The sequence below is a fragment of the Pinus tabuliformis genome, chromosome 8, assembly GCF_031772625.1.
Source record: "Pinus tabuliformis cultivar Carrire ecotype Pingquan chromosome 8, CPIR1, whole genome shotgun sequence".
Classification (NCBI taxonomy): domain Eukaryota; kingdom Viridiplantae; phylum Streptophyta; class Pinopsida; order Pinales; family Pinaceae; genus Pinus; species Pinus tabuliformis.
In genome coordinates this window covers 447,614,054-447,686,142 of record NC_142294.1, presented here as the reverse complement: position 1 = coordinate 447,686,142, position 72,089 = coordinate 447,614,054, and the positions used below count along the sequence as shown (strand labels likewise).

Sequence of the window (72,089 nt, the reverse complement as noted above, 5' to 3'; positions counted from 1 at the left end):
ACGTGCTGGCAGAGCGAGAAAATTCATAAACAGATGCATTGATGCTGAGGTAAAATTTTTAAAGTGAAATCCTCCATGTAAAAATGTTTATCTTGGATTTTGTCTCCATGAAAGCTCATGAAATGTTGGTTTATTGATTTTCTATAGGTTAACCAGTCCAAAATGGTGATTGAATGGAAAGAAAGGAGACATGAAGATGAAGACCATCATGTTATGCGGGATCAATATTGTGTTGATGCCCTATGAGCATGTGGATTTATCAAGTTCTTCATGATTCCTGGGATCATATCACAACCTGAGTTATTGCACTACCTGATCAGTTGGTGGAATGTAGATTGCCAACTATTCATGTTCAAGGATCAAGAGCTCAAAATAGAGGTCATCGACATTTATTTAATCATCGAGTTGTCTAGAATGGGAGAATGGGTGCAGTTGTCTAGATCACGCACTAGAGGAGAGAGCATGGATATGCTCATTTCAAGAAATTATCCAGGGGCCAAGAAGACCCAAAATGGTAAAGTTGACATAAACACCATTAGCAACCTCCCACTACGAACAATCCTACATACCATGGCCCGAGTAGCTAGGGAAAAGCATTGCATGAGGCAACAAAGTTTCATTTCTAGTATGTAACTGAATGTTTGAATCCCATGATTTTCAATTGGAGTGAGGGTTTGTTGGTGTGCATGAAGTGCCAACTTACCAAGTGTAATTCAGCGAATCTAAAACAATTTGGTTTCAGATCCATTTTGATGACGTTCATTCTAGAACGTGTGCCATTGTTTCGTTATAAGTGGTTGGAAGTGGATTTACCAACACCCAGAGATCCATGATTAATCATATGGGGAGAGTTGATGCCTTGACATGGAGGTGGCCAATAGATGTCATTCCCTCCAGAATCTTTTGGATGGTTGCATCAACAGCTAATCATGTTCAATGATTTGGCGTATGTAGAGATGAATTTCTGAGGAGATCCAGATCTTCCACTTCTTCTAGGGGCACAATAGATCGATTCAAATAAAAACTATTTTTGAAGTTTTTGAAGTTTTTATTTTTTTATATGTGTATTGAGATTTGACTTATGATTCTTGCAGATGTGGGACCAGAGATACCTCCAGGGATTTCTCTAATAACCATGTGAGTGGCATGTCAGATTGAGGAGGATCCTTATGAGGAGGGGGAAGATCCTATCGTTGAGGTAGAGTGTAACTTGGAAGTCTTAATCAGGGGGATTCCAAAGTATGACTCGATCGATGAGGTGCCATTATGCTACTAGAGGTACTTGTAGGGTTTTCCACCACACTACGTCAATTATTAGGCCAAGTCATTAGGGCTATTTCATGCTATCATGAGCACCATGTGGGCAAATAACCAACTCTAGTTTACTTTCTGCACTGTTGTAGACTTACAAAGCCATGTGTCTCGGAACAAATGCTTTTGCAAACACTCTATATATATATATATATATATATATATATATATATATATATATATATGCACACATGTTTTTTTGTTTACCACCTCTGGTATGTGATGCTTTATGATTTACAAGCTTTGCAAATGTCTATCTAACACATAGTTAGCCAACGCATCTGTTAATGTGTACATGCGTCTCAAAATGTGATGATAAGTAATACAATCAAATTATCATTCCAAAAGACAAACTCACAAATACATTGTCAAAATTTTAGGGTTTCTAACTAAATATTGTCGATTAAGTTGTATTACAATGAGTTGTGAAACTAGTTTTACGATTAACTCTCTAATGCCAAGAGCAATAACTTCTAACAAAATCTCGATGACCACACTATATTCGAAAATGTTATTAGTCATATGACCTAAACATATACCATGTAATCTCTAACTCACCATTATGACCATAGATTTCCCATGTAGTAGAAGATAGATTATGTGTACTATGATAAGCACCATCAACAAAATCGACGTAACTGTTGGATGACATCTACAAAACAAGTAGAGCACGAGGTAAGAAGAAGAAAACATTTCTCAAAAGAAAACTACACACCAAAACCACATTGCACACTAATGTACATAAGTCTTTACACGAATAATCATGCATAATACTTCTTTAGGTAAAGCCTATTTCGGGGCTTAGGTAAAGAATTTCCTTATTAGTCTACTAACTCATAGGCACCTTTTTGTGAAATGCATTTGAAAATGTAAGGGCCATGCCACATTGGTTCAAATTTCCCAACTCCAAATTTGTCATTGGCTTGAGCATAAAGAAAGACCAAGTCACCCTCAACAAAAATGCAAGGAGAAATAGTTCTATCATATTGAGCCTCAACTCATTCCTTCTTGGCTTCAATTACTAATGCTAGAAAGTGGTTTGTTTCATCGAGCCTTTCGAGGTAAAGTAAACGTTCCTCTTCAACTAAGGTATCACAGAGTAATTTTCCAACTAGTTTCAGTGAAGGAATTTCACACTCAATTTGAATGGTTGTATCTAGACCATACACTAGCTGAAAAGGTGTGAATCTAGTGGTGGTCTTAGCTGCGTTCAGTAAGCCCAAAGAGCTTAAAATAACATAAGGTTCCAATTTTATTTATGCATCCCAATGGTGCACTGAAGCAAAGTAACCAAGACTTTCTTAACTACCTCAACCTGGCCATTGGCTTGAGCGTAATAAGTAGTTGAGTTGTTGTGACGCAAACCCAAACAAGCAATGAGCTCTACCATCATTTAATTTCGAAAATAGGTCCATGATCAGTAACGATGGCTTAAGGGACACCAAATGAAGCTATGACATGGTTGAAAAGAAATTCGGTAGCATTTTTATCTCAACATCACATGTGGGCATCGCCTCGACCCACTTAATGAAATAACCAACGACAATAATGATATAACCATGCCCCCCGACTGAGCGAGGGTTACATGTCATGAAATCAATACCCCATTTAGAAAAGGGTTCGATGGTAACAACTGGGTGTAGGGGTGTGGGTGGGAAGTGATGTTTACAATTGTAAATCTAGCAAGCGTGACATTTATAGACTACTAAAATGCAATCTTTAAGGATCAAAGACCAGAAATAACTGACTCAAAGGATTTTCTGAGTAGTAGCATAGCCTGACACATGAACACCACAAGCCCCACAGTGCTAGTCATTTATGACTCTCTCAAATTCTTCCAGTGTAAAACATATATGAAGGACAGAATCGACATCTACATGGTACAAAGTATTGCCAATGATTCGATATGGTTGGGGCTAATGTCAGATGCGATGACCTTTAGAATTAGAAAACTCTGATAAAAATTTTTGGGTATGGAGATAGACAATAATATCTCTGTATCATTAATTAAGAGTGCTGATGAGAAAGAGAGTCTCAGCAGGAATGAGTTTATTATAAGTTGTAGAGGTGGTTGTAGAGGGAAGGCTACAAATTAACATAGTGAAAACCAGTGATGTCTTTGATTTCGTTGTAGGAAACTCGAAATAAAAATCCTAAAGGATAACAATGGACTTAGAATATTCCCCCCTAGCAACTAACAAGTCATGATGTAGGTCATGGGGTTGCAATTGGGAATCACTGTGGTTTTCCGCAAGAGAATATAATGTTGAAAGCATTGAACAACGTCAATAGCTATTAAAGCATGTTTCTTAACATGGGCATATTGATTTTTGGTATCAATAAGATTTCATCTTAAGTAGTAGATCTTGTGTTCATTTCGATCATCATCATAATCTTGCATCAGTACCATGGTAATAGAACTATCGGCTGCGGCCAAGTACAAGAAGTAATCGTGATGATAGTTGAGGGGATGCAACAAAGGAGCACTAACGAGGGTGTTCTTTAATGCATCAAAATATTTTTAAGTGATTTCATCCCAAATAAATGGGATCTGCTTTTTTAGAAAATGACTAAATCCCTTGGAAATTTCACCATAAGTAGGTACAAAAAGACGAAGGAAATTATATTTCCCTTACAAGCTCTACAACTGATGCAAAGATGATGGAGGTGGTAAATTTAAAATGGCCTCAACTTTGACAGTGTCAATCCGGATTCCTTCCTTAGATACCACAAACCCTAGGAGATGACTAGATTCAATGTAGAAGACACACTTATGTAGATTTAAATGAATATTGTAGTGTCTACAATGAAGAAAAATCGCCCGTAGGTGGTCGGGGTGATCATGGCACTTAGTAGAATGAGTTGGTAAGTCATCAAGAAATGGGTGAACGATGTGTCTGATGTCATGAAAATCATAGGACATCACTCATTTGGAAGGTAGTGCCAACATTTTTCAGATCGAAAGGGATTTTTTTTGTAGGCAAAGGTTCGCTATAGACAAATAAAAGTAATTTTATGTTGATCAACAAGAAGAATGTTACTCTGGTTGTAACCAGAAAAACTGTCCATAAAAGAAAAAATATCACTCCCGACACATTAATCAATGATCTAATCTATAAAATAAGTTGGATAATTATCTTTGAGACACGACTGATTTATATCATAGTAATCAACACAAACGTGAATAGTCCCTTGTCTTTTAGTCACAAGGATAATGTTCAAAACCCAATCTATCAATGGATTGAGGTAAATGAAACTAGCCTTTAGAAGTTGTTCAACCTCTCCCTTTATAGTGGCTGCCTTTCTAGGATGCACTAGACAAAGTCACTGATGAGAAGGCTTCGCATATGGATAGTAGGGAATTTCATGCAGAAAGCATACTTAGATCTATGCCAAGCATTTCTTCATATGACCAGGAAAAGACATCATAGAATTCCTTAACGAGGGCAGTGTAAATCTTGATCTCATCTGGAGAACAAGAAACCCCGATATGGATGTTCTCGACAATTCCTGGTTTAACAAGAATGTTGATAGGCATGGTAGTAGTAATGCTCCCCATGTTTCCCTCATACAAAACTTCATGCACCAAAATGGGTGCTTGAAGTGGATAGGTGAGTGTACAGGAAAAATGGTATCTAAACATGATGAAATATCACAAAGACTTGGGAAAAATGAGGAACGATGATGAGCATCATTCTACGGATTTTCCTCAAGAGAAATAATCTTAGTGATACTCTCATCAATGGGAAAAGTCTCATTCAAGGGATCTAAAGAATCCCAAGAACCAATCCAAGGGGACTATGAATACGCATCTAGATGCATACTAAGAGTACCATGACTTTTATAAGTGACCATCAAACTGAAAACAACAGCTTGACAAGCTTGTTCTATTGGGTTGGGAGAGATGATATCACCAAAAGAATCAACCCGATTGGGGTGAGGAACTATCCAAGGATTTTGAGAACTTGAGAACATGTTGACAGAAGCGAAATTTGGAGGTGGGAGGGAAAAAGTTCCCATAAGAGTAGAGTCTTTGAAGAAACCCGCCCCAACACTCATAATGGATGTTAGTATTTCCCACATATGGCACATTTCCATTCGAAGAGCCAGACAAGAAAAAGGCTAACTGATCAACGATGACTATTTTCCCTCATGAGGAACATGGAGTACACGGAACAAAGAAGAAACCACACAAAACATAGCATCAATCAAACTTCATCCAAGTACAAGGTTATAATTCAAATTTTCATCAACAACTTCTACTTCTAAGTTAATACTTTTCCCTTCCAACGTTATGGGCAAGCTCATGAGAATACCATAAGGAAAAGATAATCTTCCATCAAAGGCTTCTAATGTGTTCAGAGACGGGTTGATAGGTGGAGATCCTATAACTTTATAGCATGGACATGATGCAGGTGGAGGCACCCTCATCAATCACAAGCTGATCAATCATCTCCCCTTTAAGAATGACTTGGATTAAAAAAGCAAGTTTATGGGGAAGATGTGGAACATGGTTTTCTAGGTCGAAAGTAATCAAACTTGAATCCGTAGGCTCAATTCCTCCTACAGTAGATAGTAAAGATTTCCAATGCAATGGACAACTTTGGAAAACCTCCAAGGTAGACATCATCAAAGGTGCTTGAGCTAAATCTTCAACAATATTGTAATGTTGGGCAGCTCGTCCATTCAAATTGTAAGATTATTCCTGAACGACAACCTTGGTAGGTGGTTGGAAAACAAAGTCATTACTAGGTCTCTCAATATGAAGAGGAGTGGAACTAGGTGTAGTAGAATTAGAAGGTGTGTTAGTAACTTATTTCTTCACAGTCTATTTGGGAGGAGACAGATAGCGTTTTGACCGAGTGGTGACGAAAATAGGTATAGTTCCACTCATATAAATCTGAGAACTTGAAGATGTAGAATATTGTGGTTGTTCTACCAACTGGATCTGTTGTGATTGAAAAGGTTCTTTTAGTAAAGTCAATGTTCCTTGAGTTCCTTTAACAAGTGACTAACTTTTGCAGGATAGGGACAATCCTTGGTATATTGATCTTCCTCACAAATGAGGCAAGGATATTTGGTCTTACATTTATATGCATCATCAGCAGATGATTTTGGAGGATTCTATTTTGGGGTATCATATTTTTCTTTTCCTTTACCTTCTTTTTACCTTTTGAGTCTTTTCTTTCCATGGTATACTAAATGGCATTAACCTCAAAGGTTTTACTAGGATTTGGAGAGGAATTCGAAGGAGGATTGGATGTAGTAGTTGAAATGGATTTTCAATTCAAAGAATATTTACTATAAGTTTGAAGCACTGATCCAATAATACCATATATAGGTGGTACACCTGGAGGTTTAGAACATGCTGGAATCATAGATGGTCTTGGAGCATCAGGAAAGAGATCATATAATGTGCCAGATTGGGAATATACCAAGTCTAGATATTGGGCACACAAAATGGGTTGATATTCAATTACACAACCACCCATAGCTATGTCGTTGGAAATTTTGTTGACGAATGATTTGGTAAACCATTTAGTTAACATCTCATCAGGTATATCAAACATGATAAGGTGACATCGACGTCTCCACTCATGGATATGATCAGAGATGTGGGTAGCAGTATTTTGTTTCAAAGACATAAGAAAATGGGTACCAGTTTCATATTGAATTGGTAATTGGAAGTGAGTAAGGAATCTCATTGCCAAATATTTGAAGTCTTAATAGGCACCTCGAGGTAACTCGACGTACTATTTTGTGGCAGCACTCATCAAGGTTTGTTGGAAAAGACGTAGATGAATAGAGTCTTCAACCCAAGAATTGGATGAACACCATAGATAGTAAGTTATAACGTGGGACTAGGGTTCTTCTCCAGAATTTCTTTCAAATTTCAGACAATCACCAGGAATCTTAGTAGGAACCGGAGGCTAATATGATGAATGAAGTATTAGATCATTAGTGAGTCTTGACACATTTGGTAGTTCGAACGTTTATAGAAATGGAAATTGTGGATTGAAAGGAATGGGAGGCCTTTGATAAGACCTAGCTTGTGGATTCCATCATTGTTGGTATGGGTTATACCCCCAAAGTGGAAGGTTTTGACCATAAGGAACTTGATCTTACCCTCACTGAGGGGTATTCTCACCATACAAAGGTGGATTCTTCCCCAATGAAGGTTGGTTTTGACCAAGGTAAGGTTGATACCAACCCGCCATGGGTTGTTGAGAACCATAAGGTGGATAAACAACTTGCGAAGAATATGGATTATAAGGTTTCTTTTGAAACTGTTGACCCTAGTGGTAAAAGTGTTGGTCCTGTTGCTACAGGGGTTGACCTTGTGGCTGTAAGGGTTCACCTTGTTGATACAAGGGTTGGTTTTGTTGCTGCAAGGGTTGTCCTTTTTGCTGCAATGGTTGTTGATAAATCCCTTGTTGCACATAAGTTCCTTGTTGTCCATAAGGTTGTTATTGTTCGACAGTGCCTTATGGAATCTACTGAGTTCTAGGTTGATATTGATAAGTTCTAACTTGAACTTGAGCAGATGCCCCAAATGAGGGATTGGAACTAGGCTTCATTTCAGAACCTTCCTATTGAGTAAAAGGTGTATTTTTATGTTGTTGAGAGCCATACGAAGGGTACAGTTTCTGGTAGTGTATCTAGTCCAAAAGAGGCTGCTGATACGGGATTTGGCTTAATCCATACGGAATTGATGATCCACCAGGATAAGGTACACTGCCAACATTTTGACTAGCTCAGGTAGCATGAGTTTAAGATGCACTCACATAAGTTCCACCTGAAACAGAAGGTAGATATAGAGGAGGTGGATGCTACCCCCATGCAGTGGGATAGGTGATGGAACATATTGTCCACTTAATGGAGGACCTAAGGAACCTATAGGGACATTAATTTCTCCAACTGTAACTGCTAGTTGTACAGGAACTGAGGAAACTCCAATCGGTACAGGAATTTGAGAGGCCACATTTGACATAAAGGGACCAAAAGTAGGCATGGCACCCAATAACCAAATGGGATTGTGATAAAGTGAAGATGCACTTGGAGTACCTGAAACCAATTGAGCCGAAGAGTTATAGCCAACCAAAAAAAAAGGTTAACTTCTTTCCGGTGGTGGTGGAGGTGTAATGCTTCCCACATATGGATAACCATCAGGTGGAAAGTCATATTCAGAATCATTGCCAGCACTAGGAGTATTAGTGGATGAGACTTCTATAGGACCTCAAGGAGAGGTTGGAAACTCACATTCTAATGTCGTTGATGGAAACATTTCGCGAGGGGGAATCTGAGATGATCATTGAGATAACTCCATAGGTGCACCAAGATTATCATATGGACTATAAGGATGTTGAGGAGATATAAGCAAGGCATCAAAAAGTGGATGCGAAGGGAAAATAACAAACCTCTATGGACTCTGAGGAGTTTCTGGATCAGATTCCTTAGATGATGAGTCTCAAGGTGGAGGACTAGAAGCAAGGGGTTGAATACTTGGGAAAATTCCAATTTTAAAACATTGGTCTTCAAGTGACTGAAATCTCTGGATGAACTCCTTGTTATGATCTTCAGTGTAAGATGATGAAGGGGAAATGTAAGGTGAACTCGGTGGTTTAGCCAGAATGACCTTTTCTAAAAAAAAAATAAGGGTGGTTGATTTGAGACTATAATTAAAATATACTATTAATGAGGAAATATGAGGCCAAGGATAACTACCTAGGTAAGTCATGTTATCATGGGAAATTAAATTTTAGAACTTAAAAAGAAGAAATAAATAAAAAGGGTGTACTAGGCAAGATGGTTTACCAAGTATCTTTGAACTGTTATATACAGCTTAGCCAAAACCAAGGACTTAACATACGATGATCGATCTCCCCAAATGTTGTGTTTAATGTATCACATCTACAAGGTGGCTGAATCAGTTACCTGCGGCTAAAGGATAGAAACCTAGTGCGGTCTCCCAATATATACTCGATGGTATGGGGAGCACAAGTCCATGTTAGCACTGTCAAATGCATAACCGTTCAGTGAGAGCGTTCCCATATACTTTCCATACTAGAGTGCCGATAATTTACCAAAGAGTATTGGAGAACCTTTGATACACTTCCATACTGGAATGAGATTTCACCCTCGGATACAATGCAGGTAGTTAACGGCAACTGCTAGGTTTATAGATGTTGAAACACGTCTCTAGCCTAGACCTCTAAATGCTTTTGTTAAGTTCCGAATGCTCCTTTGGTTAATTCAGTAAATTTTAATGTTTTTCTTGAATTATGTTTCAATTTTAGCCTCAAACAATGTAACCTGAATCCTGGAATGAAACTATTTGAGAAAAGGAATCTTTCATTTCAATTAATTCTATATTAGAAAGGGAAGAGAGTTAAATCAATTAATGCATCAAACAAGAGGATGCATCAAACGATATGCCTCCACTAACTTTTGTAAATGCAACATGCAAGAGAAAAACTAAACTTCACTTTCACTAATGCACATGCAATCTATTGAAAGAAAAAATGACTTTCACTTTACTAAGATGCAATTTACCTATATGATGTTCTCTTTGATTTTTAGATGGTCATATGAAACTAAGCTTCAACTAAAGCAAAAAATGAACATTTTGATTCAAAATGCTCCTAATGAAAACAATGCATCAATCAAAGTAACACCAGATTTAAAAGCACTCAATGAAAATGTCTTTCACTTTCTCTTTTGAATAGATAAGAAAATACACTCATTTCATTTTGTAACCCAAACAATGTAATATATTCTTGATGAATGAGAAAGATGAATTTCAAATGCAAGATGACCTTGTAAAATGAAAAGAAACTTTGCACAAGACAAACTAAAAGTAATGAAAATCATTTTTTCAAATGATTTTACCATATTATCAGACATAAACAATCAGCAAACCACAAAATCAATGACACTCACAAGCAGCAGGTGACAATCAAATGACCTATAAACCTTAAAATCAATACAATTGCACTCAAACACTTGAAAGTTAAAAAAAGTAATAATTTTGCTAATGAAATCAAGAAATCAATCAAAACATCAATAAATCTAGTCATGCAAGACAAAACAAGACCTCACGGGCTCAAACGCACTGGAGTTTGACAGAGAAACCCTTGGTTTTCTTCCAAACTTAGAGATCAACGCAACTGTTATAGCCAAACTGATGCTAAATAGGGGATCAACGTGACTATTTGAAGAGAAATTGGGTTGGAAGCATGACTGTTAGAGAAAAAACGGAACTATGAAAGGAATAAGGAAAAAAATAAAAATAATTCCACAAACACTTCTCGACTGAAGACTCTAAGATAAAAACCAGTGATTGTGCAAACCTATACAAACCAAATTTAACTGAGAACATAGTGGTCGGTCAAACTGATCAAGATATCATGTATCAAACCACCATAGGAATTCCCTCTAGAACCTTCAAGCACTCCTCCAAGCTAGAATGGGTAGCATGTAAGCATAATCTCAACATAGGGATGTAGAAATCAATGACCAACCATTTGGGGATGGAAGGGAGTGAATTTATAGTAAGGGAGAGGGCTTTAGCAATCCACAAAAGAGGAAGGAAGGTCGAAATCTCAAGGGGAAATCCCATGATAATAATATCACGAGGTACAACTGGGAGAGATAAACCATATAACCAACAACCAATATCCAGCTCATTGTTCTCGAAGGTTCTAGTGCACAAATCTTCTCCTCCAGTTTGGGAAAACCTACCAGAAGTTGTTCAGTGCGGGTTTTCCTATGAAAATGCGCATTGGTAGTGCTAACGTATAGCTATACAACCTACCATCATCACTGGAAGGCAATGGAACAAAGTGCGTTGATGCTAAAATTTAGGGTTTTAGATGACCTTCAAAATGGATTTATGGCAGTTTTCCTTTGATCCTTTAGGGATATTTTTGGTTTGTATATCATGATGGATATTATCTACAATTGTAAATGTTTTAGAACTTCGTGATATGGAATGGGAAGTCAACAATAGGTATGAGGAAATCCTATGTAACATATGTGCCTGTTAAGTAAATAGTCATTGTTTAATTAACTATTATTACATTTATAATTTATTTATATATTTATATTATTTATATATATTTTATTCATAGCATAGATATATTCATCTCGGTGGATTCTAAATACACTTGAGTCTATCTTCTAAGTGGAAAATGGCGTTAAAACCTTTGTACCTTGACCACCTTTTCGATTTCCATACTTGAGTTGATCTTATTCCTTAATCATTCTACCTGCAACCACCTATGCTTATGCAATCATATTATTTTCCTTTTCCATCAATTATAACATATTTCTAACACAATAAGGAATACATATAGTAGCTGGAAGGTTTCTATAGTAATATAGGGGATTTTTCTAAGAGCTTAAAGGGATAGCACCCAAGATGGTAGTAGAGCATGAGTTTGAATTGTTGTTAGAATCTCCATTGCAAAATGTTGGGTTGTGTAGATAGTTTAATTTAGGAACACCAAAGGTGAAGAATAAGTTGTAGAAACAACTAGAGTAGAGTGTTATTTGACCAAGTACCTCTCTAGGTGGATCACCAATCCTAATTATGCCACAAATGAATGGGATTCAGTGAATGTGCATTGATTATATATTCTTAAACAAGATCATGCCCCAGAAGAAGTACATCCTACCAAATAATGATGACCTATTTGACCAATTGTAGGAAGCGATATTATTTAACAATCTATATTCCAAATTATGGTATAATCTAGAAGGCCTTTGAAGAGTTAAAGAAGAAAATAAATCAAGTGTCAATTCTTGCATTGCCAAACTTGTAGTATCCCTTAAAAGTGGAGATATATACGAGTGGGTATGTTTTGGGAGTAGTCCTAATGAAGGGAGGAAGGCCTATATGCTACCATTCTTAAGTGTTCCATGGGGTGTTTCTCAACTACCCTATGTACAACAAGGCACTCTATGGCCTAGTAGAAGATATCAAAAGGTGGAAACATTATATGATGGGAAAGAAGGAATTCATCCACATAGATTGCCAATTTCGAAAATATGTGTAGTTATAATAGATAAATAGTTACAAGTGCATGGGGTATTTTATAATGGTTTCAATTAATGATCAAGTACAATAATGTTCGTCCAAATAAGTTAGGTGAAATGCTTTGAAGGCCACCCATGTAAGAAATTACAACCTTAGTAAATATGTTGCTTATAGCAACGTTTTCCCATGATGCATACAAAGAGGATTTTCTAAGGGATGAGTTACTCACGGAGATGTTTCAACAATTCAAAAGCTATAGTCATGCAGACAAGGAAAATAGCACATCTAACTAGCATCTCTAGAATGGTTTACTATAGGATGGACGGGCTATATCTTCCTAAGTTAAGTGAATGTAGTTAATCCTAGAGGATCGCACCAATTTTATAGGTAATTTTTGCATATGAAATACAACTAGAAATTTATATAAATATGTATACTAGCTTTAAATGCAAGATGATGTAGCTAGGTTCATAAATGTATGAATGGTTTGTTGTGTCAACAAGCCTAGTAATAGGAAATAGTGTCTATACCATAACCTACCTATACTCAATCATCCTTAGTAAAGAATTTCCATATAATTTTTGGGAGTTTTACCAACAAATAGGAAGGGACATAACTACCAATTTTGTGGTACTTGAAAGTTTCAACAAGATATGAATTCTCATGCCTTGCAAAAATATCATTAGAGGGAAAGAAGCAACAAAATTTTTCTTTAAATTAGTATGGGTGCACCTTATGATACCAAGAAGAATTATTTTAGATATGGATACTAGATATCTCAATGAATATTTTACTACTTTCTGTGATGAAAATTTGAACATTTATGTGACATTCCATTAGCAGATAAATGGACAAAAAAAGTACTCAATATTGCATTAGTAAAAAAAATGAGTGTTTTCAATCAGAAGTATCCAAATACCGAGGATGAAAATATAGTTTATATAAGATAGTCCTACAAAATATGTATCCATGCTTCAACTAGTAAGTCACCATTTGAGACTTGCTTTGGATATTTTCAACCTTCACCTTCCCATCTAGTATATCAACAAAAAGGAGTAGTGAGAGAGATTCTCGCAAGTTATGCGTTGAGGGAAGAAAAATATGTTTAGAAATTTAGGAAGTTTGATACTCCTATATAAGAGACACGAAAGAAGACATAGAAAATGTACAAGGCTATGCATGATAAAAACATAACAAAAATTTCATTTCGAGTGGGAGAAATATCATGGTTACTATTGAACAAGCAGAGGCTATAGGGTCCTAGTAAAAAAACCAAGGCATTACGATATGGTCCTTTTGAGATGCTGGAAAGGGTGGGGGATATTTCCTATAGACCCATTATACCCACATACATACACATTTACTTATTAGTGAATGTGGAAAACCTAAAACTCTATGAGCTTTCCATGTTGGACCAAGAACAAGAGTGAGTCCTACCTTCCACAGATAACTTAGCTCCAGATTATTAGGATCTTGTGTCAAGAAAGGATACAATTTTGTAGAAGAGGTCTAGAACTACAACATGGGAGAAACATGATCTTTGGCATATTGAGTTAGAAGAATAACTTCAAGCTAGTGATATATGGTACTCCAGGGAGAAGGTAGACGAAAAATGTCCTCACCTAATCTAGCAAAATATCCTTGGGACCAAAAGCCTCCCAAAACAAGGAAGTGTGATATGGATTGGATCATTATGTAAGTTTTCATCGTTCTCATTCCAATGCAAATTCATGCCATTAACTTAAAGAGTTCAATTGTCCTTTAGTAAATGTTTATGTTTCCTCATTCTCGCTTCTAAAGCTTTTCTTATTTTTCCTCTTTTAGATGCATACCTCCTCTTGTTGATATTTATACCAATAGTTTAGTAGATGAAGTGCTTCTTACTACATAAAAAAAGGAATGGTTGAAGTTATTTAGCAACAAAATCTAGCTTTTTATTCCTAATTTTATACATATATTTTTAAATCATCATTCTTCAAATTTAGTGAAATAGAGACTCACTAAAAAAATTCTATGGTAAATGCATCGAAAGTTGTCATCTTACCATATCTATTTATATTTTATTCAAAATTACTTCTACATCATGTAAACAAATCTATAGCCTTCTAAAACAAAATATTATTTTACCGATTCCCTTGCAAAGTCATTAAAATGTCAGGTAATTTATTTGTATAAATTATGTAACATTTATTTCCAACCTAGAGTATGTAAAATTGTTGAATTTTAACATAGTATGTGAAAAATTAGATCATTTGTAGCATGAAGCAATTCTAACCCATTTAAGAAAAACGAATATTAATTATATTTCGAAAATAAAAGAACTAACTAAATTGCAATTTTGATTTACATAAAGGCAACTAGTTGTTGGACCATCATCATCCACTTATGATTAAGTTTGTAGAAATTTAATCACAATCAAATGTTCAATTCCTATAATGAAGACTTTGAGTAATAATACTCCACTTTAATCATTTCAAACATAGCTCAAAGAAAGAGTGTTCTTTCAAATGTTAATATAAAAATTTAGAAAGAAAAAAAACTACCTAACTTAATCATTCTTGGAAATTGACCATAGAATTATACCTAGATCATGGTACAAGGGCCTTATTTTCAGAAATTTATCTCTTGGTGTGATTTGAGTATTTCTTCTTTCCATGAACCATGGTTGATAAATGAAAACTAATATATGCGAATATAATTATTATGGATAAGGAAACAAACATTCATCAATGTAAAGGAAATTACAAAATCGAATTGATAAAGTAAAATAAAGCATCATACCACCATGATCACACCAAGTAAGCTTAATCTCAAAAAAAAAAATCAAGGAAAGAAATTATACTAAAACTAAATTAAAACATGCAACATCTAAAACTAAAGAAAGAAAGTAATAATCTATATGAAAGGAAAAATCAAAAGTCTTATTTTATTCCATTATTTATTGGACATATGCTCCAAGAGTCCTATTTCTACATAAAGAAGGCATTCATATTTATACATAAACTTGCTTTAAAATTGAAATAAAAAATATTAATACAAATTCATAAGTTTTCTCATATAATTACAATAATTCGATAATAATGAGCAAGTAAATAACATCTCTAAGTTATTTGATAACAACTCATTATTAACCTCTTCAAGAGCTCCAATATTCTTTTGATAAAGATAACTAATTAATAACCAAATATTTAATGGTCGAAGAGGATATTCAAATTTGCAGCTAAATAATAAAATTCGCACTATTTCAAGTTCTAAATGTTTCCGTAATCAATAACAAATTAACATAATTGTCAAAGATAAATGCAAGTATATTATTTTTCTAACACTTTATCATAAATGCTATTAAAATACTAAAATAAATGCATTATAAGATATCAAACCTAATCACACATATAAACATAAACGTAGAGGGAAACAACTTTACAAAAGAATGAGAATAAAAAGAGTTAAAAACTAGAAAAAGATATAATAAGATGATAGGTTAATGAATCTAATAAAAATAATTTTTCCTTTAATTTTGAACTTTTTAATAATTTAAGACAATATTTTTAGAAATTATATTAAATAAAAAAATATATTAAAATTTAATAAAAAAATAAAAAATTATGAAAATATTATTAAAGATTATTTAAAAAAATATATAAAATCTTTCTTTTTATATAAATTTACAAATAAAACTCCTTGATGGGTTGGATGATCATCGATTAAATATGCTTGAGGAGGTGGGTTTGTGCCCAGCACACCACTGATCTCCAGGGAAATGAGGAAATGAAGAGGGCGGAGGGGGAAGAGGAGTGGGTGGTGGGGGATGGTTTACAATCACCACTCTATTGACTTCTAAGAAATTAAGAGGGGTTTGATGTGGTCTTCCACCTGCATTCATGTAAATGTGTGAGTCTTACACAAATTCAATATATGGTGTCTTTTTTTCTGGAGAGTTCGATGAACTTGGATTAGTAGATAAGAGGGATTAATTTCATTGGCTCCCATTTACCCTGCAGTGGGAGAAATTTCCCTTCTCTCTTTGGATTATGTTCATTTTATGGATGCTTGTATGGAAACTCACTCTCTGGGACAACTTAAAATGTTTCAAGTTGTGAACTTCCATATGAAAGATTTGACTTCTACTATTGTCTCTAGATATTCCTCTACCTTTACATTTTTTGGTGGATTCGTCTCTAATGGTGAAGGTGATGCCCAGGATGATGTTGAGAAGGGTAAATCTAGACACTATCTTGCATCTTTAGGGAGTAGGCAAGGCTTGATAGTGATAGGTGTAGGGTACTTCACCCAAGCTCAAGTGAACAAAATTCACATGTGCTACATTAATCGAGTCATACTCTTTCCTTGGCTTATGAATTGGTCATGTCTACTTTTGGTTGTACTCGGAGTGAGTTGCATTCTAGTTTGCTGGTTTTTTTATGAAAGTTTTACCCATATCTTTGGTGGCTTTGATTTGTTTGAATCTTTAAGAGCTAGTCTTTGCTAGTTCCCATGAAATACCTCTGCTTTGCGGAGGGCCTATGAGTCAGTCATGTCATAGCTTATATTCTAGGCTTTCTGGTTTCATACTGGTGGTTATGTGTGGATTTAAAAAGTTGTATTAGTTGTTGGAGTTAAAAGGGATGGAGTCCCTCTAGTTGTTAATGTAACTTTGTTTGTAGGACAAGAGTGCCTATCTCTCCATAGTCAGTTCAGTCATGGGTGTGTTCCTCTTTGTTATTGTATTGTTCTCATTGTCACGAGAGTAAGTTTGCCTCATTAACGCATGTGTGGGACCCACAAAGCATGGGGAAGGGATCATTATGTTAAGTCCCATGGGGGAGATTCAGGCCTAGGAGGAAGTTTTAGCCTTCCGTATCGTGACCTCTCCTTGTAGACGTGAGGATATTTAGAAATTGGAGAGCCATGTCATTAAATATCACCTTGCACACATAGATTCTGAATTATTAGAAGAGGTATGTCACTAGCTTCCTAACCCTGGGTATACTAGGGTAAGATAGAAATAGTTTATGCAATCAATTACCTTCCATTGACAACTTAAGACATTGTTGGGTTGAGTGTTGAGGAAGAAACATGAGGGAAAAACTATACCATTTCCTTGTTGGCATCAAGCACACGCAATGAAAAATGAAGGATAACTTGGACATGTTGGATGTTTGATTATCCCACTTGGGATAACATATCCATTGTGAGTTTAAGATTCACAAGCCTCTTGGTATCAGGGAGGAACGCCTGGCCCTAGTGTCTTCTTCGAATTACTAGTCTAGATGTTATGCAATGGATTCTGTTGCAACTCTTTTAGATAAACATTTATTCTTGCTCCATTGATGTTTTTACGGGCTTAGTATTGTGTAACATCACAATATTATATAATACCGGTCTTTGACTATGATTTTCAACATGACAGAGAAAGACCAATATTCTATTGCTATTATTATCTGCTATATAATTTAATTTTTATATGCAATATAACTAGCTTCTATAATAATAATACATGAGATATTCTCTTGAAAGAAATTAATCTTTTTCACTATTTTTTTATTACTATTTTTTTGTAATTAGATAAACATTTTTTTCCTTCTTCTATCTATAAATAAAATTTATTTATATAAAACATCATTTATATTTTCAAAACGCTTATATTTTCAAAATTCCTAAAGCTATTACTAATAGAAAAACAATTCCCCTTATTCCAAAAATAATTGTTAGACATTTTATTCTTTCTCCCTCTATTCATAAAACTTTCCTAAAAGACTACAAGATTCTTTCTTAAACATTGGAATTTTTTGGTAATATTATAATTATATTTTCCATTCTCATTACAAGTGTCTTAAACGATGTAAGTGGAATCCAATTCACCCGCTTCCATAATTACACCGTAAGGCGTTTCCTCTTGAAATCAACTTTCCTACAAGATTACGTGTATAATTCTGAGCCTTCGATTTAATGGTTAGATGATTAAAATAATCCTAACCATCCAAGACCCGTATGGTATGCGATGCGACCCCAACAGATCGACCATTGATGATCTGAGATTAAATGATGAGCTCATTAAAATTCCGAGTGGAAGCTCATGAAATTGTTTGGCTGTCTGATGCGTGCGCCTGTTCATTGTAATTCCGAGCCTGTTCATTGTAATTCCGAGTGGAAGCTCATGAAATTGTTTGGCTGTCTGATGCGTGTGCCTGTTCATTGTTTGGCTGCCTGATTTGATTTTTGTTGCACATTTCATTTTCGGGATCTTCGGTATGCATACTTGCTCTGTCAAAGTTTAGTTTCATACAGGTATAGGGTTGCAAAGAGTTTTGTGCAGGTTACTTAATGCTGAATATGTTCTCTCATGACAGGAAATGTCACTGCCCTCATACTCTTCTTAGCTCCCTTGTGAGTTTTCTCTAACTCATGCAACCTAATTTCAATGATAAAGCTTACTGATGTTCATTTATTCATTAACTGTTTGTAAATTATGATGTGTCTGCTGCTGCAGGATTACGTTCAGGAAGATTATAAAGAAGAAATCGACGGAAGACTTCTCTGGAGTTCCTTATGTTTCTACACTTTTGAATTGCATGCTTTCTGCATGGTATGGCCTGCCATTTATATCACCCTATAACCTTCTCGTGAGCACCATGAACTGGAACCGTCCTTGAACTCTGCTACGTGGTTGTCTTTCTCTTTTATATTCGAGACAAGAAATACAGGGTAAGTCCACTACTCATTACTGTATTAGTTTGAGTGGAGAGATCCCATTTTAATGGTGGTGGATGAAACAGGTCAAAATATTTTCTCTTCTGGCAACTGTGCTCATGTTTTTTGCGGTGATTGCCTTGGTATCGCTCTTGGCCCTGCGTGGAAATGCAAGAAAATTATTTTGTGGCTTCGCTGCTGTCATCTTCTCCATCTGCATGTATGCGTCTCCTCTCTCCATAATGGTAAACCCCTCAACCAGTTTCTACTTATCTTTAGGAAAATGACATGCGATTGATAAAGTATGATCTTTAAAATGGCAACTTCCCCGTACTATTCCTTTATTCGTTCCAACAGACTAATTGGAACCATATTCAAAGCTTGTCTGGCATAAAATGAAAAGTCAGAGATTAGGGAGAGCACCGTTTTCCGGCATTTTTTCACCGTCTGCCATGCATAGTTTTGTGTCTAATAAAATTTAATAATTTTGAATCTAATAGAAAAATAATGAGCAGATGTACATCTCTCAATGCAAAAGGTTTAACCAAAAAATTACCCAGTAAAGGACGACTTCCGAGTTGATGTTTATTCATATTTGTAAAAAGGACTGTAGCCTTTTAGTGTGTGCTTTGGATTTAATATGAAGGCGAAATGCAATATGCCACATCTATTCTAATTTCTTCATGTTATTTAAAAAATTTAATTAGATCTGTGATAGGATCCCTTTCAACGTAGGATTTATTTATGGTGATGGCTTTATGAAGCAGCAGATTAAAATAATGAATAATTGCACAACATATATTTACGCCGTAAGGCGTTTCCTCTTGAAATCAACTTTCCTACAGGGTTACGTGTACAATTATGAGCCTTTGATTTAATTGTTAGACGATTAAAATAATCCTAGCCATCCAATTGATTAGACCGGACCGGTATGGTATGCGATGCAACCCCAACAGATTGACCATTGATGATCTGAGATTAAATGATGAGCTCATTAAAATTCCGAGTGGAAGCTCATGAAATTGTTTGGCTGTCTGATGCGTGCGCCTGTTCATTGTAATTCCGAGTGGAAGCTCATGAAATTGTTTGGCTGTTTGATGCGTGTGCCTGTTCAATGTTTGGCTGCCTGATTTGATTTTTGTTGCAGAACACATTTCTGCCCTGTGTGTTTTCATTGTTTGGTTGTCTGATTTTATTTTTGGTGCAGAACATGGTGAAGAACATAGATGTGACTATTTTTATATTTCAGATTTCTATGACCAATCAGGTATGCATACTACCACTTGGCCTGGAGTGGACAATCACGTATGCATAGAACCCTAGGAGTTTATTCATGGTTTAATGGATTTTCTTTATTAATTAGGTGTAGCCCTAATTTGAAATCCGCTTATATCTGCAGGTTGTAAAAAGAGGATTAACCATGAGTAAAGGAAGATGAGGGTTATTATGTGTTTGTTTTAACTGAAGCGCATGATGAATGGAGAGGTTTGTTTCTTCGGATTGTCTACTACTATATCATACATTGCCTCTGTTGAAGATACATGCTCTGTGAACTTATTTTTTGTTCTTTTGGAGGCAGAGGAGTTGTTTCCAGACAAATGGAGATGAGGTGACATTTGATGCCCAAGAAGGACAGAGGATGAAAGAATCAGACTAGTCTTAAAGGTACAACGTTTTGGCCCTTTGCGGATGACCCCACCTTTCCCACCGGCGACCTCTCGTCGTCGATAAGGCTTCCCACTATCCTCGTCTCGGGGACCTCTCTCCCAGCAACGGCGACCAATATCCACAATGGCAATGCAGTGTTTAATGACGTGAAATATGGTTCGACAACCTGTATACCACACGCCAAAGCATTAAATGCTGCGTAACGAGGGTAGATAAGGCTCGGCACCAGCAACCATACTCTCTCCGGCCTCTTGTACAGAAAACACTGTCTCCATTCCCATGACACTAGCCTCAACCTTCATTGATAGCTCAACAAGCATCTGGACGAGCGTGGGCCAATTCAACCGGGCCCCTCTCTACTCCATTTATTCGTCTTTATTTGACCTGAAACTTTGGCGCTGCATGTATTGAGATCTTTCCGTGTCCACATGGAAGTTTTTGCACATGCCTGTGGTGGTGATTCCTGGGGTTTCCTCTTGAATTCTGTACGGTGATTCCTAGGGTTTCCCTTTGAATTCTGTATTCCATTAGAGCTTTCTTATTTTCCCAGAGATGTTCGAAAGCTCTGTTTATCTGCGCAAAATTCTTCTAAATTCAATTATAGTGCTGATAATTAATTATTTATGTTAGACAAAATGCTTACTTTCATCACTGTGTGGAAATTGAACCCATGGCTAATATGAATATATTACTATTTAATGTAGACTTCTTACAGGATACAATTCTAAAGATCCCTTTTGTAGAAACCGTGGGTGGGTATCTTTTCTATTATAATGTCTCCCCAGACTTATATCTGGCTCTGGTTGCTTGTCATGTTTTGCTTCGCAAGATGTACCCTGGCCTCAAGGGGCGAAACATGTCTCTAAGATTTGAACGTTGGTAGGAGCATGTAACACACCTCTTTCCTAACCAAACACGCTTGTTGACATGTAATTTTTTAATTCAGTGTCTCAATACAATCGACTTTTTGAAGCACATGATGGGAACGACAATTTTATTTTCCTATCGATCCTCTGCGGGTGTGGGTTGTATTTTAAATCGAGTCTGATGACACACATAAGGTGTTTCTCCTGCCAACTCAGCAATTTCATAAGGTGTTTCTCCAGCAACACCTTGAATTGGCAAAGAATACAGGGGTTGTCAACCTTGAAAAAAGCACTGGCAAGCAATTCACGCTCCATATACTAGATTGAATTTTTTCAGTATGCAAAATGGTGGAAATGCTATAAACTCGAAGACAAGGAATTGCTTGAGAAGAGTGCAACGACTCGGAAATTTTTTCTAATTGTTGTTATGATGGTGGCTTTGTTGCCAACACCTCCATCTTGGGTTTGAGAGGTAGAGATTCTACCCGTTCGAAAGCTCTGTCTTTTTGGGAAAAATTCTTCTGTTCCTTTTTGAAAAACTTAGTACAAGTAAAGTTAGCTTCATGTTCTCACCCATAATGATTTCCAGGTTTGTGACCAATGTCATGACAAGACTGTATAATATTGTGAAATATTATCCTCGAGCATTCAAGGAATTCAACCCATATTATATATACTATTACTTTCATGAATATCACAAACAAGGATGGGTGATGCTTGGAGGTGTAGTCTTGTGTATAACAGGTGTTGATTATTCTCATGATGATATGTGCCTCATTTTATCATATAGTATACTTGGAACTGTTTTCTAACTCAATTGATAAATCCATACCAATGATTTTGTCAAAAAAAAATCATAACTTCATCCCAATTATTTATGCTAAAGCTACAAAAATAGAAACACTAACATCAGTTCTTTGCTCTGACTGGATCCAGCTGTCGAGACCATGTTTGTAGAATTGGGCCATGTCATGAGGAAATCAATCCAATTCCAAGCTATATGTCACAAGTATTGAATATGGAAAAACACCTATAAAAGTATGCATCTTTCTTCTTATCTTTTCTACTTAACTGATGATGTTGATGTTGTTTTATCTTGTGGTTAGGTCTAACATTTGGCATCCATCATCTACATTCCCACATTTTTTATACATTCCAACAAGGGTGATTCCAATAGCAAAATCTACCTCAAACCCACACTTAGTAATGTCAGCATGGATCTTCTTCCCCTATTCCGGAGGTGCCAAAGGCGAAGTTATTTGGCTTAAAAACAATCCTTCATTTGACCAAAAAAATTTAGGGCCTCATGGCATTACCCATTCTGTGCATATCCTGAAATTACAAAATTCCATGTAACTTCATCTAGCTTAGGCGTTGCATTAAATAGTTTCAGTGTTTGGTCATTACACCCATGTTTACCATATCCACCTATCATTGCATTCTATGCAATTGCACAACATCTCTCCACCATTATTCATAACCTCGTTTTCTCTAGAAACAACAATACTCATGCAAAACCCAAATTCCACAATACAAATTTGCCCAATACAGAACCCACAACTTAGTTCTATTGTTGCTACTGCCTAATGCCATAAAAAATGTATACATTATTTGGCATTAACTACATTTTGCAATTTAGTATTTAAACATTAGCCGCTGATGAATCATGATAGTAATTGCTACTAAGCTTGAATGAATCTCTGATGGAAACTTGTATGGTGATTGGTTGGAGCGCTGACTCCTACAATCAGGTCTGCCCATAAATGTATCTCAAAAATTCCTTTCACGTCAAACTGGTATCAATGTGGCACCTCAACTCAATGCTCCATCACACATGTTGATTTTGTTCCAGATTATGATGCCTTTTTTATTCCTACAGTGATGTCAGCTATGCAAGGAATTTAGTCAAGGAATAGTAACATGAGCCAAGTTAAGATGATACAAGAATGTGAAGTAGAAACTATTAGCTTGCCTTCCATGAGTATATTGGGATGCAATCAAGTTTTCCAGTATGGTTTAGTTTATTTGAAGGAGGGATGCAGCTCCCTATCATAAACATGATATCATCTGTGAGTATAATGTGAATTATGGCATCCCACTTCCTGACATAATTTATGTTTTCGTATGTTAACTCATGCTGGCGTTGTTGTACTCGTCATTTTTTATCCTATTACTACTGTTCCTTTTTCAAAATATTAGTACAAGTAAATTTAGCTTCATGTCTCAACCATAACGATTGCCTAGTTTGTGACCAACATCGTGATTGGACTGTATAATATTGTGAAATATTATTTTGGAGCATTGAAGGAATTCAACCCATATTATATATATTATTACTTTCATGAATATCAAAAACAAGGATGGGTGATGCTTGGAGGTGTAGTCTTATGTATAACAGGTATTGATTATTCTCAGATGATATGTGTCTCATTTTATCATATAATATACTTGGAATTGTTTTCTAACTCAATTGATAAATCCATACCAATGATTTTCTCAAACAAAATTCATAACTTCATCCCAATTATTTATTTTAAAGCTATGCAAATAGAAACACTAACATCAGTTCTTTGTTCTGACTGGATCCAGGTGCCAAGGCCATGTTTGCAAACTTGGGCCATTTCAAAAGAAAATCAATCTAGGTCCAAGCTATGTCAAGGACAGAATTATTATTATTTCATCATACCTGTGTGCTTCATACTCCTTAAGTTTTAGTACCATAATGAGAAATTTGGGTTTTTTGGTGCAGCTTGCTTTTTTGTGTGTTAGTTTACCCATCTCTGCTTATCACATATACGGGACAAGCGACTTATTTGATAAAAAAACTAGGGGACATAGGTTGTACATTCTACAAAGAAATACCACAACCCGTGTATTGGCCAATGTTCATTGTTGCCACTTTAACAGCCATTGTACCCAATCAAGAATTGATTACAGCAGCAATCACAATCATAAGATAGTCCATGGCTCTTAGTTGCTTCCATCGAGTGAATATTGTGCATACCTCACAAAATTAAGAGGGTTAGATCTATTCACCTGAAGTTAACTATGTTCTCATGGTTATCTGCCTTACAATTGTTGTAGGATTCCGGGATGCAACGCAGTTTGGAAATGCATATGGTAAGAATATACAAATTTATATCTGACAATTGAATTTTGTAGTTTTTATCGATTCTTTTGAGTTTCTAAGGACAATTTTAGGTGTTTGGTGGTGCAGAGGTTGCAGTGGTTGGTGTCATGTTCATTACGACGTGTGTAGTAACCTTGGTCATGCTTGTGGTTTGGAACATGCATGTTTTTCTTATACTACCCTTCACTTTGTTTTTTGCTATCTTTGAAGGAGTTTATCTATCATATATATTGAAAAAGGTGCCACAGGGAGGTTGGTGTCCCTTCGTAATTGCAACAATTTTGGTCATGCTTTTGGTTTGGAACATGCATGTTTTTCTTATACCACCCTTCACTCTGTTTTTTGCTATCTTTGAAGGAGTTTATCTATCATCTGTATTGAATAAGGTGCCACAGGGTTGTTGGTGTCCCTTTGTCATTGCAACAATTTTTATGACCATAATGTTCTCTTGGAAATAAGGAAGGTAGAAAAAGTATAAATATTTAGCACAGAGAAAACTCAGCATAGAAGGTTTGAATGGATTGGTTGTCGAGGTGAATTCACTTGTACCAGGAATTCATTTCTTTTGCAGTGACCTTATTTATGACTTACCACCGATTATTGAGCATTATGTAAAGAATGTGGGGTCTCTGCATGAAGTTCTTGTCATTGTCACCATAAGAATGGTTCCATTCAAGACAATACTTTTGTCGGAGAGATTTATGGTTGGAAAACTAGAGCCAAAAGGTGTATATAAATTTGTAGCCTAATATGGTTACAAATATGCCCTAAACATTGAAGGATCTGAATTTATCAACCAGGTTTTTGAAAGCGTAAAAGACTGTCTCAAGCTTAGAGGAACTCATTCCTCCTCACATGAAAAAAGTTATGCAAGCAAGAATACAGTCGAAGAAAGTAACTACTCTTAGATGAGGAATTGTAGTAGATTGAATAGGCAAAGAATACAAGGTTTGTGTATGTTCTAGGAAAAATCACATTGAAGACTAATAAGAGCACTGGGCCTTTTGAAGGATTATTGATTGACAAGCTCTACAGGTTTCTCCAAAACAATTGCAGGTTGACTCTGTCTCCCTACAATATACCACCTATGCATTTACTTCAAGTCAGAATGGTGCAAGAAATTTAGAGTTCATTCACACAAAACTATTAGAAGACAATGAAATTATAAGCTTTTACTCATAATAAATCTTTTAGGGCCTTAAATTTCTTGATCACTCAAAAATAAGATATAATTTTGTACTATTGTTACTATTTTAATATATTTATAAGATTTCAAAATGCAAATTTTTGTTGAGATCAGAAGAAATAAGCATTGAGTTTTTTACCATTTCTGCAATAAATCATGAATCATGTAGAGTGAACTGGTACATGCATGTTTAATGTTTTGTGACTGGCGGAATGGAAAAAAATGATAACAGATCATTACTTTTCAGTTTCAATCCTTCTTTTACAGTAAGGCTCTTATCTTTTAATGAAATGCAGAGGCTGGTAAATTAAAATTTTCAAGAAATCCCAAGTAGAGTTTGTTAAGAGGGAATTTTAAATTTTAATAGTAACTCCTTTTTATCCTTTGTCCTCGGAAATTTGTACTGTTGCCACTTTAGCAACCATTGTAGCCAGTCAAGCATTGATTACAGCAACATTCTCAATCATAAGACAGTCCATGGCTCTTAGTTGCTTCCCTCGAGTGAATATTGTGCATACCTCACAAAATTACGAGAGTTAGATCTATTCACCTGAAGTTAACTATGTTGTCATGGTTATCTGCCTTGCAATTGTTGTAGGATTCCATACAATCCTAAATATTGAATAGTGAAATATGACAGAATGAAATTAGATGTCCAAATAATAATAAATATGACTTGGAACTCAATCCTTGAAAATATCTTTTCCTCTCGTTGGCCCATTATCAGCTCAGCATTGGCACGTTTGTGGCGGTTTACAGTGATGATGGCTCCTCTTCTGACTCTCACTCTGACCTTGTTATTGCTCTTCCTCAAACTTCCCAAGTCCTAGCTACTTCCACGAAACATTTTCTGGTGCAACACTACTACTGGAATGCTTTCCTCTAACTTACTTCATTGTCTAGTGTTTACACTTCTGGATTTGCCCCCCTTTTGAGGCCACCCGGACCTCTTTTCCATCTTATTCTCTACTCTTCCTTTCTTTCCTTAACATAGATTTTAGACTGTTTCAGAGATGCTCTAGGCAGTCAATCGTTCTTCTCAGTCCTGTTGACCTGTTTTTGTCATTTGAGCTCATTACAGATTTTAGACTGTTTCATAGATGCTCTATGCACCTCCTTATTGCTGTTGTCAATCATTGTTCTACTCCTTCCCAATCAGTAGGTTTAATTTAGTTTGACATAACTGAACTTGCTGTCAATCTGTTTTTTCTTCTAGAGAAACCGTGATCTCGATTGAAACTTCAGAATATTTGATCTATATTATTTGATGTTTTAAAAGTATTTATGTTAATAATTACATATCATTTCCATAGAAGATTTTTTTTTCCCAACAGACATTGATTCAGCTGGTGAGGTCGACGGAATGTTAAGCCAACTACCTTACCTCCATTCTCGCTACAATTTTCCGCATTCCTATAGCATAAGTTAAGGGGTGACACTACGTGAAATTCCAGGGACTGGGTAGATAAATACCCCTCGGATCTGGCACCTAGGGAAAGGAAATCCTCTCTTTGCAGTGTAGTTACTTGGGGCATATTTCTTTAAGCACTTCAAAAAAAACCTCTCTGGTATTCAAATGAAGTATTGGAGTAAAATTAAAGACAATACAGTAATCAAAAAATTTCCTAGATGCTTTCTCCCATGAGATGAGTTTGCGAAAAAAAAATATTCATCTAACAGTAACTATGCAAATAAGTCAATTATTGGAAAAAATGCCTTGCCTTCCACAATCCATCACTAGCCAAAATGAGAAATTTTGTGGTTGCATCTATGGTCATGTCTCTCACATCTGGTTCTAAACTTAAATGTTGCTTCAGACTCCTGTCACCAAACGCACGAGCTACAGCAAGCTGACCATTAACTCGAGGTACATCTCCTAATATATCAAAAAAGAACGCCATTAAGTATACAGTTTCTCCCTGTGACCATTCAAATGTTACTCTTGAGCTAGAACATTAAGATATAATTATAAAGTTACAAATCAAAAAATTATTCAAGTATGTTCTCATTAAAATTAATCTCTGCACAACATTTGTAGTGGTACCTGACAGGAGTGTCACAAATCCACCCTTCTCGATGTTTTGAAGTTCAATACTTGGCTCATGATCAATAGTCAACTGAATAGTAGTGCCATTTTTACATATAACAGCCCTGGAATCCCCTATATTTGCTACAAAGAGTTTTTTCCCATCAACTAAAATAGCAGTGACTGTTGTGGAGCCATCGGGCGCTAAATCAACTACCTTTGCTAAAAATTTCCCATCAGTCCGGTTGTATGCATTCTTGATGGAATTTTTTGGTTCTGTCCAGAACTTTGGCTCCGTTATTATCAGAGATACTTGTCAGCATTAAAATACTTAATTAGCATTTTACACCATACGAAACTTTGAAAATAGCAAGTGACAACCAATACAACAAATGGCAGATCAGCTGTAAAAGCATTTTACTGGATGTGCATCAGAGTCAGAAATCTCATCTGATATACAATTTTTTTCTAAAGAGTCATTTGAGAACCATCATATTTATATAAATGAACGAAATTATCAAAAATGATAACGATTTGTCGCAAATGCAATTTTTGCAATAAGGAAGCACTATTTCTTTATGCCATGACGTAATGCTACTACTGGACGTTTTTTCTTTGGATAGGTGCAAAAGACACATGAACATATAAGTATAGGAAATATATGAACAATTTAAGCTATTTGAAAAATAGTGGATTTACGCATGAAACATATTCAACTAGAAATATGATGGGAAAACAAGAAATTCATTATGTGTGAGAAGTAAAATGTTGGAGAATCTTCGCCTTTGAGGTTTGAGAAATGGACATGGTGATATATCACAACTAGAAAAATTTTGTTCATAGATGCAAATCATTGTTACAATTAACAATATATATCATATGCCAAAGATAAAACACAGGAAATTAACCCATGAAGTCAATGCAAGTAGAAACACCATAATAGAACCAATAGAGGAGAAAACGAAATTGTTTCACAAGTTACAATCAAGTTAGGCAATTGACATAAACATATGAAATTTGGAAAACGGAAAGAAACTTTGAACCTGCTCCAATTTAATGTATAATTTTAGTTTTTGATTGACTAGAAATAGCAAAACAATACATGTCACAATACAATCAACTATAAAATTTAAATAGATGTTGTTAAATTCACAGAGACCTTCCAAGTATTCCTTATGATTCATAGATGCTAAACCAGGTAGACCATCAGCATTGATTACAAGTATTCCCCATGATTCATAGATGGTAAACCAGGTAGACCATCAGCATTAATTACAAGTATTCCTCATGATTCATAGATGGTAAACCAGGTAGACCATTAGCATTGATTACAGTTCATAACCCCAAAGGAATCGTAAGAGTTGAACTTGTGACATCCCATTTCTGAGAAGTTCAATGTATAACTCCAAGGCCAATCAAGCCAACCCCAAGGCTCAAAAATAAGATAATAAAAAGTATATGCATTTGGTAACAAGGCGTGATACTTATCATCCAGCTCAGAAAGGACATAGGTTGGTAACAATTGAAATAGACTTACAAATTAGCTAATTTAGAGAGTTTCATTGTGGGCAAAATCAAGAATCGCATTCTAGATTACGATTTAAGTTGGGAATCAAACCCTACTCAACTAATGAAAGGACTGAAATTTGCTAAACCCCTTTCCAGTACTAATTTAAATATGTAGACTATAGATTGGTACTACCCAGGCACTCCCTAGGTGACATTATCAAGCATCACATCGGTAGCTACAGCGTGATTGATATAGATGTGGATGCTTCTTCTCCCTCTACTTTTTACATCTATACCTAATGACAATTAATGGGCACTTCCACAGTATGTTGTAACTGGTGTACTTTTGAGCCCCGTTGACCTCTGTTTTGGTCACCCACTGCCATTAATAAAAATACTCTTATCTTATCTTCTGTGGTCCGTTAATAGGAAATGGTACTGTAATATAAAAACAATACTAAATATCCAGGACTAACTCTCACCAATTTAGATCCTCATCTAGGAGTGAGCACTTTGTGTCTATACTTTCTTTTCTATATTTGAGGCCAATGTACATCGAGAAATTACACTGTACAATACAAGTATTCAAGAGACATCTGCTATCAATTCCATCTGAGCAACAGCAATATCAGTTACATACCATGAACCACGTTATCCAAATGTACATCAAGAAATTAAACTGTACAAAACAACTATTCGAGCGACACCTCCCATCAGTTCCGTTTCAGCAAAAGCAATCTCAGTTATTTACCCTGAACCTCAAAATTTTAACGACATGGTTCATGATATACAACTGAGATTGTTGTTTTCTAAAATGGAATTAATGGAAGGTGTCACTTTAATAGTTGTTTTCTTATTATTGTTTTGATTTAATGTTTCGTTATGCATACTAAATCTTTTTTTCATATAAAACCAAATTTTAAATGTTTACTCATTTACAAATACTACAACACATACCCCTTTTTCGGATTGATGTTTATGAGTAGTAGGCCAAAACTTGCCAAACACTTCAATTTCTTTTCCAAAATTTCAAAGATGCCCATTTGAAAAACCTTAAAATAATGCACAAAAACACGTTCACATTAACAACAACTACTACATGGATAATGGATAACCTCTACCTGACATTAACTATTACTCATTATCATCCACCCATGCTTTCAAGAATGTCCATTCACATGTTGCTATTCTTCCACAAACTACTATTACTTACAAAATATCCATATTCAAAACACACATAACTAATAGTTTCAAGTGTAACTCAATATCATCCACCCTTGCTTTCAACAATGTCCATTCACATGTCACTATTCTTCTACACACTATTATTTACAAAATATCCATATTCAGCATACACATAACTAACAATTTCAATTGCAACTTATTATCATCCACCTTTGCTTTAACCAATGCCCATTCACATGTCGCTATTCTTCCACACTCTATGCCTTACGGCATTTCTTTTGCAACATCAGGTGCAAATGCTAGTAATATACTTTTTTTTTCCTGGTGATTTTTTTTTATTATCTAATTTATACGTGGTATTCTATATATGACTTTATTTTTTTAATTAAATATATAAAACAACATATTTTCGTTCATTATATTTCAATTCATAAATATTAAAATAATTAACTAAATGTATATATTTAATTAATAAATAATTTTCATAATTGGAATGTCAAAACCTATAACTAATTACCTATTAACTATTTTGGGAATTTGGAAAGACATCTAAACCATAAGTGTCAGATATCTGAATATCTCCATTAGTCATTCCACGTGGCTAGAAATGTTGGAAAGGGATTGAAAATAATGGCAAAATGTTTTCATAGAAAATCAAATTTATTTCTATGGGAAGTGATACTAAGTTATGAAAACATTCTGTGTAATTCTTTAATTAGGATATGAGGTGAAAACATGAGGCAATATGACTCTATAGTGGTGCAAATTATATATACACTCATTGAATGTGTAGATTTAATAACTAATTAACGCTTAACGTTGAGGATGTTGACATATTTTTCTATGCTATTTCGTGAAAACCCATAGATGGAAATATTTATCCTCCCATGGGAAAGGACATAAAGTTGGTAGTAGCCATGACTGATATCTGAAGCCATAGAGAAACAAGCATGCTTATACCAAAGGTTATGTATCAAGGGAGATGAATATTAAGGATGTCTTCTTACAATTAGAGAAAATTTGGGTGTTGCATAGTGAGAACCAAAAGAGGTATGCATTAAAAAAGGAACAATATGTGTTTCTCAAAGTTTCTCAAATTCTTGGTTGAAGATGCCATCAAATTTCAAAAATGAAATTGTGTGTTACTTATATCAATGAAACATAATTGATAATGGATGGTATGAAGGGTTTAAGGTTCTTAATATCTGAAATATATGAAGGATTGAAGTTATACTTATCTCAGTGATGATACAAACTTTCTGATGCATCAAATGATAAACAGATTCGACGCATAGGAAAATTTCACGCCGGTGAAAATCGAGCTACCAGGGTTTCGGCGGGCCATAGATTTCTTCTTCCATGCATGGAGGCAGAAAAGGGAGCTCTTCTCCCTCATACAAGGAAGCTGTGGTCAACAAGGGAAAGAAGCCCACAAAAAAAGTCAGAAACTTGTAGAAGAAGAAAGGAGTAACATGGAAAAGGGAGAGGAGTAGGTGAAAACAAGGGAGAATAGTAGCACTAAAGACAAGGAGAAAGAGGACAAAAAGCAGGAAGCAAAATAGAAAAAACAAAAGGGGCCATGTCAACCCAAAGCTGAAATAAAACCCATAGTAGTTTTAAATGATCCTGCGCTGCAAGCGCACAGGGAGCACATGCAAACCTACGCAATCATTTGCAAATTCATGGGGCTCTGGCCCACAGAAAAAGCTTTACAAACATGGATCAAGTACCACTGGAAACCCAAAGGGAGCATTGATCTACACCTTGGGTCAAAGGGTTTCTTTACAGTGGTGTTTACAAATATCGAGGATAAAGACAGAGTGTTTGAAGGAGGGCCCTACTTCTTCATAGCAGCAGGTCTCTATATGAGGCCGTGGAAGATGAAATTTGTCCCAGAATGAGAAACCTTCATATCAGTCCCGGTCTGGGTAAGACTCTATTCCCTACCCCTGGATTATTGGCGTTAGCGGCCATAGGAAATAAGTTAGGTAGGTTCATCAATGATTCAAAAGCTACTAGAAGAGGAAAATATACTTCCTTTGCTAGAATATGTGTGGAAATGAATCTATTAGGAGCTCTTCCGGATGAGGTGATACTGAAAGTTTTTGACGAAGAATGGACTCAAACGGTGGACTATGAGCATATTCCGTTCAAATGTCATAGATGCCATGAACATGGGCATCTTCTCAGACACTTCCCTCTCAGCAAAATGAAGAATAACAACAAAACTAACACAATGAAAGACCCGAATAGCTTTCACAAGGTGATTCATAAAGGTAAAGGTGGAAAAAAGGGGCCAAAGCAGCAACAAAAGGACAGACATCAAGGCAAGCAGAACCAGTTCCAAGTTCTGGTAGAAGAAGAAGAAAGAACAGTGGAAAATCAAACAAATGAAGGGAGTACGGTTGAGAAGGAGAAGGAAGGAAACAATGAAAAAACATAGGAAAATGATAAATAGAAAGGAATAATGATGAGTGATACAGAACTAGAGATGGACCAAGAAATGACCCAAAGTGAAATGGATCTAGAGGAGACAGAGCTGCAGGAGATTCTAGAAAGAGAAAACCTAGATCTGGAAGGGTTCTTAATTCAAGGAACATGTGTTGGGGTTGAATCGTTACTCGAGGAAGAGGTCAATACAATACAACAGCTGTATTTATGAAAAACTCAGGAAAAGCGTCCATAGAAGGGAAAAATAGGAACAAGCTGAGTAGCAAAGGAGTGAAGACGATAAAATCGACCCTGGGATTAGCACCCAGAAACCTAGGAAAAAAAGAGGCAGAAAAAGGCAGAGTGAGCTATTGATGGAATGTGGAAAGCTCATGATAGATTTAGGTAAGATGAAATATCTTACCAGCTATTCCTTCACAAATATTTAATGATGAAGTTCATTTCCTGGAATATTAGAAGTCTAGGCAGTAAAAGAAAGCAGAGATTGTTAAACAATAGAATAAAAGAGGCTGGTCCGGATATAATTTTTATCCAGGAAACAAAATGTTCCATTCGAGGTATAAGACAACTTCATAGAAAGTGGCTCAATAAATTTGAATATCTAGATGTTAAAGCAGAGAATACAGCAGGAGGTATTCTCATGCTTTGGAACCACCAAAAAATTGATTTAGTTGATGTCAAAGCTACAAGGAATTATTTATCAGTAGTGATTCAGCGGGTTGGGGATAGGAGTACCTATCTAGTCACGAATGTGTATGGCCCTCAAAGAATAGAAGACAAACTCAAGTTTACAGAATCCCTAGCATATCTCAGAGAAAGACATGCTAGAATACCCTAGATCTTGGGAGGGGATTTTAATATGATAAAATCACTTTCGGAAAAAAAAGGTGGAACCAGAGCACTTAGTAAAGACGCCTTAGCTTTTCAGATATTTTCAGATAACATGAAACTTGTGGATGTTGAAACGATTAATGGCCACTTCACCTGGAACAACAAGAGAGGAGGAGAGTCCCAGGTAGCATCCAAGTTGGATAGATTCATTATCTCAGAGGATCTCATGCTTCAAGATAAGGAAATATCTACTAGTGTTCTTCCCATAGGAGGCTCAGATCACTGGCCGATTCAAATGGAGATCTAGGGTATAGGTACCCCCAAGAATAGACCTTTCCGATTTGAGAATATTTGGCTTTCACACCCAGCTTTCATCTGTAATATTGAAAAGTGGTGGGCAGAAGATCTACAGATTCAGGGATCTAGAATGTTCATGCTTCATAAAAGATTAAAGCACATAAAAATAAGGCTCAAAGATTGGAATAAGAAGAATTTTGGAAATATCTTTGCAGAAAAGAAATTGGTGGAAATTAAAATGCAGGCACTCAATCAAGCTATGATCTCGGAAGGTTTTGATAAAGACAAAAATGATCTAGTGGAGAAATATCATCAAGATTGGGAGAACTGGAGTAAAAGAGAGCAAATTTTTTGGAGACAAAAATATAGAGTCCAATGGCTAAAAGAAGGGGAGCATAACACTAGATATTCTCACAGATCCACCATGGAAAATAGAGCACATAACAAAATTTCTTAAATTAAAAAGGAGGACAGACAACTTCTTCAATCACATGAAGAGATAGAGGCTGTGTTGGTTCAGCACTTCCGTGAAATAGCCCGGGAAAATAATCCAGATAGAGAACATTACATTAGGGGAGTAACTAAGCATATAGCTAAGCTGGTGACTAGAGAGGGCAATTTCAATCTCAACAAACCAATGATGGAAGAAGAGGTCAGTGAGGTTCTCAAAGACATGCAGAATGACAAAGCACAAGGCCCAAATGGCTTCAATATATACTTCTTTAAAGATTGATGGAATATTGTAAAACAGGATATTTTGAAAGTTGTGGAAGACTCCAGGATGAACAGAACCTTCTTGCAAGCGCTCAACACCTCTTTCATCTCCTTGACCCCTAAACAGGAAAATACCTAGACACCAGAGAGGTATAGACCCATAGCACTTTGCAATGTGTTCTACAAAATTATATCCAAAGTAGTGGCCAACAGACTCAAACCTATGCTTCCTTCTCTGATTTCGTGGGAGCAATCAGGTTATGTGGAAACCAGACAAATTCTGGATAACATTATTCAAGCGCATGAAGTGGTGCACTCTTTAACCAGCACAAGGAAAACAGGTATGATCATGCAACTGGACATAGCAAAAACTTATGACAAAGTGAACTAGACCTATATCATGATTATGCTCAAGGCCATTGCTTTTGATCACATCTAGGTAGGGTGGGTCATGGCCTTGGTCACCTCTTCCAGCTTTTCAATATTGGTTATTGGCTCTCCTTCTGAGATTTCTATTCCTTCCAGAGGGCTGAGGTAGGGGGATCCACTTTCTCCCTTTCTCTTCATTCTCATGATGGAAGGTCTTGGAAGATATATGAAGCATGCCAGAGAGATTGGTCAAGTTCAAGGTTTCACTCTAAAGGAGAATGGTCAGGCTTTGACTCATCAACAATTTGTAGATGATACCATGTTACAAGGTATCCCCACTGTCAGAGAGGCTCGAGCATACATACTAATTCTACATGACTTTTCCATGGCCTCAGGTATGGAAGTCAATCTCTCCAAATTAAAAATATTTTTCTTTAATACAAATATTGCTATTTAGAGAGATATCTCCAGAATTTAAGGCTGTCAGAGGGATTCCCTCCCTTCCAAGTATTTAGGTGTTCCTCTAACTATGAAACCCTTGCACAAGAGTATCTGGGAACCCTTGATCACCAAAATGTAGGAAAAAGTCAGAAAATGGGCAAGCAGATCTTTAAATCTGGTGGGCAGACTAGTATTGACAAAGGCAGTTCTCTAGTCAATTCAAATTTTCATGCTTTCAGCGCTACCTGCGCCCTTAGAAACATTGAAAGAGACTTTCTGTAGGGCAAGGAGGATTCTAGGAAAAAATGGGCCTTGGTCTCTTGGGAAAAGATTTGTAAACCCAAGAATCATGGAGGCCTAGGCTTAGATGACCAGGAGATCTGAAGTAAGGTTCTAGGGGCAAAACTCTGGTGGCATTGGGTTAAAAATCCCAACATGCAATGGGCAAGCATATGGAAAGAAAAATATGCCAGCTCTTGGTAGAAAACTGAGCTCATAAGGATGTCTGGTGACATAAAGGGCTCTGCTATCTGGAACAAAGCCTAGGAGAACAAAGGTTTAGTTCAAAGAAATAGCTTTTGGGAAATCAGAGAAGGAGACCTGGCCCTTTTCTGGGAGGAAAAATGGAAACAAGAACCAAGATTGTTAGAAGAGGATTTTTTGAACCTGAAGCATGAAACTGACATCCAAGGCTTAAAAAGAGAAAGATTTTTGGGATAATACCAACAATAATGGAAAATGGAGGATATGGAAGAATATAAATTGCAGGAATGACAAAACACTGAAAACAAAGGCAGAGGCTCTAGGAAAAATGTTGGATCAAAGGAATATCCTGGTTTCTGAAGGGCAAGACCAACTCATATGCTGAAACAACAATGAAGGCATCTTCAATATCAAGGAAGCGAAAAGTATTCTCCTTGAGCTACTTTCCCAGGCGCCAAACCGAACCTGGCTAAACCTTTAGAGACATCAAGGTTGGATGAAAATTAAACTCTTCATGTGGTTGGTTCATCATAGGAAAATCTTGACTTGGGACAACATTAGAAAAAGAGGCATGGTAGGACCTTCCATCTGCCAGCTCTGTGAAGCCCAAGAGGAAACTATGGAACATCTTCTCAACAACTGTAATTACACTTCCAGGCTTTGGGATGCTTTTGCCAACATTTTTCAACAGTCTGACAGGGACAAAGAGAGTATTACAAACACCCTAAACAGATGGAGGAAACACTTTTTGGATAATGAAGTACTCAACCTAGCATTGGCTCTCATGCCAAGTTTTATTATTTGGAATATATGGAAAGAAAGGAACAAGAGAATTTTCAAAAATGAAAAGTATCACATTCTTAGCCTATTCGAGTAGATCTTAAAACAAATCAAGGAAACGGTTAGCTCATCTATCAGGATTCTTCCCATTATTCCTCCCTTTAGAGCTGACCTTCGAACTCTCCAGTTGTTAGGAATGCAGTGGATCATCCTACCAGACTATAACAGATCAGTAATCAAAAAGGTTTCTGAAAAGTAGTATTCGCAACATCCTCCAAGAGGCTTTTTGAAATTCAATATTGATGGGGCCTCAAAAGGTAACCCTGGTATAGTAGGCTATCAGGGGGTTCTGAGGGATGAAGCAGATAATATCCTCTCCCTATTCCACTGTCACTTAGGAAGGGCCACCAATAACATGGAAAAATTAATGGCGTTGGAGCAGGGCCTTGAGTTTTTGAAGTAGGAGAACTATCACAATGTAATCATTGAAGCCGACTCTGAGTTAGTTATTAACTCGGTAAAAAGAATTCATTGTGGATCATAGCCGGAGAAATTCTCTCAGCACTGGAAATTAATATGGGTTTTCTAGAGGATTCAAGGACACCTTTAGGGGATCAATTCAATCATGTGCGCATAGAAGCTAATAAACTGGCCAATTTGTTGGCCAACCAAGGGGTTTGCTGCAAAGAAAGCAGAGCATCAACAGGGTGGCAAGAAATACCGCATAGCAATTTAAAAATCCTTAGTCATAACCTAGCAGAAAAGGACAAAGAAGTTTTTTGGCACAATCCTAAAAAGGATAGGTCTCAATGAACATTTCGCGGATGGTTTCTCTCATTTGGGTAAAACAGGTAGAAGAACAACCCTTGTTGGTGTTGGCAGATAGGATTATCTCATCTTCAATAATCCTCGGTATTTGGTTAAATTTTTTCTCAGTCCAGAGAAAAGCTTGTGAGAACAACCATCAGCATTGGAGAAGGAGGCATCAGCATATTAATTTCCATAGGTGGGTGATAAAATCACTAGCAGGGTGGTTTTCTGGTGATCGCACCGCTTTCATACAAAAAGTTGTTTTGGAGAATGGGTTGTGATGCCACACGAAGCCTGACATGTGGAGGAGGGTGGGGATCGAAAATCATCCTCATCATGCGTTAAAGTCTGTGAGCTTCCGGTCGTGCGATATTCAGCTCAGCCGTCTATTCTAAAAAGTTGTTCAACGATCAAGATTTTTTATGTGGTTTGGTGGGGTTGGAAGGTTAAACGTTTCTCCTTGGAGCAATTTGCATATCCACCGTTAGATTAATGGAGAAATTTAGATGGCGGAGATCAAAGGGGCAGTTTAATGGGTCGTTTTTGCAGGTTTTGGGGGGGCAGGCTCACATGCCCAACCTTGCCCGTTGCTTTTTCTTTTGAATGTAACTTATAGTGTTTGGGTGGTACATTTCTAGGGTGTGTGTGTCTCTTTTCAGCAGGGCAAATGTCTATTTTTCCTGTTTCCACAGAGCTCGGTGGACATTTGTATATATTGTAATTTACCTACTTCATTGAATTAGAAGGTTTGTCTCTTGCTTTAGCAAAAAAGAAACATAATTGATAATGGAAGTAAAATCTTCATTCATAGTAAGATAAGTTACATATATTAATGAAACATAATTGATAATGGAAGTAAAATCCTCATACATAGTAAGGATTTTTATCCTCCATAAATATTGTGTTAACATTATAAGATTGCATATAATCATTCAAATTGATGGATAGAGCCACATAAGTTGATGTAGAATGGACTTTGTGATGTGCTGTGGTATCCAATTGACCATAGGGATTTGTTTGGGAAATTATTGTCTAAATAGCGTCAACAAGAAAATGCTCATGTCTAGCGATATGTGTTGTTTCTTTATGGAAATACAAGGACTGAAACATCCACTATGATTGTCATATCTATTATTGTCAATTGTTGGAAGAGGTAGACCATGATATGTTGCATCCAATTTCTAATGAGGATCATATTTAGAATTTCATTTCATTCATAAAAGTGTGTAACATACACGCAAGCCTACTTTGAGAATTACTTACTAGGCTCTCTTTCTTTTAAATTTTCTTTGATTAAAGTTAAGACTCAACCAACAGTGCAAGGAATATTTTTCCAACATTATAGGAACAAATATTATTCAAGCAACTATTCATATTCTTAACAATTGAACAAATTAAAAGTAATGAACCATAATACTATATACACCTTCTGTGCTTTATTGTATCCACGATGTAGACTTTTAGATTCATTTATAAGACTTATATATCAGATCAACCCCTAAGCATAATTTACAATTTGGACAAAGGAATTAGTCATGACATGCAACCAATAAAATTCTTCGCTAACTCCACACAAGGATTAATGGAACTTTATCTTGAGTCTATTGTAGCTAGCATAGCCATGAAACACGATCATAGTCCTACAGGCATAGTCAAAAGTTTTATTGACATAACCTTTATGTAGCATGCAGAAATAGCTGAACTAGCCACATTGAATGCAATTCTTATGACGCATAATGCATGGCATAGCTAATTAGTACCCTAGACTATACAATATAAAACATTATGCCGTAACTGTTATGCATGCACCAATGTCTCGTGCATAAATATTTTCCAACTTAAAACAGAGATATCACATAAGGTTAGAGGCATGCTATGTTCCTTCACTAAATTTAATGGTGATCAAATTTAGATTCAATAGATATTCCACACATCTGTATATGATCATCTCATAAACGAGGTTAGTATCAGAAATTCTACTTATCCATGCAGATTTTACCATGAGAAACATGTGTCAAATAGATCCTTGACCCAAGTATCAATAGCTACCTTCTATGCTTCCATTAATAACTATACACTTGGATGCAGTAAGAGTCACATGGATAAGAATTCAATCATTATCATAGTAAAGATAACAAAAACATCTACACATCTGAATGGAACAATTCCAAAACATAAAAAGTAAAGAGTACACATACAGTATAACCCAAGTAAGTGAATCCGACTAGATTAGCTTAAAGAACACCACTTAGAAAACTGAGCACTACAACCCAACCTAGAAAGGACTCTCCCAATTCACCCGCAAGCCGAGAGTGTTTCCATTTATCAACTACCTACTATTCATCTCTGCAATGGGTATTTAATACCTTCTTTCATGATATGGTTTCCATTAGTGGTGTCCCACATTTATGGATCTTTTCGTCCATTTGCCTAGGATTTTCTCAAAAAATCTTGCCTTTCTCTCCCGCAAGAGTTTTCCTCATAAAAGCTTGCCTTTCTCTCCCACAAAGCTTTTATGTTTTTCTCAATGGATATTTATCTCCAATCCATCTAGCTTATCTACAATTGAATCTAGAAGCTTTTTCATGAAAGCATTATCCCTTCCCATTCACCAATGGGATTTGGTAAGAATCTCATGTCTGCATGTCTTGCTTTTCCAAGTGATTAATTATTTTATTTATTTCATAAATTATTTACTTTTATTGTTACACATCAGACATATCTTTCTGAGCTTAGGTTAGCAAGTTTTGCATAAAAGGGACAGGTGTTACATACTCCCCCATTTAAATTTACACCATCCTCGGTGTATTACTGCATCTTACAATATTATCTCCTCGTTCAAAGGTAGTTATCTCTAAATTGACAAGATCCCATGGCCTTGCCATCTATTGTAAGTCATTCGATATATATCAGTTACAAGGAGAACATTTCTTTCCATCGCTACCTGTAACATTTTTTTCAATCAACTTTGTGAGAGATTTTAGATAAAGAAACTCATCTATGTTTACCATAGTTAATATCATAATTTGATATAGAATACTACTATTTGAGTAGTTATGGCCAATATTGCTTGTCATTTATTTTATTTGAAGAAATATATGTTCTTCCCCTGCATTATTCTAAGCCTTTGTGGTCTTGTCGAACACTTACTTCCTACAGTTTTCCTACATACAACAAGTCAACTAGCACATTTGCCAAATCAATATGTACAAAATACCATATCAGGTTAGCTCAAACATAACCATCATAATCATATTTACTCAACAATTATAAACCACTTGTAATCCTCATAGGTCATACTCATAATCACATGCGTACAAAAATGAAATAAAACATTGATACTTATCCTTGAATCACTTCTTAGCTTGCTTCTTCGGTAAGCACTCCTGGTTGGATTCCATACCAGACAATCACCCAGTGCCTTCATGTGTATCTGCACATAGTGTGTATTACACACACATAGATAAGCATGCAATACATTTATTCATATTGGTACCATAGGTACCATTTGTACATAGTACCATTTGTACCACTACTACACCATACCAATGTCCTTAGCATGACCTGCATAACCTATACTTCATCCACATGCTTCTAACCATATTAGTATTATGCCAAGAAAATTACTTTATTTATTTATATTACCTTTCGGAAATTTTAATAAATCATGCTTAGTTTATTGATAGGAGAATGAGGAATTTCATGGACCTGTTCAACTTCTGCAACTAGTGAAATTTTTTATGTCAAGTTATTCGAGTGCTTTTATTTAGCAAATCATTTTCCAGTGTCATGAGGTTGCAATACAATGTCAGTAACATAGTATCATACAAGTAATCATGCATACTAAAACATTATCATACCCATAACTTTGAGTTTTGGGATTAAATCTATCACCTTGACAAGGTTTTAACAACAATGGAATATTACTTCCACTTAATCATAAAGCAGACTATTGACTATGATACTTCTTTAGCTTTAACCAAGAAAATGATTGTTTGGTACTTAAAAGTACTCCATACTTAACTAGTAATCTCATATGTTCTTTTTACACCTCTTCTAACATCTTGTTGCCCCTGAATAATTTGTAGGTATAAAATCCTTTCCCCTTCATGAGTTATAATGAAAGTTACAATGTTTTCAATTCCACACCCTTTAAGTTTTCAAGCACTATTTGTACCAGGGTGTGATCCTAGTGTATTTACATGTTAACATCTCATTTTAACATTAAGTCACCCATGAATGAAGAGATCAATTATCAAATTTATTAACATGAATTCATGTGTGGTTTATGCAACCATTCTTATGTTGTCCTATTTAACCCAGACAACATTATCAATGCAATCTGTCAAGTAAACTTCCCAATATTTCTTGGTAGGAATTAGTGATACAAAATATGTATTTCAATTTGTGTGGTTGTCAAATATATTTGAATAGATTTTTGGATATCATTTTATCAAACCAATTGTATACACAATCTCAATTATCAGTATCACTTAGCCATCAATATAGTGAAGTCAACATTTTAACTTAACCACAATTTGCTGCATAGTTTGTTATCCTTTCTCTTATCTTACTTGATGCATGTGTTATTTTACTACTAACATAAAATCCTTAGATCATCATAATTTGTATTCATGCGAAGACCTTTTGGGTTTATGAAAAATTTGCTTATTAATTTGGACCATCATGTTTCGAATCTAGTGTACCATTCTTGTTCTTCACTAGCTTGCTCTGAATTGCCCTAACGCATCAAGCACCATCATGTCTAATATGAAAGTATATTTTGATCATCTACATAAAAACCCACTGATCATTATTCCCTTATCACTGAAATTATAATTATAGGATCTTCAATCATCCTAGTAAGAAACATTTTAAAAGGTTCTTCTCTATGAGATATTAGTAGAACCCCATCTGTATGGATATGTTCTTCTAGGTGGAGTTTGAGGTTGCACATTCTAACTCATATTTGAAATTGATGGGATCTTTTGATAATGTGCTCATAAGCTTAATACTATCTTTCTACTATCAACCAAGAAGCACCAGGAGTTGTGTTTACCTCTCATTATGTATTTACACTAGAGCTACTTTTGGTGTCAGTCGCATTGACCTTCTTATCATACCATTATTAATGCATGATGTCTTCTTTGATATGTATATAATATTTTGTATTGCATTTATTATATAGGCTAGATTGGAATGTACTTTACACCTCTTGCATATCTCATTGACGATATTTCTTTACTTAATAGGAAAGCATAGGCTCCAAACTATGCATGTTTAATTAACTATGCATAATAACCTGTTAAGGCTTTGGTCCCTCAATTAATGTGGATTCAGAGAATTTTCTTATTAAAATGTTTCATGTATCGACAGACCATATCCAAAGTGAATTACATCAGTACCCGCATGTTCGCTTATCAACACAACAATATTAAATTGAAAAACAATTTACCTAGTCTCATAATATGTACAGAGACCTGTCTTTCATATATCATCCTTTCTTATGAACTTTTAAGCATAACTTTATTTCCTTAATTAGAACCCATACAACTCATAATTTGATTTTGATATGGGTAGAATAATGTGATGACTATATCACTAAATTTCATCAAAATTTTAATCCAATACCCATACTTTTACTTAGTTCTCTACTAACCATGTATTCATTTTAGTAATTGTGATAAGAATGGAATTTTTAGGTTTCAATAGATGACTGGGCACAATAGGCTATAGCTACCAGCAGATTAGCACCCCATTTTGTAGTCCCTAGATTTTCAAACTTGAAACTAGGCATTCAACAACACATGCATATGAGAAAAATTAACTTTTACACATTCAAGAGAATATTATGTTGCAACCCATAACTCATTATTTTCAAGCCCAATGGGGCATCAAGAGAGACACTTTAATCTTGTGACCTTGAATCTGCAGAACATTAATCAACAATGGAAGCATATAAACATCTTTGACTTTTGTCATGTTGAATATGGATCAACATGAGTCAACCATTTTCACTCGAAGTTGTTAAATGAAGGATCAATGTTCTGCTAGAATAGGATTTTGCATTTTTCCAATAACTATACTTCTTTGGATAAAAGAAATATGCAATATTTCTTAATCAACGTGAAAAAATATATATATATTTTCATTCCATATCCCTTTTTAGAATGTAGGCCATATTAATATCTACATGCAACATTGGTTAGTCACACTGAATTCTGCAGGTTTCCATGCATGTTAATTTTTATTTATTTTTTCAATGCCCTCTGTTTAAGCACAAATAAAGGTAACCCGACTGATAAAATTATACTATGCCCTTTGCATTGTATCACACTAAATGACATAATCAAATTCCACCTAGGTTTTTTTTTTTTTTTAAGGAAAGAAGTTTGAGTCTCAATAGTTGTGTTTAATAATCAAATCCCTGCAATCATTAAAAGAGGTAGAATACATATCCATTCTTGGATAAATAAATGTCAAACCTTACTTCCTACCACAGTGGATTCGAGGGTATATACTGGGTTCATCGAACTTTAAAGCAACGACATCATTGGTAACCTCCTCAATTAAAAAAACATCACTTTCGTATTGCTCTCTGGATAGCCCATCAACACTTACCCATTTATTCCGATGCCATAGCTGCGATAACATGTTGGGTATCAATTTCACCAGATCTGCAAATTTAATACTCTACCATGCATCCCGAAATCAGTGGCCTAGAGCTATCACTCAGAGACTGCTATTTAGGTTACCAATTTCGAAGAATTGTTTGACCGACACGATCTCCCAATAGCTGTAAGGAATAGCTACAACTGATATGCTCGATGTGACTATGCATCTATATGAATTACCACTGACACATTCAATTTATTTCATCCTCGCGTTTGAAGAGACCCGCGAGGGGTTTACGCAATTACTATTTAACACGATCAATTTTTTTGATTATATGACTACTCAACCTTATCTTTTCCTTTGATTTAAAGCTTTATTCATGGGTTTTCATTTAGAAATTCTTTGTAAGTTGTCATAAAACATACAGAAGGTAAAATCACGAATAAGTAGTGTTGTATAAGCAAGAACCCGACAAGAGGGAATGCTTTCCTGGAGTTAGATTCTTGGTCAAGATTCGAGCGTGAATCACAATACAGACCTCATATTGATATCTAAGGTTTGATGGAGGTGTTCGACCATGGCTATGCACTGCGTAGTAAAAACACAAAAGTTTTCTTTCTCATATCTAGTTTCGAAAGGAAGACCAATTTCGAAGCCTCCATTAGATAAATCATGTTTGAATACAGTAATGGTATGAAAATTGTGGATAAACCTCATCTTTTCAATTTCAATTGTAACCGTAGATCCGTACATGATCATGGTGGAACTCGAAACCACAATCTCCCGCTCTGGAGGTGAGTGCCTTGTTCATTAGGTGTCGTGTCCTATTGCATTAAACACTTTTGCCTCTTCTTGTTTATGCTAAACATGGCCACAAACCAGTTTATCAGTGTTATCACGTGCCATACTTAGTCAGTGATGCTCTAAGGGTGCCATGATTAACCATTACTTCCTGTACGCAGCCTTGGAAAGACTGGGGTTGCAGCTAGTCTAGGCATGAGTCATATACCTATGTTCATATTATCAATGTTGCTATGGCTTATCACCTCAAGATGGTTTGAATATAAAGATAGACATCTACAACTAAGTATAAGAACTATCCATGTGTATGCAAGGATAAGAGTTATCCTATTACATGCATTCTTAGAGGATTTCATAGCAATTATCTATTTTGGTAATGACAACTTGCCAGGCCACCGAACCTAACCCACTTCTAGATCGGTGGATAGAAGAGTGGCATGGGATTTCAAGGAAAACACCTGTATCTAAGATGATTTTATTCGAAACAAAAAAGTGATTTTATTCCTTAAAGGTGGTGCTACTTTTTAATTTAAAACAAAAAAGCACCCTCTTCTCCATTGACTCTGCGTGGTAAGTTTTGCCAAACCCAGCGCCAGAAATCATGTTGGGGCACACCATCTCAATATTATGATCATGCATTCACTCATAGACTTCAGTTGCATACGATGCATGTGAGGTAATTACGTTCAGAGAGCAGGTCCACTTGTCGTCGATGCATGTGACACAATTGCATTGACAGAGAAGGACATCGTTATTTATACCAAACTTATCCAACTTAATAATTTCTAATTGAGAAATCATAAAATCATTTGCACTTTCGAAGGCCAATATATATGAAACTATAGTCGATGAGCTAATGGCCTGAACTATCAAAATATCTGGTGGTTTCGTTGCTTCATTTGTGGAATGGAGTCGTATATGTGTGTTTTGTATTGCTTCACCATGCCCCTCCAACAAATTATTTTAACATTTAATTACAATGATTATTAGTTTTAATGCATTAAGACATTACTCTAAAACTCATTGGAACAAAACCTACAACCCATCATATTTGATAGGGGTGGATTTGGCGATAGGATGAAATGTTTGGACTTAATGCTATGATACCATTTCTAACATACCCCCTAAACCTATTTTGAGAATTACTTAGTAGGCTCTCTTTCTTTTAAATTTTCTTCAGTTAAAGTTAATATTCAACTGCCGACACAAGTAATATTATTCCAACATTACATGAAAAAATATTATCCATGCAACTATACTCATATTCATAACAATTGGAAAACATCAAAGTGATGAACCAAATACAACACCTTCTATGCTTTACTGGATCCACGATGTGGGATTTTAGATTCATTTATAAGACTTATATATCAAATCAACCCCTAAGCATAATTTACAATTTGGAGAAATGAATTAGTCATGGCATGCAACCGACAACATTCTTCATTGACTCCACACAAGAATTAATGGAACTTTATCTTTAGTATACTGTAGCTAGCATGGCCATGAAACATGATCATAGTCCTACAGGCATAGTCAAAAGTGTTATTGACATAACCTTTATGTAGCATTTAGAAATATCTAAAATAGCCACATTGAATGCAACTCCTACGAAACATAATGCATGGCATAGCTAATCACTACCCTAGACTATAAAATTTAAAGCATTACGCCATAATTATTCTACATGCACTAATGTCTCATGCATAAATATTTTCCAGTTTAAAACAAAGATATTGTTAGCACTCCAGGAACTCTTCTAGGTTGCAGATCAGAGATGTCTGGTAACATATAATCTTCAATATTGTTCTCTGAACTATTGGAATAAATGATGGTTTGGATCATGTTAGATAACCATTTCAGCTCTATTCTCACTCAAGACATGCATGAACACTCTCACCAATACAAGGCTTTAGACCACTAATGCTCAGTAATTTATATATTCAGTAGATAGATGGAGAATACTGTACCATCAGATTACATACATAAACATAAATGAATGGCTAGCTACAGGTAGCAAAAGAGAATACTAACTGTACTGGCAGATGCATATATGACCACACATGAATGGCTAGCTACAAGTAGCAAAGAAGCTTGCAAATCTAATATATCAAAGCAGAGATAAGATGACAGTTATATGGCCTTAGACACAAAGAAAACATGAACAAACTGTTCAAGTGAAAGCATAGAACAACAAAGAGATTGGACATTGAACATATAATGGCAAAAAAGGCTTATATAGCTTAGAATGAAGATAAGAAGCTTGAATGAACAAAGGAGGAATAATCTCAAAAAGTCGAACCCTTGTTACATTTAGTTTTTAGCTATTTATAGCTCTTTACAATGATGCTGAGCCTTCTGAAGCTTCAGAGGTCTTGATCTATCCCTTTGTCTCGTTAACTGTTTGATTCCCTCAATCAGCAAGAATGGCTTGGAGGTTTTCCTCTTCTGATAGAGGAATAATCGCATTCAGATATTTTGGGTAGTTTCTGCACTATCTAAGAGCTCTCTCATGTCAGAGATGCTCCACAATCATTTTGTTTATTCCGTTTATGTCGTGCTATGGTTCCATGATTGTTTCAGGATGATTTGGCAGTGTTGTGTTGTCTATGCTCCTAATCACTTTTGTTGTGGGCTAGCTGTGCGTGCTTGTTATAGACATTTTTGTACCTTACAGCATGAAGCATGAAATGTCCATAATCTAAGGGATCCAAAGTCCCTAAACATGTTGTTCCCACCCCTAGAGGAACAAGGTCAGCAAACCACAGCACTGAATAAAAGTTCTCCACCTGAAAACACTCAAAAACAAGGCAATTTTGGATCATGTCAACTGCTCCACTGAGCATCTGCGCTGAATGTCAACTGCTCCACTGTCTACCTATGCTGAATGTCAACTTCAAAGAAGGCTACCTGCGCTGGGCGAGTTGGGACATGTGGCATAGTCATTCCTCAAGGTGTCAATGCCCAGGAAGCTTCCAAAATGACACTTGGATCAAGGAATTCGACTGGTGATGAGTAAGAGGGTCTAGATCTCCAAGTGGAAGCAAGAACCTCCAAGTGGACTCAAGAACTGAAGAATAACTGAAGTGAGAGAGGACACTAGTCAGCTCTCAAGCTGACTCATCCTTTCTCCAAAACTCCTATATATAGAGCTCTCTCATGAGGTCTAAGGAGGCTGGAATCTTGTGAATGCAAATAATTGTTGTTGGTTTGAGTTTAGAACTATTGGGTGATTTTCTTTGAAGGAGGTGAAGAGGAGATTTCTTTCTGCTGGGAAGGTGATGCTGGATTGGGCCTTTTATGGTTGTATCACTTCCTGAACTTTACTTCCTCCATTAATAAAGCATTTGGGGTTCTTCTATATGCATGTGTCTCAATGATGTATTGTTATACTTGTGTATTTGATTTATTCTAATCATTGAATCAATTATGAATGTATGCTTCTTGTAGTTTCCCTTTCTTGCTATTTTGCAGGATCTTGGTGTAGCTGGGCCAGTGAAAGAGCAAGGAGCTGGAAGCAAGCAGCAAGGAGAGAAGATTGGATCAACCATTAGCGAAAGACATCGGTTAGTGGATCTCTTTCTCCCCTATTTTACTTTCGTAAAGAAGAAATCTTAGATAGCTTTGCTTCGATTGTTGTTGAGGTACTATCACCCTTAGAGTGGGATAGGGTCATTCCGTATTGGATACTTTTCCCAACAACAAATTGGCGACCATACTGGGGATCCTATCTTGTTGGTTGTTCGTGTTTTTGCTATTCATTTCCTAAACACAGGAAGTACCGAATCGAACTGCATTTGGATCTTTCAAATGCAAAGTAGAGGGCAACTACTCTAGCTCAGTTTCTGGGCATGTTTGTGATTTGAAGAGCTGATCCACAAGGACTCTGAACAACTCCTAGTGATATCTTTTCATCCTCCAAATTACCCTTTAGTGTGTACTTGATTGATAGCTTTTGATTTGGCCAAAAACTGTGGATTTTTGAGCAATCTGTAACCCGGAAACCAAGAGAAACGAGAGTTTCTCTCTTCATTGCAGGCACTGTGAAGGCAGTCTGCATTTCATCGTAGGTCCCAAAGGGGCTACCTGTGCTGAATGTCAAACTGACAGTGTACTACCTGCGCTGAACCAGTTTTGCCTTGTGCAACTGGGGTTCTCTGCTTTCTGTTGCCCTGTTTTCATCCCTGTTTTTGCAGCCTGTTATCAGTCAATGTACCTATCTGAAACCACCTTTCTTTGCCACTATTCCACCTCAGTTGTATAAAGAAACTGTATTTGTTCTTTGTGTATTTCTTACATCATTTGCAGTTTCCCATATCGAAAGTGAACTAGTCTTGCTGTGGCCTCTTAGATCTAGACCTGTGATAAGTGTCGTTTTGATCTTAAGAGTTAGTTTGTTTGCTGTTCATAGCTGATTGAGCTTTTGCTTTCGTCATATGGTTTGAATTTATGCATTTCTAGTATTGAAACAAGTAAATCTTAAGGTGTCTTTTGATTTTGGACAAAGCTTGTTTGCTTTCACTTGAAATTGAATTCAAAGTTATACAACAGCTTTCTTTTTGTAGTACATCAACATTAAGAAAGAGAAAAGAAATACCTGCATTGTGCATGTGCATTTTGACAGCTTGCATGTTGATTTAGGAAAAAGTGCATTAGTGTGTGCTCTATGATCTGTGTGAAAAGATGATGTCTTTCTTTTCCCTCAGTAGTTAAGATTTTCAAAGTTGAAAGATTGAAAAGCTTGCTTATCATCTTAGACTGCATTTAGGAAGTTTTATTACACATCTCGTGGTGATCCATAAAGGCAAACTGCTAAACAAGATCAACTTAAAATGAATTGAATTTACATAACAACGCTTTGAAACATAACGCAAACACATAGAGGTCTAAGCTAGAGACGTGTTCCGGCGTCGTTAAACGTGATATCTTAGTGTTGAGTGGTTGGGTGATTCCTCCATGGTGAAGCGATAAGTATCAATACGGACTTGTGCTCCCACGTACCGTCGCGTATATATTGGGAGACCCCTATAGGAACAAAGCCTTTATCCATAGGAAGCCGTGTCGGCCGCCCTACTGATCGCAATGCAGTGAACACAACATTCATGAAGATCGACCACTCGTACCGTAAAACGTATTCTATGGTTTTGCGAAAAGTTTGGCACACCCTCTGCCTAGATCTCCAGAGTAGTTTCTTTTGGCCTTTTTCAAACTCTATAACTGAAAAAGTCCATCCGAGCATTTGTCACTTCGGGCTCGTTAAAACATCGAAGGAGACTAGAGTCATCTTTAGCTTTTTCTCGACTCTTAAAAACTGAAAAAGCAAGTTGTGTCTAAAGCGTCGTTATAAAATTTATTTTAAACGGAACATAATCACCTCCTATTCCTGCGTTGATCTGTAGGTTGAGAACATGGAACGCACCAACCAAGGAATTCCACATGATGGAAATCCTAGTCCTTTCTCCTCTTGGGGAGAAGTTGGTGCGCCCCACATGGCCACATTGTCGCTTCCAAGACTGACAATTGGCCTGCCAATTTGGCTATCCTCAACCAATGTAGTTCAGAACACCATGGTTCCTGAACAGTCGAGTCAACAGTTAGATCAGTCTAGAGCTACCCACCAGCCTTCTACTCCCTATAACTCTTCCTCCAATCCTTCATCTTCGCAAGGTAGAGCCGGAAAAAGCCAAGCTCCCATGGAGAAGAAGGAGAAGAAGAAGAGAGAGAAGAAGAAGAAGGAGCCTAAGGCGACTGGGGGCAAGCAAAAGACATCTGACAAAAATCCACACACAGCACAGACCAGGCCTAAATCGCCATGTGCCATATGTAGAGGAGACCACTTCCATAGAGATTGTCCCTATATTCCCCGGATACTAAGGGACTGGTCCCCTCGTTTGCACAATTCGGAAGCATCAACCTCTGATAGCCATGTTGAATGCTTACCGTCAACCAGCGAAAGTGAAGGTTCAAGACAAAGAGGGGGAGCAAGATCCCCCTACAGACTGTGTGAAGGCGGTCACGCCATCCACCGTTGTCCCTTCTTAGACGAAGCGAAGAGAGTTTTGGAAGATCGTCCGATTTCATCGTTGAGACTTCCTCCTGGATACAAAAAACTCATGCCAAGTCCTTCGTTGGTTGAAAATACAGCTGGCCCGCTCAAGTGGTCAGCTGAAGCGTCAGTCACTGAAAATGAACCTACTGAATCTAGACCGGACGAAAGTCCAAAGGTTGAAACGGCAGTTGACCCGGTTCTCCCTTCAGAAGTTTCATCTTCAAATGACACCCTCACTGAAGAGAATAAGGATGACACCATCCAGATTCTTTTCATCAACACAGACTCTGACGAGCGTCAGGGAAATGTGCCCATTCCTTTGTCGCAGGAAGGAACATCGTCAAGGTCGTATCTGGCCGTGTATTCAGTCCCACCACCAAGCAACCTGGTTGTGTCCTTTGATTGGAACCAACTAGGCAGACCCCGGTTGCCAGCTAGTATACCATTCAGAATCATAGTCCAAATATACAGAATGGTAATGGTTGGCACTATCATTGATGAAGGGGCATCTGTGAGTATCATTTCCTCTATTGCTTGGAAAGCACTGGGTTCCCCGGTGCTTTTGCCTAAGATAAGAAATCTCTTGGGTTTCGATAAAGGAACCAGTCGACCATTAGGGATCCTCCCCAATGTGCCTGTAACATTGAAAGGGAAGACCGTTCAAATGAACGTGATGGTCGTTCAAGGACCCTTGGATTATAACCTACTCCTTGGACGAGACTATATATATTGCATGGGAGCAATAGTCTCCTCACTCTTTAGAGTAATGTGTTTTCCACACGAAGGAAGAATGGTCAAGCTCGTAGACCAACTTTCATTTCCGGGATCACGCATCGCAAATAGTCACATACCAACCCTGAATGGTCTATTCAATCAAGAAATGTCTCCACGCCTAGTCCTTCTTCCCGATGAATGCGAGTGATTCGGAAAGATGGGACTGGAACCCAGGGGGCATGCATCCTGGTCTGCTTCGGGTAGAAAAAACATTGGGTGTAAGATAGAATTTCCGCGAGAGAATATGACTAGTCCGTACCCCGTCCATAGAGGAAGAGGGGTTGTTCTGGAACAGGATTCTTTTGTCAAAGTTACGTGTTTGACAAAGGTCATTCACCCTTGTCTATTTCGGTAGACATTGCCGAGGAAGTGTTCAGTTTGAAAGATTAACAGAACAATCTTTGGGTAACCTGAAAGAGGTAAGCCTCACCCTTTAAAACAAATGTTTTGATGGATAAGTAGGGGCAGCCTTGAAATTGTATTTTATACCTGGGGGCATGCAACCCTTTTGGAGTGCAAGCAGAGAGCGATTATTTATCTGTTTTTTGGATTAGTCGTTTCCGAACTTGCATAAAGAAAGGAGCGAATCAAAGCTCAGTGAGATGAAGCTCCATAAAAAATAGAGATCTCACAGGGGACATTTCTTATCTTATGACTGGTATATCGAACAGTTTTAGCATAAAGTTCATGCTCGTTAAAAAATAAACGCAAGATCCGAGCAGTTTTAACGTGGTCTTCATGCTCGTTAAAAAATAAATAAAAGTAGTGAGCAATGTTTCCTCCAGAGTTTAAGCTCATTTTTAAATAAAAAATGAACCTATCCCGGTAAATAACTGCTGTGATCGTAAATTTATCAGCCATAAAAGCCTTGGTCGTGTTTGCACCTGCCACCTCCACTGTCATTTGGCCGATCGTTCACCTCCATATGATTGTTTACCTATTTTGAGGAACAGCTGCGAAGAGTGATTTCACCTAGCCATCCTTGTGACACTGCCGTGATTGGAAAATTCCAACCTGTACCTGGAATCAATTGCTATCCCTGTTTATCACTCGTTCCTCAAAAGACGAGTCTTCTTTGAGCTCTTTTCAACTGACTCGTAAAATATGAAAAGTTTGCCGAGTTTTGGCCTTCCAGCTCGTTAAAAGTACCGGAAGAGCTATCCCTCCTCTAGATTTTAATCTTTTTGGACCTGAGGGATTATTGCACAAAAAGGTCAAGCGCTTGTTTTATTCGGCTCGTTAAAATTATTGAAAACTCATCCCTTCTATATTGTTTTATACTTTTTCGGACTTAAGGGATTAGATGACGAAAAAGGAATTTTGGAGTTAACTTTCTGTACCTTTTCAGACTCTCTAAAAATGAAAAGGACCGAGTTTTCCTTATCGTTAGACTCGTTAAAATGATTAAATAGCAATAAACTTGTCTTTAGACGAGAACGAGTTTCCCTATCGCTAGGCTCGTTAAAACATAGCGATGGGCTTGCCCGAAGGGCAGGTTATAGAACAAGCATATGTTATCCTCCTCAAGCTTGACAAAAATAAAGAGGTACTGGTCAGAAATGACTGGGGAAAAATTGGGAGAACCTCAAAGCTTTAATGGTAGCAAGTCGCACTTGAACATGACACTTTTCCTCCGTATCACATTGGGTTGGGTTGTTTCATTCACCGGTCTCATCACCATGGTCTCGCCAAACCATCCACATTTGGGGTAATGCTACCGATCCATCGCATCAGTGTCGTTATATGTTCAAGAGATGTTGTTCAGAAAGAGTCAACCGTGTCCCATCCACTGCCATACATTATACTTCATCCATTCATGACCGCCACCCTGAATCATATGTCACAGATTGTTTTCATCTCCACTAAAATCATTAGCTCCGTTCCGTGTCACTGATGTGGGATTCATTAAGGCCCTCCTTTGACGGATCGCTTCTTGTCGACTTCAGCTCATTATCCAAGAAGTTGATCTAGGAACAACCCCCTCAGTACTTTGAAGCTTGCATGCCTCAATGGCAAGTTTCTCACTTCCGGCGATAGGTATACATCAATGACCTTCGACCAGAAGATTTTGCGTGGTGTTCGACGCCAAGTCCTATATTCACACCACGTGAATTGTACTGCAGTACCTTGAGGGTCATTATCATTATCGGTGATTCCTCTCACGCTTGTTAACTGTTTACATCATTGACCGGTAATCAAGCGATGTCTTTCCGTGTTTGACTTCAGCACAATTCTCACATGGATCGACTTGCACTTAGAGTGAAGATCGAACGAGTTTGAAGACCCCGGATCTAGTTTCATCCATCCGGGCTACGATATATATTCAGAAAATATAAAGACATTTGACATGTATATCATTGCAGCAGATGATCATCCTACTCAAAGGATGATAATTTCAGCAGAGAATTATCAGTCTACCATCAGACGATCGTTTGTTCTATGTACCAAAATTAATTTATAAAGCTGAGCATGGGAATGCCCGCCTCAGCTAGATCATGAAAGCAGAATGAATCATAATGTATTGTATTGTATTTTATTACAGGTCACCTCTCCGCGATTGAATGAACTTCGGATCCTCCTGATAAAGCATTTCACCCGATAAATGACCTCATACTTTAGGGGGCAACTGTTATAGACATTTTTGTGCCTTACAGCATGAAGCATGAAATGTCCATAATCTAAGGGATCCAAAGTCCCTAAACATGTTGTTCCTACCCCTAGAGGAACAAGGTCAGCAAACCACAGCACTGAATAAAAGTTCTCCACTTGAAAACACTCAAAAACAAGGCAATTCTGGATCATGTCAACTGCTCCACTAAGCATCTGCGCTGAATGTCAACTGCTCCACTGTCTACCTACGCTGAATGTCAACTGCAAAGAAGGCTACCTACGCTGGGCGAGTTGGGACATGTGGCACAGTCATTCCTCAAGGTGTCAATGCCCAGGAAGCTTCCAAAATGACACTTGGATCAAGGAATTCGACTGGTGATGAGTAAGAGGGTCTAGATCTCCAAGTGGAAGCAAGAACCTCCAAGTGGACTCAAGAACTGAACAATAACTGAAGTGAGAGAGGACACTAGTCAGCTCTCAAGCTGACTCATCCTTTCTCCAAAACTCCTATATATAGAGCTCTCTCATGAGGTCTAAGGAGGCTGGAATCTTGTGAATGCAAAGAATTGCTGTTGGTTTGAGTTTAGAACTATTGGGTGATTTGCTTTGAAGGAGGTGAAGAGGAGATTTCTTTCTGCTGGGAAGGTGATGCTGGATTGGGCCTTTTATGGTTGTATCACTTCCTGAACTTTACTTCTTCCATTAATAAAGCATTTGAGGTTCTTCTATATGCATGTGTCTCAATGATGTATTGTTATACTTGTGTATTTGATTTATTCTAATCCTTGAATCAATTATGAATGTATGCTTCTTGTAGTTTCCCTTTCTTGCTATTTTGCAGGATCTTGGTGTAGCTGGGCTAGTGAAAGAGCAAGGAGCTGGAAGCAAGTAGCAAGGAGAGAAGATTGGATCAACCATTAGCGAAAGACATCTGTTAGTGGATCTCTTTCTCCCCTATTTTACTTTCATAAAGAAGAAATCTTGGATAGCTTTGCTTCGATTGTTGCTGAGGTACTATCACCCTTAGAGTGGGATAGGGTCATTCCGTATTGGATACTTTTCCCAACAATAGTGCTATGGCTCCATGACTGCTTTGTCATTGATTTGGCCTCTGCTCTATGGTGGAATGGCTCTTTGGGCCTATGAAATCCCTTTAAAATGTAAATAGTGACTACTTTATGTTATGGATAGAAAGCACAACAATTCCAAGAATTCTGGCCCATCTCTGCCCTTTTCGAACTTCAAAAAGTCCATAAACATGATTAATTCCTTTATCGGGTCTGCCCTTCAGGTCATTGTCGCATATCATAGCCGGTCGGTTCCCTCGCTTCCCTTTGTATTTGGAAATTCATGAAAAACTCCGGAAAACATGAAAAATTGCCTTTGGCAGATTTCAAAATATATATATTTCACTTCCTGGAACCTTTTAGGTTCGAGCTTCTTCGTTATCAACGTTGGTCCAAGGTTCCTTTGTATTTCGTTGAATAATGAAATACACGAAAAATTCATTAAACAAGGCTTTGGCGCGGAACTGAATTTTTATAAGAAATCATTTATAACACCATCGAGTCACATGCATGTATATGTAAAGGCCCCACACCTTTTGTTTCCAGCGATGCGACGTGGTCCATCGATCTGCACGCGCGATCGATGATCCACATTGAATTACCAATCGTGGTCACTCCTTCCACACAAAATGCACAAATACCTCCGATTTGCATTCGTCGATTGCGACCTGCTGATCTGATCATCGACAATCGCTAATCAGCAGTGTCCAGCGCCGATTGCCACTACTTGAAGTTCTTTCTTCTTGTTGATTTGTGATTTTCCACTTAGATCTGGGCCGTTGATTGGCTAGATCTAATGGCTATTGTAGATTCTTGAGTTTTAAACCTGTGATAATGGATTTTCATGGTTTTTTGAAGCGTTTTAGCCTCCCGATAGTGCATTTTCCCCTTCCAAGGGCTCTCAACATGTGATGGTTCTGCTCCTTGGATGATCTTAGTGAAGATTTTGAAGATTTTAAGAGAAAATTTGGGACCATTGAATGATTTTAAGAAAACTTTGGAGACTTTGGGAGTGTTTTGGATCCATTTTTGAGCCAAACGCCAACAAAGCTAACACTGGCTCTTTCTGGGGATGAAAGCCTCCCTGTGAGGTTTCAAGAACTACATATCAATGCCTTTCTTGTAAAAAACAAGGTCAAATCCTCCTCCTAGTGTTGCATTGGGCATGGAGTCTATTTAGCATGAAATAAAAACTTGAAAAAAACATAGTTACAATACCAAGGCTTGAAAGCCTTAACTCAAATAAATTTTTAAGAACAACCCATTGACTGGGTTATCAAAAACATATCCTTCCTTTGATGCATTCCTTTTGAGAAAATAGTCACCAAAATGAAAATTGTGTAGAAATTTTGAATAATATGACACGTATTCACAGAGATTATCCCGATTGTACACTATTACGGAATACATGCACAGTACATAATCTCCTCTACGTTGATCATCAATTTAGCAGCATTAAAAACAATGAAACATCAATCGCATGCGCACATTAACACAGTATGTAACCCGGGGAAAGCATACAGCTGAAAACCCCACACTATCTATATATTATAATGATTGAGAACATGTAACAATACATAGTACAATACTCCTCACAAGTACTCAGTACTATCTCCACCTGTTACACACAAACTAGCTCAGATCTGATGCCTCAAATCTCCTCCACTGTTTGCCTGCCTCCACTGCGCAATCCTGCAAGAGAATGAATGAGAATATCTGATCCAAACTCCTATTTACCTTGGCTGATCCAAAATCATGTGAGCAAAAGCTATAGTTTCTTGGTATTGGCCCACACTACGTAGTCCTCATTGGCATAACTCAATCCATGCATGTGCAAAATCTCATGCACAACTGATCGTCACAACTCACCCTTTCACTTACCTCTAACACCTGTCTCTGTTGAGCTGTCCATGCACTGAGTTAACTGATGTATTCTTCAGTTGCTTTATGAGTTAATAATTAGTGAATTAATTAATAATCAATTCACACAACTCATCACTAGTGTATTCTTTAGTTAGACTAAATACAACTAGTTCAACTAAGTCAAACTGAACACAACTCCATCAACTCCACATCCAACTCCACAGAACTCACATGCATGAGTTCTAACTAAAGTCCTCCATGCAATAGCTCAACTAACACATAAGAAACCACATGATTCGTTCTGTCAACTGCATGTGCCACATCCGTAGCTCGAACTGAAGTGCTCCAAGAGAATAAGATAATGTTTAGAGTCCAAATATTACTAAGGGCTAATAATATTTGACTATTTCTATTTTTAGCTAAGTAGTCTAAAAATAGACTCTGATCACTCCGTTGTGAACCAAAAATAGAATTCCATCTATTTTTTCCCAACATGACCAATCATCCATAAACAGCACCCTTCAACTCATAGACCATGATCCATATGTCTAAAAATAGACAGTCTAAAAATAGACTTTGCGCCAAAATAGCCTGCGGGCCCACTTAGTGAAGGCGACTCCTTTCTACTAAGCTCCATCATCTTGTTGCATTCTCAAAAAATTGACCCTTTTTACCTTTCTATGAAAGGTTTCTTTCTCTTGGTCAATGTGCATATCAAACAATTCATCAAAGACTTGCAAAAGCCTATTGATTTTATCCTCTACTTCAAAAACTTTCTAGCATTTGATATTATCAGGAAGAGATGGTCTATATTTCAACTCCTCTCTATATGCTTTCAACCTTCGATGTTTTGATTGGGATTTTTTGTACACCTGCTGAATAATAAGGTCTACTTCATACTTTTCTGGGTCATTTGTGACCTAAAAAGTTAATTTGAAAGATGAATCAATGCATTCTTATGTGGGGGACACAAGGACCTCCTCTGTGATTTGGCAAACTAATTTTTTACGCTGAGTAGAGGCCAACTGATAAGGCTTGGTAATTTCAAGACTGAGCTTGTCCATGACAGCCTTGGGCATTGAATTATGGCTGGCTCCAGTGTTTAGAGGACAATTGTGAAAGATTTCATCATGAATAGATAAAGAAACATAGAATGATGGGGATCTATCTTCACAATTTTCAATCGTTGGGCTGAGAACAATAGCTGGTTGGTCATATTGTAGATTTACATAGTTAGTGGAAGCTTGGATGGCATTAGGCTCAAGAGCCTCAAGGATAGATTTCTTAAAGGACTCATTCTTGACTAGTTCAATCAGAGGCATAAGTATTCTTAGCTTCTGAATTTCTGATTGAAAACTGACAGAAGAAGGGGAGTTGTCGAGGCCTCTTACCTCTATGGCTGGAGCTTTAAGGATGATAGGATCAACTGGTAGTTGCTTCTGCTTATTAGCTTACTATTCTACAGGGACAACAACTTTATGAACAAGAACTTCCTTGACATTATTCATCATCAACCTCAGATTATATTGGTGTTGATCTTCAGTTTGTAGAACAGCTTCACCATCCCATTCTTGGTTGATTTGGTCATTGAATAATGACTTCTCATAGGCAGCTTTGGTTAAAAAAGTGGTGCTTCCTTTGTCTTCCATAAAATGGATCTCATCATCTTCCTCAAATTGCTCTTCTTCCATGACTGCATTTTAAAAAGGATCTTCACCCTTTGGTCTTCATTGGCATCTTTGTTTCTTTGCAAAATCTGCAACTGCTCATTAGCTCTTCTATATGGATTTGGATCTCTAGGAACAAAGGTATTAGGAACCCTTTCTATCGCAGAGTGTTGCTCAACCTTTAGTTTGGAAAATTCAGAGGCTAATGACTATAATCTTTGCAATTTTATCAATCTTGGGATCTGAAGATGATGAAGGCTTTCCCTTCTGTCTTCTTCTATCAGCATTACCTTTGAGCTTTTCTGTAGCCATGATGTTTGATTCTACTTCCAGGGCTACATCTTGCATATCAGTCAAAGAAGCACATTGCCTCTCCGTCAACAGTAAGTAGAAGTCAGAATCAAAGGCATTGGCATAGATGATTCTAGCAGAGGTAGTGGTGGGTTTCACTTCAGTTGGTATCTCGTTGTACATGTGGTTAAATATCTTATTAAAATTAGACAACAGCTCACCATTTTCCCTCTGTAAGCTCCCAAACTCAGTGTAGTAGTAAAGGAGATCCTTCTTATCCCCCCAATGCTTTAGGAATGCATCATCTAAGGCCTCATTATCTGCTATAGATGTTGGGGTCAGTTCCATGAACGATTTTCTAGTGTCTCCATCTAGGCTTTAGACAAAGACTCTCATCTAGACATCATCTTCACTAATGTCCAAGTTATCAACATATCTATAAAATGACTCAAGATGTTCTTCAGCTAAAACACCTTCAATCCCAGTGAACTTAGGCATATACTTCTAATAATCTCCAGTAGGCATGGCATTCAAAGGAGTGGATAGTATTAGAGGTCCATACCTAGCAGCTATGATTCTTTCCATTTTGGTAGTTGCTTGTGGACCTGCGATAGTTGTGGTGGCTAAAAGAGTATTGGCAGTCCGAATGATAAAGGGCTGAGGAGTGACTGAGAGGACTAAGGGACTATGATGGATAGGAGGTGAGGTTTCCTTTGGGCTTAAAGCAAAAGGAGAACCTAAAGAATAAGGAGCTTTATGAATCTCTAAGAGTTTTTCTTCACTACTAGTATTAGATGCTATACTCCCAGCATGTATTTGTTCTATTACAAGCCCTTCTTGAAGAGATATGGGAGATTGTTCAGATTTACCTGAACCTGATGCTCCTTTCTGCAATACCTTTCTGTCTTTGATGATTTTTTCAGGGTCAGGTGCTGGGTCAACTTGTAGCTTTTGAGGATTTCTCTGAGTATGCCTCACAAACTGAGCTAGAACTATGAAGTGGAGTCACCAAGAGGTTCGATAACCAGTGGAGTCGCCATATAGATGATTACAAAAAAAATGTGCCCAGACATTGTCTATCATCAAAGTTGGATCTATGTCATTTCCCAGGGAAGCTGAGTTTCAGTTTCCTCTCCCTGGTAATGGCACCAATTATGTTAACACTCCAGGAAATTCTCCTAGGTTTCAGATCGAAGATGCTTGGTAACATATAATCTTCAAAAATTTTCTTTGAACTATTGGAATAAATTATGGTTTGGATCAATCTAGATAACCATTTCAACTCTATTCTCACTCAATACATGCATGAACACTCTCACCAATACAAGGTTGTAGACCACTAATGCTCAATAATTTATATATTCAGTAGATAGATGGAGAAAACTGACTGCACGAGCAAATTACGTACATAAACATAAATGAATGGCTAGCTACAAGCAGCAAAAGAGAATACTGACTGTACTGGGAGATGCATATATGACCACACATGGATGGCTAGTTACAAGCAACAAAGAAGCTTGCAAATCTAATATATCAAAGCAGAGATAAGATGAAAGTTATTTGGCCTTAGACACAAAGAAAACATCAACAAATTGTTCAAGCGCAAGCATAGAACAACAAAGAGAATGGAAATTGAAAATATAATGGCAAAAGAAGCTTATATTGCTTAGAATGAAGATGAGAAGCTTGAATGAATAGAGGAGGAATAATCTCCAAAAGTTGAACCCTTGTTACATTTAGTTTTCAACTATTTATAGATCTTTACAATGATGTTGAGCCTTCTGAAGCTTCAAAGGTCTTGATCTATCCCTCTGTCTCGTTAATTGTTTGATTCCCTCAATCGACAAGCATGGCTCGGAGGTTTTCCTCTTCTAACAGAGGAATAACCAGATTCATATATTTTAGATAGTTTATGTGCTTTCTGGGAGCTCTCTCCTGTCAGAGATGCTCCACAATCATTATTTTTGTTCTGGTTGTGTCGTGTTGTGGTTCCATGATCATTTCAGGTTGGTTTATAGTGTTGCGTTGTCCATGCTCCTTAATCACTTCTGTTGTGGGCTATTTGTGCATGTTATGGCTCCATGAATGCTTTGTCATTGATTTGGCCTCTGCTCTGTGGTGGAATGGCTCTTTGGGCCTATGAAATCTCTTTAAAATGTGGATAGTGACTGCTTTCTGCTATGAACAGAAAGCACAACAATTCTGATAATTCTCGACCCTCTCTATCCTTTTCAGACTTGAAAAAGTCCATAAACATGACTAGTTCCTTTATCTAGTCTGCCCTTCGAGTCACTGTCACATATCGCAGCCAGCCAGTTCCCTCGCTTCCCTTTGTATTTTGAAATTCATGAAAAATGCTGGAAAACATGAAAAATTGCCTTTGGCCAACTTCAAAATATATATATTTCATTTCCCAGACCCTTTCAGGTCTAAGATTCATCGCTATTGGCACTGGCCCAAGGTTCCTTTGTATTTCATTGTATAAAAAAATACACGAAAAACACATTAAACAAGGCTTTGGCGTGGACCTAAATTGTTATAAGAAATCATTTATAATGCCATCAGGTCCAGCCCATTAGGTCGCATGCATGTATATGTAAAGGCCCCGCCCCTTTGGTTTCCGCTGATAGTGATCCAGTGATGCGACATGGGCCATTGATTGGCGTGCGTGATCAATAGTCCACGTTGAATCATCGATCACAATTGCTCCTTCCACATAGCCTGCGCTGATATCGCTGATTTTCCTCCGCCGATTTCGACCTGCTGATATGATCATTGATGATTACTAATTAGTGGTGTCCAACACTGATTTCCACTGCCCGAAGTTTTTTCTTCTTGTCGATTCGTGATTTGCCACTTATATCTGGGCTGTTGATCAACCAGATCTAACAGCTGTTGTACATTCTTGAGTTTTAAGCCTGCGATAATGGATTTTCATGGTTTTTTGAAGCATTTTAGCCTCCTGATAGTGCATTTTTTCCCTTCCAAGGGCTCTCGGCATGTGATGGTTTTTCTCCTTGGATGATCTTAGTGAAGATTTTGAATATTTTAAGAGAAAATTTGGAGCCATTGCATGATTTTAAGCAAACTTTGGAGACTTTGGGAGTGTTTTGGATCTATTTTGGGGCCAAATGCCAACAAAGCAAACAAATATCACATAAGTTTAGAGGTGTATATTCCTTCACTAAGTTTAATGATGATCAAATTTAGATTCAATAGATATTCCACACATCCGTATATGATCATCTCATAAACAAGGTTAGTACAGGAAATTCTACTTATGCATGCAGATTCTACCATGAGCAACATGCGTCAGATAGCTACTTGACCCAAGTATTCATAGCTACCTTCTATTTTTCCATTAATAACTATACACTTGGATACAATAACAGTCACATACATAAGAATTTAGTCATTCTCATAATAAAGATAACACAAACATCTACACATCTGAGCAGAATGATTCCACAACATAAAAAGTAAAGAGTACACATATAGTATAACCAAGGCATGTGAATCCAACTATATTAGATTATAGAACATGACATGGAAAACTGAGCACCACCCCCAACCTAGAACGGACTCTTCCAGTTCACCCCCGAGCAGAGAGTCTTGCCATGTATCAACAACCTCCTCGTTATCTATGCAATGGGTATTTAATACCCTCTTTAATTCTATGGTTTCCATTAGCGTCGTCCCGATTTTATGAATCTTTTTTGTCTATTTGCCTAGGATTTTCTTAGAAAATCTCGGCTTTTTCTCCCATGAGACTTTTCCTCATAAAATCTTTCCTTTCTCTCCCGCAAATATTTTATGTTTTTCTCAATGGATATTTATCTCCAATCCATCCAACTTATCTAGAATTGAATCTAGAAGCTTTATCATGAAAGAATTATCCCTTCCAATTCACCAATGGGATTTGGCAAGAATCTCATCTCTTCGTGTCCTAGTTTTCCAAGTGATTGATTATTTTATTTACTTCATAAAGTATTTACTTTTCTTGTTACACATCAGACCTAGCTTTTCTCAGCTTAGGTTAGCAGGTTTTACAAACAAGGGAGGGGTGTTACAAAATGATAGTGTTCTATAAAATCTTCAGAATCTTACCAATAAATAGAAGTTGAAAGTGCGCAATATGGGTTCTATCCATGGATACATGATATTTCTCTTTAATGGAAAATAAGATTTTACTTCATTAGTAGTTTCAGACTACATATGACGAATTAGGCGGATAATTATTAGAATTGGCGAGGGTTCTGGAGCGGAGGATACGAACGGCAATGGCGCTTTCACGCAGCGGAAAACACTCCGGAGAGCTCAGAAAGCTGGAAGCGGTGCATCATGCATGGGTCTTCAGTGGCGCGCAGAGAACAAGGCCCCTATGCTATTTGCAGAAGCCAGGGCGCTCAAGGAAATCAAAGGCGCGATCCGACCCAGATCTGGGGAATACAAGACTCCCTCAGGCAGTGAAGACAGTTGGAAAGCGGGTTTGGAGGAGCAGAGGAAAAGTATTCAGATCGAGCACTTGACAAACAGCCCAAAGTCCGTAGCTGCTCGCGAGAAAATACATGATAAGTGAGCGGCCTGGAGCAATAAAGGAGCCCTCTGCCGACACTATGAAAGGTATGAAGAAAACCCCAAGATCACGGCTTATCAAAACGTGGATCCATTTTATTATGATGCAGATCTAGAAAGAAAAATGCCGTGGAACCCCGAAGGGGTATTAAATCCACCGATCCGCGATATGGCAAATAGACAGCGTCCCAGACTTATAGATCCAGACCCTCTCGTGGTAGATCGACCCTCTAACAGGTTAGATCGGGAAGCTACCACACCAAATAAGCTGTATCATGGCAAGCAAAAGGAGCTGAGCAGAACTACAGGGTTAGATTTGCAAAAAGCAACTCCTGGAAACCTGGTAAGAGATCACAGATTTCAAGTTATTATAAAAAACCTAGAAGGAAAATCGAAATTAATTTGGGTAAAAGGCACAGATACAATTGAGAAAATGCAGGAAATTATTATGTAACAGCTGGGTTACCCCATCAGAACCCAAAGCTTGATACATGAGGGCAAAGTGTTACAAGAAACCAAATACCTCTGGGAATATAGAATAATACCTCTGTCAATAATCATCCTCAATCTGAGGCTAAGAGGAGGAGCAACTAACAACAACAAGAATTCAGACAGGACGGGAGGAAGTGGCACTGGTTCAATTGGGAAAAAACCAGGCAACATTTCCTTCAAAAACGCCTTACAGGGGAAAAACATAGAAGGAACAGCACCGAACCAAACATGTATGGACGCAAGGCCATACATAGTGGAACAGCTAGAACACACTCCAGAATACAACATAAATACACCAGAAATAAACGAGCAATGCACCATATATGAAAGTCAGGCAATAATATGCAGATTTAACTGCTATTGGCCCAAACCAGCGGATCTTTTCATTTGGATCTATACGAACTGGACCACAGAATGCGAAGCACATCTATGCTCCAAGGGGTTTTTTATTGTGAAATTTTTATCAGCAGCAGAAAGAGATATAGTAATGCAGGAAGGGCCTTGGTTTTTGGGATCCACTGGACTCTTCATTACACCATGGTTCCCAGGATTCGACGCAAACACAATGGTTGTCTTGAAAATGCCAGTCTGGGTGAGGCTACACAACCTCCCAATACATCTCTGGAACCAGCAAGTACTCACTGGAATTGGAAACACAATTGGGCGCTACATTAAAATGGACATCCAGCGAGTGGAGGAAAGAATATATACTTTTGCACGAATATGTGTGGAAGTAGACCTTAGCAAAGGCCTAGCATACCAAATCCAGCTGAAGCATAGACAGAGCAGCTGGACACAAGTATTAGATTATGAAAACACTGCATTCAGATGTCGAACATGTAGGCAAGCAGGACACTTACAAAGCACGTGCCCAGTAGTCAAAAAAGACAGCCGCAGAAAAAAGAAAATGGAAAAAAAGCAAAAGGTTGGTACATTCCACCACCTCCCTCGGATGATGAGGAGGAAGAAGAGATGGAATATGACAACCAAAATGAGAACAATCAGATGAATAAAGAAACAGCTGTAGAAGACACAGGTCCACAGGACAATATAGAGACAATATTGGCAAGAAGAGCAGAAATGGACATGGGCAAAAATAAACGCATACAAACATCAGACACATCAGATTCTGATAACCCACAACCTGTGGCTGAAAACGCACTAGCACTCATAACTCCCACAGAGTCACAGGGGATTTGGAGAAAGGTTGAGAAGAAAAAAGGGAGAAAAGCCTGACTTTTCCCCAACTATACAAATATTTTGCATATACCAGTTTATTCATGAAATCCATACACCCTGCGTGGTGTGCAAGGATCCATGCATCATTAGAGTAGCATTTTTGATAATCTGTTAATCAGCATATGCCAAGAGGCATCTAAAACATGTAATTTTTCAATCAATAATGAAAGGTTACGATTTTTCCAGTGGAAAAAAAAAAAGATTCACACTACATATGCTTTGGAATAAGATTCTATGAATTTTTGAATCATTGTTCTAGTAGGAACATTGTAGTTCAATATGTTGTACTCATTAAGAGAAATATAAAGATTAGACCATCCTACAACATGGTGTCTATTAAGCAGAAAAATAGATTAATCCTGTTGGATCCTGAGGTGACAAGGTAAGGGATATAGTGTGATGCAAACATGAAGATGAAGAACCAATTATTATGATATGATATTATTTATATTTCAATTCTCAAGGATGATGGTGGTTATTTAAACTTTCACTTGACAATAAAGAGTAAAAAGGTATTTGGAGAGAGAAAATTAATTCTTATCATTAGGACTAGGAAAGGTTATTGTGCACTAGGTTTAGAAAGAGATATTTATTTGCTGAGAATAAGGGTTCATAGAGGGATACATATATAAAAATTCAAGCGCATGCTCCTCCACTTATGTGGTTGTAGAGATTGCATTACAAAATCATGAAATTCATAACAATACAAATTTAATATTATGATAGTGGCACTAATCAAGATGATGAGAGGAGGGACATCTAATGACATTAGTGTTAGAAGGGTTTATAGGAGGATGGTAAGAATGATAAGAATTTGGGGTTCACCTTGTTGACCAATATCTTACCACATTCACTCATAAAGGAGATTTTAAAATTGTGAAAAATAAAGTCAATATATTTTAGGTATTAGGCGGAAGTTGTACCTTACTAAGAGGTTTGTAGGTATCGAGGAGCATAAAAAAGGGTGTATAGTAAAACTAAAAGGATGTATATTTGAAATTATATATTGGGAGTGGAGATAAAAGAAAATGATTTTGGAAAGTATTTGCCAATATCTAGAAAAATTAGGGGTACTCTTTAATATTTTATGAATGTACGTATTATGTCACAATTCCCCCCCAATAAATACCTCAGGAGTATTTGTATCTTGGAAAAGGTTAGATTATGGTTATTCTTACAACTAAGTAAGTTTTGAGGTAAGCTTACTGTTGGAAATAATACTGACAGGGGGGGTGAATGAGTATTATCAAATCAATAAAAAAATTTCATTTCCATACTTAGATACATATACGCTACTTCAGTTCATGGAACCCGCGTGTATACGCGACTGTGTCTAATGCAACTAGCGTATATCCAGAATACTTATGATTTAGTTAATCCATTAAATGTTGATCTTTAGTTAGTGCATCAGAACTTTATTAACCATATGAATAGTAAGTAGGTGTAGTAAAACAGAACAGATCATCACACAAGAAGCACACATGAACACCATGCTATAAGGTGGAAACCCAATGTGGGTGAAAACCACCAGCTGCAAGTCGTCTCTATCTTCTTTTAATAAGAAACTTCATTTTACAATAGTTCCATACTGGTGTAGTCTTATACCAGTATGCAGGCTTCTACCTGCAGAGGGCTACAACCCTCTCTCATTTTCAGACTCTCTTGGATGGGAGCTACAACCCCCTTAGCTCTTGTACTAGCTGATCCATTTACTAGTACGTAGGTTCCTGCCTACTGAATGCTTCAATCTTCACTCGTTCTCCAGCTGCTACTGGAAAGGAGTTACCATCCCCTTAGCTCTTGTACTAGCTGATGTACTAGTACATAGGCATTGGCCTACAATCTCCTTTCATCCTCCAGGGACCACATTTCATACATTTTCAGTCTGGATACTCCTGAAGCACAACACTATAATCTGAAGGCCACGTTTCATCAAATTTTCATACTGGACCCATAAATATCATTGAAGCTCAAAACAATCAATACTAGCATCATCAATTTCTGAATCACTGAAACACTGAAACCCTGTCAACAACACAGTCACCAAAACACAGAGCAGAACACTGAACTTTGCAACAATATTCAGAACCAACTGTATCATCAAAATCATGCATCAGAGTGCATACGCTACTTGGAAGTGCTGAACCAACGTGTATACACAACTTCACCAAGGTGAACCAGCATATATTTCATCAATTACTTACTTATAACTTGATGCACTTCCTGACTTCAGACATATCCAGATTATTACATATACAAGGATAATATGTGTGTTAGAACCTAGATCTAGTCCATTAGATCACATAAATATGAGTCATTATGATCTTGATCCAATATTAGTTCTCATCCATCAATACTGAAGCTAAACACAATCAACCAAACAAGATATGCAGAATACTGACACCATTAAACTGTCATCAAAACTCATCAACAACCAAAACCACCTGTACCTTCAAACATCGCAGCTCAAATGGTATACGCTACTACAATGAACCAAACCCACGTACATACGTGCTTACACCAAATCCAACCCGCATATATATCTATAAATATTCAATCATGACTTCCAATGATTTCAAACTTAATTTATACCCAGTTTAGATCATTACATGCGTCAGTATACAGATCTAGAATAAACATAATCAACAATATAGAGATAGTTCATTTCAAACCATTTGATCCCGATCTATCCTTAGATCTTGTTCTCCATCAACTGATGAGATCCCTCCTTAGCTTAGATCAAGCAATGCATCATAAACCCATAACCTGCATACTGGATCTCATCCTTCATCAGATATTCAAGACTTTTTCGATACACTTGCCTAATGATCTTCTTCTCCTTTTATAGTCTTAGGCCTTGCTCGATACCATGGTCCAAAACCATAGCAAACCAATACCATGGACCCAATACTTGGGATCAACACATCTGATGAGATACTATGGTCCAAAACCATAGGTTCAAATACCAAGGACTAACTACCACGGACCAAAAGTAAGTTCTCCAACATATACACTCTTTTCCTTGCATGAAAGTGTGTGTATACGCATGCGCGCCTTTGTAACGTCTAACCCGCGTGTATACATAGCTCGATCACGATGAACCTACGTATATACATTTTCTCTTCATTCTTGTAGTTTGATCATCAAATCCTTGTTGCTGACTTGCTGCACTATGATCTGTCATCTGTGTGATTTGCCATCAAGGACAACACTTGTCTCATAATGCCAACAATCTCCCCCTTTGGACTTTATGGCAAAGATAACTTGTCACACTTAGAACTATCATCTGATTCCTTTGAGGTATCCTGCATCCCATGCATTCAGTCACATCTGATATCTCTTCTAAAGATTCATCTAGTTATAAATAAGTGAGATGTTCTTCTATGAGTGGGTTGCCATCAAGTACAACACATGCATCATAATGCCAACACTTACTTGCATAACTCCTTTTCTATATCAATGGAATGAAAAAATGCCTCAATATAGGGAGATGCTTTGCAACAATATTACTTCATGATTAAAATAAATCAACAAAATATTATTAAACTTAAGGATGAGTACCTCTTCAAAACCTATAATCCATAATAAGATTCTAATCTTTTTAAAAATATTATTTTATTTTTGGATTATTTCACCTACACATTATTGAAGCTATAATGATATACACATCAAAATCTATAAGTATTCAATAAAGTAAAAACATTGTCTAAAATATTTGTAAAATTCATTCAGAGTAGTGATGCAAATAGTTGAGAGTCTATAGGTATACATTCACTGAGTTCAATTTACCTATCTAAAAAAGGATATTTTGAATACTACTAAGCTTGTGCCAGACCTTGTATTTTTTTTAAAATACAGAATATGGGCATTCATTCATTTTAATATAAATTGTAATATATGTAGTTAGAATATGGATCCATGAATTTGAAAACTCACCATGTGTTTAATGGCTATATTTATGTAATTAAATGTGGGTATTAAGTTGGAAATCAGATATGGGAACCCTCCACTAAAATCAAAGTGAATATTTTGTAGTGTTGTCTAAATACTTAGTAATATTAGAGATACGAGATTTATCTTTTTGTGAAAAAAATTCTATATGGAGGAGAATTATGTGGAGTGGTGGGATGAATCTAATGTTTGAGCTAGATTATCCCTAGGTTAAATATCTAAGTATATAGTAAGAGAAAAAAGGCCCAAATCTAAAAAGTGGTAGTGTTAAGGTGGGAGTATGACCTCTAAAAAAGATAATGCTACTACTGGAGTGTAGTAATTTACAAGGATACTAGACAATATGTGCAATATATTCCATCTAGGGTGGAAGGGAAAATTCCAAGAGAGATGATAATGTTATTGAAATTTCAAGATTGTTGGTGGGTTCTCAGTCTATAGAGCCATAACTAAAATATGAAGCACTAGTATTAGAGTCATTTAGGATTTCTAGCAAGAATATTTTATGTGGGAGGTTTTACATCGAAGGAAATAAATTTGAGCTAGAGGTTGTGTAAAGTGAGAGAATGATGCCCGAAGTAAAACCCAAAGATGTTGAATGTTGGGTGAGATCTAAACTATTGAACTGTATTCAAGTGAGAAAGAGAGCCTAAATCCATTCTCTAATGCAAAAAAATTGAGGAACAAATATGATGTAGAATAAAGTCAAAAGACAGTAAGAAATAAGTGAGAGGTTAGAAATAATTAACTAACTTTATTCATTTAGCCAAAATACATTTTCATATTTTTACAAAAGTTCCAAAAATTAAAGGATTAAATATGTGCATCTACTCTTGAGACTAAAACAAGTAATGATATAAACACATGCAATTCAAACATAAATGATGAGAAATTAATATGCACATTAGTTGAATGATAAAAGATACAACCAACCATGCAAAAATTATACTATGAGTATGGAAATCAAGCATCTATTGCTGTGCCTTAATTGGAATGTGTCCTTTTTCGATGGTGTTTAATCAAATAATTCTTCTTGGAAGGTGTTCCCTTAGGTTAGGAATCATTATATCAATTAGGAATTGTACAAACCATACACACACACACATATCACATTATAGGTTTGTCTGTTTCTATATCCATAAATTGTTATGGTGGTCAGACCATGACTCTATGTTAAAACAATCCCCATAATTTCTTAGCATGTTATTCCTTCTCTTTAAAAATCAAATATGTGTATTACCCTAAGATCTACCTTTCATAGACCCCAAAATAAAACTATGTCAACTAAAATGTTCATAATTTAATTGACACAATCTTCTTCAATATATTGTTTTTAAAATCTTTCTTTCACCATCAACAACAAGCTTCACATCAAAATGATATATACTTTTGTTTTCATAACATTATGGCACTCTAGTATCATAATTTTTTTTTCTTGATAAAAGAACCTCTCATCATTACACACTACCATTAGGTATTTTTTTTTATACGATTTATTGGTATGGAACTATTTTTTAGAATAAGAATTTAGATAATGTATTCTTCGCATCTTTATTACTAAGAGAAAAAATAAAATCTTAAACCAATAATATCCAAATATTTTTAAATCTAGATATATTCATTTTTATATTTTTAAATCATTAATAATAATATATTTCATCACCTTTAAACTTACATTCAAGTATATTTTACTATTTTTTTTTTGCACTTTTCACTTTAACATTATATTTGTGATTTTAAACTTTATTTATTACCTACTCATTTGAATATAAATTTGGATCATCCAAAAACTATCCAATAACTTAAAACAAACTCTCTCTCCATTAACATTTAGTAGATACTGAGATATATTAATATTTTCTCTTTAGAATCATATGAATAATGATTTATCAATTGTGTTAAAATAATCAAGTTAATAATGTTTTTTTCTTATCGTAGTAATATTATTTCATTTCTTGAACAAGGGCTATATAATATTAACTCGTTTTTTAACAAGGGTTTCATATTAACTATTACACTTAAATATAGCTTAATTAAACTAAAAAATAATAAAGATAAAGATTTCATTACAAAAATAAAATGACTAATAAGACATTATATTGTTGAATGTCATTACCAAAAATTAAGAAATATGATTGACTAATATTATTTCTATTAATATATATATATATATATATATATATATATATATATATATATAACAAGTCATCTTAAATTGAAATATGGGAAAAAATTATAATTAATGAAATGGAAATAATAAATCATAATAAAAATAAATAAAACTAAAAAAACATTAAAAACTGATAAAAA

At 36.6% G+C, this 72,089-nt stretch overlaps 1 protein-coding gene across 1 annotated transcript; it reads right to left on the bottom strand.

Annotated features, from left to right (window-relative positions):
• Positions 1–20,687: 20,687 nt before the first annotated feature.
• On the bottom strand, positions 20,688–44,410 carry LOC149235986 (putative protein phosphatase 2C 44). Its single transcript, XM_089368738.1, has 4 exons — positions 44,407–44,410; positions 27,934–28,227; positions 27,611–27,765; positions 20,688–20,873 (listed from the first exon to the last, which is right to left on the bottom strand). The coding sequence occupies exons 1-4, from the start codon at positions 44,408–44,410 to the stop codon at positions 20,688–20,690; spliced, it is 639 nt and encodes a 212-aa protein (XP_089224864.1).
• Positions 44,411–72,089: the final 27,679 nt, after the last annotated feature.

Coding starts and splice junctions, on each gene's coding strand:
- LOC149235986 (XM_089368738.1), bottom strand. Junction 27,766..27,933: donor ATTTGTGACACTCCTGTCAG/GTACCACTACAA, acceptor TTGATATATTAG/GAGATGTACCTCGAGTTAAT. Junction 20,874..27,610: donor CTAGTGATGGATTGTGGAAG/GCAAGGCATTTT, acceptor TGTGGTATACAG/GTTGTCGAACCATATTTCAC.